The sequence below is a fragment of the Saccopteryx leptura genome, chromosome X (genome assembly GCF_036850995.1).
Source record: "Saccopteryx leptura isolate mSacLep1 chromosome X, mSacLep1_pri_phased_curated, whole genome shotgun sequence".
In the NCBI taxonomy this organism is placed as follows: Eukaryota; Metazoa; Chordata; class Mammalia; order Chiroptera; family Emballonuridae; genus Saccopteryx; species Saccopteryx leptura.
In genome coordinates, this window is record NC_089516.1 from 54,454,489 (window position 1) to 54,515,436 (window position 60,948).

A 60,948-nucleotide genomic window follows, 5' to 3' on the forward strand; every position below is an offset into this window, starting at 1 on the left:
CAGAAAGCAATATATAAAATGGCAATTGAAAACTCTCAAATGTCAATAATTACACTAAATGTAAATGGATTGAACTCACCAATAAAAAGACACAGAGTAGCAGAATGGATTAAAAAAGAAAATTCAACTGTATGCTGCCTACAAGAAACACATCTAAGCTACAAGAATAAAAACAAATTCAAAGTGAAACATTGGAAAACAATAATCCAAGCAAATAATATCGAAAAAAAGCAGCTGTAGCAATATTCATATCTAACAATGCTGACTACAAGAAAGGAAAGATAATTAGAGACAAAAATGATCATTTCATAATGATAAAGGGGACATTGAATCAAGAAGACATAACACTTCATAATATATATGCACCAAACCAAGGAGCACCAAAATATATAAGACAGCTACTTATTGACCTAAAAACAAAAATAGACAAAAATAAAATCATTCTTGGAGACCTCAATACACTGCTGACAGCTCTAGATCGTTCATCCAAACAGAAAATCAATAAAAAAATATTGGCCTTAAATGAAATACTAGAACAATTGGATATGATAGACATCTACAGGACATTTAATCCCAAAGTACCAGAGTATACATTTTTCTCTACTGTACATGGAACATTCTCAAGAATTGACCATATATTGGGCCACAAAAATAACATCAACAAATTCAGAAAGACTGAAATTATACCAAACATATTTTTTGATCATAAAGCCTTGAAACTGGAATTCAACTGCAAAAAAGAGGTAAACAAACCATCAAAAATGTGGAAACTAAATAACATACATTTAAAAAATGAGTGGGTCAAAGAAGAAATAAGCACAGAGATCAAAAGATACATACAGGCAAACGAAAACAACAATACAACATATCAGAATCTCTGGGATGCAGAAAAAGCAATAATAAGAGGGAAGTTCATATCACTAAAGGCCTATATGAACACACAAGAGAGAGCCCAAGTAAACCACTTAACTTCACCTCTTAAGGAACTAGAAAAAGAAGAACAAAGACAACTCAAAACAAACAGAAGAAAGACAATAATAAAATTCAGAGCAAAAATAAACAAAATAGAGAACAAAAAAACTACAGAAAAAATTAATAAAACAAGGAGCTCGTTCTTTGAAAAGATCAACAAAATTGACAAACCCTTGGCAAGACTCAACATGGAAAAAAGATAAAAGACTCGTAGAAACAAAATCCAAAATGAAAGAGGAGAAATCACCATAGATATCATAGATATAAAAGAATTATTGTAGAATACTATGAAAAAACTACATACTACCAAATTTAACAATATAGAAGAAATGGATAAATTCCTAGAGCAATACAATCTTCCTAGAATGAGTCATGAAGCAGAAAGCCTAAACAGACCCATAAGCAGGGAGGAAATAGAAACAACTATTAAAAACCTCCCCAAAAATAAAAGTCCAGGGCCAGAGGGCTATACTAGTGAATTCTATTAAACATTCAAAGATTTGGTTTCTATCCTTCTTAAAGTCTTTCAATAAATTGAAGAAGAAGCAACACTTCCAAACACATTTTATGAGGCCAACATAACCCTCATACCAAAACCTGGCAAGGACAACACACAAAAAAGAAAACTACAGACCAATACCTCTAATGAATACAGATGCTAAAATACTAAACAAAATACTAGCAAATTGAATACAAGAACACATTATAAAAATAATTCATCATGATCAAGTGGGATTCATCCTAGAATTTCAAGGATGGTTCAACGTACATAAAATGGTTAACGTAATACACCACATCAACAAAACAAAGAACAAAATCATATGATCTTATCAATAGATGCAAAAAAGGCATTTGATAAAATACAACATCATTTTATGTTTAAAACACTTAACAAAATGGTTATAGAAGGAAAATATCTCAACATAATAAAGACCATCTATGATAAAGCATCAGCTAACATCATAGTAAATGGTATAAAACTGAGGACTTTCTCCCTAAAATCAAGAACAAGACAAGGTTGTACACTCTCTCCACTCTTATGCAACACAATGCTGGGAGTTCTAACCAATGCAATCAGACAAGAGAAAGAAATAAAAGGCATTCATATTGGGAAAGAAGAAGTAACGATTTCACTTTTTGCAGATGATATGATCCTGTACATAGAAAATCGCAAAGATTCCACAAAAAGACTACTAGAAACAATAAACCAATACAGTAAGGTCACAGGTTACAAAATTAATATACAAAAGTCCATTGCCTTCCTATATGCCAACAATGAAACATCAGAAAACGAGCTAAAAAACAAACAAACAAAAAATCCCCTTCATGGTTGTAACAAATAAAATAAAATACCTCAGAATAAACATAACAAAGAATGTAAAAGACCTATATAATGAAAACTATAAAGCATTGTTAAGGGAAATTGAAAAAGGTATAATGAAATGGAAAAATATTCCTTGTCCTTGGATAGGAAGAATAAATATAGTCAAAATGACTATATTACCTAAAGCAATATACAAATATAATGCAATTCCTATCAAAATTCCAATGTCTTTTTTAAAGAAATGAAACAAAAAATTGTCAGGTTATATGGAACTATAAAAAAACCCAAATGGCCAGAGCAGTCATAAGGAAAAAGAACAAAGCTGGGAGCATTACAATACCTGACTTCAAATTATATTATAGAGTCATGATAAAACAGCATAGTATTGGCAGGAAAATAGACACTTAGACCAATGGAACAGAATAGAAAGCCCAGAAATAAAACCACATGTATATGGTCAAATAATTTTTGATAAAGGGGCCAATAACACACAATGGAGAAAAGAAAGCCTCTTCAACAAATGGTGCTGGGAAAACTGGAAAACCACATGCAAAAGAATAAAACTCGACTACAGTTTGTCTCCTTGCACTGAAATTAATTCAAAATGGATCAGTGACCTAAATATAAGACCTGAAACAATAAAGTACATAGAAGAAAACATAGGCACTAAACTCATGGACCTTGATTACAAACAGCACTTTATGAATTTGACTCCAAAGGCAAGGGAAGTGAAGGCAAAGATAAATGAATGGGACTACATCAGACTTAAAAGCTTTTGCAAAGCAAAAGAAACTGACAACAAAACAGACAGCCAACTAAATGGGAAGTGATATTTTCAAACAACAGCACAGATAAGGGCCAATTATCCAAAATATACAAAGAACTCATAAAACTCAACAATAAACAAACAAACAATCTAACAAAAAATGGGAAGAGGATATGAACAGACACTTCTCCCAGGAAGAAATACAAATGGCCAACAGATATATGAAAAGATGCTCATCTTCATTAGCTATTAGAGAAACGTAAATCAAAACTACAATGAGATACCACCTCACACCTGTTAGATTAGCTATTATCAACAAGACAGGTAATAACAAGTGTTGGAGAGGCTGTGGAGAAAAAGGAACCGTCATCCACTGTTGGTGGGAATGTAAAGTATTGTACAACCACTATGAAAGAAAGTATGGTGTTTCCTCAAAATTTAAAAATAGAACTACCTTATGACCCAGCAATTCCTCTACTGGATATATACCCCCATAACTCAAAAACATTGGTATGTGAAGACACATGTAGCCCCATGTTCATTGCAGCATTTTTCACAGTGGCCAAGACATGGAAACAACCAAAAAGCCCTTCAATAGATAATTGGATAAAAAAGATGTGGTACATATATTCTATGGAATACTACTGAGCCATAAGAAATGATGACATCGGATGATTTACAACAACATGGATGGACCTTGATAATATTATACTGAATGAAATAAATAAATCACAAAAAACTAAGAACTATATGATTCCATACATAGGTGGAACATAAAAAATGAGACTCAGGGACATGGACAAGAGTATGGTGGTTACCCGGGAAGGGGAGGGGAAGGAAGGGAGTGGGGGGAGAGGAGGGGCACAAAGAAAACCAGATAGAAGGTGACTGAAGACTATATGACTTTGGGTGATGGGTATGCAACATAATCAAATGTCAAAGTAACCTGGAGATATTTTCTCTGAACCTATATACCCTGATTCATTAATGTCACCCCATCAAAATTAATAAAAAAACTATTAGAAACAATAAACCGATACAGTAAATTTGCTGGATACAAAATTAATATACAAAATCTATTGCCTTCCTATATGCCAATGATGAAACTTTGGAAAATAAACTCAAAAATTAATTTCTTTTACAATTGCAGCAAGAAAAAATACCTAGGAATAAACTTAACAAAGTACATGAAAAACCTATATGCTGAAAACTACAAAGCATTATTGAAAGAAATTGAGACACAATGAAATGGAAAAATATTCGATGTTCATGAATTTGAAGAATCAACATAGTTAAAATAGCCATATTAAACAAAGTAATATACAAATGTAATTTAATTCCCATTAAAATCCCAATGTCATTTTTAAAGAAATAGAACAAAAAATTACCAGGTTTGTATGGGACCATAAAAAATACCTGGATAACCAAAACAATTCTGAGAAAAAAAGAATGAAGCTGGAGGTATCACATTTTCTGATTTCAAATTATATTATAGAGCCACATACCCCATCATATTGGCCTTTCCACCTGTCAAGCTGCTGCTGCTAAATAAGAACTTGGAGTGCTAGGCTCCAGGACCAACTCCACCATGAAGTACTTTGATACAATAAGGCAAGGAGATGTGGAGCCAAATGACCCATGCTCCAGCCCCAGCTCTTTTACTTTCTCACTGTGCACCTGCAGCCATTTTCTTAAACTTCCTGTGCCCTGGGTATTGCATGTGCAAAAGAGGGAGCTTTAGGTTGTTGAGTTAATTAGAGAATTAAATGAAATCACATATGAACAGTATGTGGGAAATAAATGGGCCTTGATAAGCCAATATTACCATAGCTGATATGCCAGTTAGTTCAGTCCTTTGTTTAACAAGGCGACAACCTGAGCAGGCAAATTTGTAATGTAGACAGGGCCCCATGACTGAGGTAGCTCTCTGCCCTTTGAATCACCTTTGCAGATGGAATTCATCCTTGAGCACTTGGGCATGCAATGTGTTTGGAGAGGTTGGGTTGGAGCCCTTTTTCCAAACAATGGAACAATTTGGGGTACCTGACAGTGGCCTCTTCATGCCAAGCCCCAAAACCATGGCCTTTTTCTTCTCCTCTCTTGGGCCCTGCTTTTATAAGGGCTCAGACCAATTTCTCTGGTTTCAAATCAGGGTGACCTCTAGAGTCACCCTGATATAAGAGTCTCCAAAGATCCCCTCAGCCCCATTGATCAGGTCAATTCTTGTAGCTCAAACTCCTTGTCTTGTTTACTGCCTGGCTCAGGCTAGATTCCAATAGATATTTGTTGAAAGAATGAGGAAGCCAGTGCATTTCTCTGATTTCTTAATGTGCTCAGATTTGTCTGTGTACTATACCTATGGAATAAAAATACAGCCCTATAGGAAACAAGCCTGTGCCCAGTGTGTTAATAGCACAGTAGGGGTTTCAGGAAATAAACCAGTTTTGTGCAAGTATAAGCCAGGTGGTAGATGGGGAAATAGTGTGGGAAAGAGGAAATCTGTCTGGAAAAAAGTCCCAGAAATGCAGCTCATTTTGCAGGCACGGTCTTGTTCTTCATTTACTGTTCTGCCCATGTGGAACAGAAAACAGTTTTCCTTGACCCAAAGACAAGGTAGGAAAAGCAGTAACTGCTGTAATGTGCTCAGAGCTAATTTTGTATGTTATGAAACAGCTCTAGATAATAGCTGTAGAAAGATCCATCCAGTGGGCAGTACAAAGTGCTGGTTGCCATGACGATTGTGACCCAGAAGCTGTTTCTGAGCTCCAATGTGACAATAGCTCCCAAATGAGCCATTATGGGTCCAAACCCCAGGTCTCTGGTGGGTTGTTTATCCATATGAAAATATAACATTATAGCTGGATGAAGTAAGCACTACTTGAAGACATTTAAGGATTTTGAGATGGAGGCAGCTGGAACCTGTATTTTGTCTATTTTCAAATCATGCCATGTATCAAATCATTTTTTGCATTTAAAATTATTCTTTTTATTACTGTGTTTTATTTTATTTTATTGATATTTGTTGAATTTATTGAGGTGACATTTGTTAATAAATTATTGGATCATTTTGAATGGCACAAAATATCAACCACTGTCTTATTCATATGTGTCTGTTATTCTTTTTTTTAATTTAGAAAATTAAATATAACAGGATGACATTGATCTATAAGAGTACATGAGTTTCAGGTAAACATTCCTGTAACATTTGAAAAGTTGACTACATTGCATACCTATCACCTAAAGTCAAATAATTTCCTGTCAACTGATATTTGTCACTCTTTAGATCCTTCCCACCACCTCCTCCCCCACACCATCCTCCCCCTGGTGACCACTGCACTTTTATGTGTATTCATGAGTCTCGTTTTATATCCCACCTATGTGTGAAATTATGCAGTTCTTAGCGTTTTCTGATTTACATATTTCACTCAGTATAATGTTCTCAAGTTTCAACCATGTTTTCGTAAATGACAATGTATCATCATTTCTTATGACTGAGTAGTATTCCATTCTATTTATGTACTACATCTTCTTTATCCAATCTTCTACTGAGGGACACTTTGGTTGTTTCCATGTTTTAGCTGCTGTGAATAATTCTGTGATGAAATGGGGGTGCACGTGTCATTACATACCAATGTTCTTGAGTTTTGCAGGTAGATACCCAGTAGAGATATTGCTGGATCATAGACAGCACACTTCTTAATTTTTTGAGGATCCAACATACTTTCTTCCATAATGGTTTTACCAGTTTACATTCCCACCAGTAGTGAATGAGGGTTCCTTTTTCTCCACAGCCTCTCCAATACTTGTTATTACTTGTCTTGCTAATAATAATCAATCTAACGGGTGAGGTGGCATCTCACTGTAGTTATGGATTGCATTTCTTGAATAGTTAGTGAAAATGAGCATCTTTTCATATGTCTGTTGGCCATTTGTATGTCCTCTTGGGCGAAGTGTTTGTTCTTTTCTCCATTGTGTGTTTTTGGTTTCTTTGTTGAAGATTATTTGTCCATATATATGTGGCTTTATTTCTGGGCTCTCAACTCTGTTGCACTGGTCTGTGTGTCTATTTTTCTGCCATACTGTTTTGATTATCATGGCTCTGTAGTATAATTTGAACTGAGGTATTATAATACTTCCAGCTTTATTCTTTTTTCTCAGGATATTTATCTGTTATGCTAAGGGCATATTTTTCATAGCCAGTGACAATTAAATCTGTCATGTCCTCCTTATTTTTGCAGAGACTTACTACTTTGGTCTCAGTGACTTTGCAAAACTGCAAACTTTGAGCTAGAGGTGCTTTCTCCCTGCTCCTAAAAAGTGCAGATTCCTTAACAAGTGGCCAGCTGTGAGTTGTTGCCTCTCACAAACCTGGATTCTGCCTGGATTTTATTATGGGGCTTCAAGCTGGACCTGGGTCCAGAGCTCTACCTATCTCACTGGGGCATCAAGGGCCTTGGAGGATAGTTGTGGCTGTGGGAAGCTCTGAGTGGAGAAGTAAAGAAGGAAGGAAGGGCATAAGGAGGAGAGAGAAGGAATGATGAGAGCAAAGGAGGAAGGGGCAAAAGAAGAAAGGAAATAGGAAGGAATAAAAGAAGGAAAGAAGGAAGAAATGAAGGAAGGAAGGAAGGAAGGAAGGAAGGAAGGAAGGAAGGAAGGAAGGAAGGAAGGAAGGAAGGAAGGAAGGAAGGAGGGAGGGAGGGAGGGGAAGGGAGGGAGGAAGGAAGGAAGGAAGGAAGGAAGGAAGGAAGGAAGGAAGGAAGGAAGGAAGGAAGGGAGGAAGAAGGAAGGAGGGAGGGAAGGAAGGAAGGAAGGAAGGAAGGAAGGAAGGAAGGAAGGAAGGAAGGAAGGAAGGAAGGAAGGAAGGAAGGAAAGAAGAAGGAGGGAAGGAAGGAAGGAAGGAAGGAAGGAAGGAAGGAAGGAAGGAAGGAAGGAAGGAAGGAAGGAAGGAAGGAAGGAAGGAAGGAAACAGGGGAAGAAAGGGAGGAAGGGAAGGAGGAAGAAGAGAAAGAGGGAAGCCAGCAGGATGACTTCTGGACCTTTCTCCTGACGACTCATGGCCACAGAGTGATGAAAGCTGCCTCTCTAACCAGGCCAAGATCTAACAACACTCAGTAGCCAGCACTTAGTGCTCAGCTCAGCTCTGTAGAATGGTAGAGCTGACGCAGAGGAGGCTGGCATAGGTATAATTCATGGAGTGAAAATCTTGTTAGGTCATGCAGGTGTGCTGACTTGACTCTGTCGAGGAAATGTGGCAGTGTTTCCTAAAAGCCTGACCAGCAGGCCATTGTCATGTCTCCTCTGAAATGGATCCTCATAAGTTTGGCTGTTCATCACTCAAATCCATTTCACAGGTTCCATGTAAAGTGTTCCTTCCTGCCTTTGACTCTTTTTGGATTCCTTTCTCTGGATCTTTCTTTCTTTACTGTTTTCTCTTCTCTCCCCTTCCTTCAGTCTTCTCATGATTTTTTCTTTTCTTCTTCTCAGCTACCCCTCTCACTCCACTCTTACTTGCTCTCTTTACCCTGTTTCTCCTGCCATTTCCTCTTTCTTTTCCTCTCTCTCCTTCAGTAGTTCTCTCACCGGTCTGCACTCTTCTGGCCATTTCTTTGCCTATTTTTCTGCTTCTTTTCTCTTTCTTTCTCCCCTCTTTTCCCATTTACCTCCTCTTTTCTTTCCCCTCCTTGTCTCTTTCCCCCAAGGTTCCCCCACCCTGTTACTTTTTTTCCTTGCCTGTTTTCCTCTCCTCATCCTTTTATTTCATTCCCACTTTCTCCTCCAACTTCTCAGAATAATTTCCTTCATTTGTTGTCCTTTGGTCACACTTTCAAATGTCTGCCCTCTTTTACCATTCTCCTCCCTCCACTCTTCTCTTTCTCTTCTCCATAGGTCTATCTTCTCTAGCTTACCCTTGTCCCTACTTCTGAGTATTTCTCTCTCTCTCTCTCTCTCTTATCTTTTTCTCTCCCTCCCTCTTTCTCAGTATCTTCTCTGCACTATTAAACTCTTTTCATCTTCCTTCTCTCCCTCAAGCTGTCCCTTCAGCCCCTTCTCCTCCCTCTTTTTTTGCCAATCTCTCCTCTCCCCACTTTCCATAACCCTAGCCTGCCCTTTTTCATCCACCCTTCTCAGCATACCAAGTAGTGGACTCCTGGGTGCAGCCACTGGAGCTAGTGAGGATTTTTTTCCCTGTAAGTTTTGTTTTATTAAATTTAATTTATTGTGTTAACATGAATTCAAGAGTCTCACTGAATATAACACCCTCATCCCCCTCTGCTATGTACCTATTTAAATCTCTTTTGCCCACCCAGCTCCCACCCACCATTCCTTGGGAATTTTCTGTTTTGTTATCTGAATCGCTCTGTTATCTATAAATAATTTCACTTATTTCTTCACCTCCTCTGATCCCACACCCTCATCCTCATACCCTCTGATAGCTCTCCCTCTGGTCACTGTGACTCTGCCTCTGCCTCTATTCCATTCCTCAGTTCACTTCGTTCATTAGATTCCACATATAAGTGAGATCAAATGATATTTGTCTTTCTCTGCCTGGCTTATTTCACTTAGCATAATAGTCTTCGGATCCATCCATGCCATCTCAAAAGGTAAGAGTTCCTTCTTTTTCAGGGCCACATAGTATTCCATTGTGTATATGTACCACAGCTTTTTAATCCATTCATCCACTGACAGACACTTGGGCTATTTCCAGATCTTGGCTATTGTGAACCATGCTGCAATAAACATGGGGGTGCATATCTTCTTTTGAATTAGTGAATTAGTATTCTTACAATATATTCCTAATAGTTGGATAGTTGGGTCAAAAGGTAGCTCCATTTTTATTTATTTTTTATTTTTTAAATTAATTTTAATGGGGTGACATTGATCAATCAGGGTACATATATTCAGAGAAAATATCTCTTGGTAATTTTGACATTTGATTATGCTGCATTCCCATCATCCAAAGTCCCATTGTCTTCTGTCACCTTTTAACTGGTTTTCTTTGTGCCCCTCCCCTCCCTCAACCCTCTCAATCTCCTTCCCCCATTCCCATAACCCCCACACCCTTGTCCATGTCTCTGAGTCTCATTTTTCTCTCCCACCACAGTATGGAATCATACAGTTCTTAGTTTTTTCTGATTTACTTATTTCGCTCAGTATAATGTTATCAAGGTCCATCCATGTTGTTGTAAATGATCCGATGTCATCATTTCTTATGGCTGAGTACTATTCCATAGTATATATGTACCAAAGCTTTCTAATCCACCCGTCCACTGACGGACACTTGGGCTTTTTCCAGATCTTCACTATTGTGAACAATGCTGTCATAAACATGGGTGTGCATTTCTTCTTTTCAAATAGTGCTATCTTTTTCTTGGGGTATATTACTAAAAGTGGTATAGCTGGGTCAAAAGGCATTTTGATTTCTAATTTCTTGAAGAATCTCCATACTGTTTTCCACAGTGGCTGCACCAGTCTGCATTCCCACCAGCAGTGCAGGAGGGTTCCCTTTTCTCCACATCCTCGCCACACTTCTTCTGTGTTGTTTTGTTGATGAGCGCCATTCTAACTGGCATGAGGTGATATCTTCTTGTGGTTTTAATTTGCATTTCTCTAATGATTAGTGATGTTGAGCATATTTGCATATGCCTATTGGCCATCTGTATGTCCTCTTTGGAGAAGTGTCTATTCATTTCTTTTTCCCATTTTTGATTGGATTGTTTCTCTTCCTGGTATTGAGTTTTACAAGTTCTTTATAAATTTTGGTTATTAACCCCTTATCAGACGTATTGTCAAATGTATTATCCATTGTGTAGTTTGTCTTTTTATTCTGTTCTTATTGTCTTTAGCTAGGCAGAAGCTTTTTAGTTTGATATAGTCCCATTTTTTTATCCTGTCTTTTATTTAACTTGACTGTGGAGATAATTGGCAAATATATTGCTGCGAGAGATGTCAGAGAGCTTACTGCCTATGTTTTCTTCTAAGATACTTATGGTTTCACGGCTTACATTTAAGTCTTATCCATTTTGAGTTTATTTTTGTGAATAGTATAAGCTGGTGGTCTAGTTTCGGTTTTTTGCAGGTAGCTGTCTGATTTTCCCAACACCATTTATTAAAGAGGCTTTCTTTACTCCATTGTATGTTCTTACCTCCTTTGTCAAATATCAGTTGTCCATAGAGCTGTGGGTTTATTTCTGGGTTCTCTGTTCTGTTCCATTGAACTATATGCCTGTTCTTATGCCAGTACCAGGCTGTTTTGAGTACAATGGCCTTGTAGTATAACTTGATATCCAGAAGTGTGATACCTCCCACTTAATTCTTCCTTTCCAAGATTGCTGAAGCTATTCGTGGTCTCTTTTGGTTCCATATAAAGTTTTGGAATATGTGTTCTGTATCTATGAAGTAAGTCATTAGTATATTAATCGGGATTGTACTGAATTTATAAATTGCTTTGGGTAATATAGACATTTTAATGATGTTTATTCTTCCTAACCATGAGCACGGAATATGCTTCCACTTGTTTCTATCTTCCTTGATTTCTTTTATCAATGTTTTATAATTTTCCAACAACAAGTCTTTAATCTCCCTGGTTAAATTTATTCCTAGGTACATTATTTTTTTGGTTGCAGTGGTAAAGGGGATTGCTTCCTTAATTTCTCTTTCTGACAGTTCATTGTTAGTGTAGAAAAATGCCTCTGATTTCTGAGTATTAATTTTATATCCTGCCACCTTGCTGAATTCATTTATCAGGTCTAGTAGTTTTTTGACTGAGACTTTAGGGTTTTCTATATATAATATCATATCATCTGCAAATAATGATAGTTTGATTTCTTCTCTTCCAATTTGGATGCCTTTTATTTATTTTATTTGTCTGATTGCTGTGGCTCAAAGTTCCAGAATTATGTTAAATAAGAGTAGTGAAAGGGGGCACCCCTGCCTTGTTCCTGATCTTAAGGGGATTGCTTTTAATTTTTGCCCATTGAGTATGATGTTGGCTGTGGATTTGTCATAGATGGCCTTTATCATGTTGAGGTAAGTTCCCTGCATTCCCATTTTGCTGAGAGTTTTGATCATGAATGGGTGCTGGATTTTATCAAATGCTTTTTGTGCATCTATTGAAATTATCATGTGGTTTTTCTCCTTCCTTTTGTTTATGTGATGAATCACATTGATTGATTTACAAATATTGTACCAGCCTTGCATCCCAAGTATAAATCCCACTTGATCATGGTGTATTATTTTTTCATATATTGCTGGATCCAGTTTGCTAATATTTTGTTGAGGATTTTAGCATCTAGATTCATTAGGGATATTGGCCTATAATTTTCTTTCTTTGTGTTGTCTTTGCCTGGTTTTGGAATCAGAATTATACTCAACTCATAAAAGGAGCTTGGAAGTCTTCCTTCCTCTTGAATTTTTTGAAATAGCTTCAGAAGGATAAGAGTTAGTTCTTCTTTGAATATTTGGTAGAATTCACTAGTGAAGACATCAGGCCCAGGACTTTTCTTTTTGGGGAGTTTTTTGATAACTGTTTCTATCTCATTTGTTGTAATTGGTCTGTTTAGGTTTTCTGATTCTTCCAGATTAATTTTTGATACAATATATGTTTCAAGGAATTTGTCCATTTCATCTAGGTTGTCTAGTTTTTTGGCGTACAGTTCTTGCTAGTATTTTCTTACAATATTTTGTATTTCTGTAGTATCAGTTGTTATTTCTCCACTCTCATTTCTAATTTTATTTATTTGAGTCCTTTTTATTTTTTTCTTGGTGAGTCTGGATAAAAGCTCATTGATCTTATTTACTTATTTAAAGAACCAGCTCCTGGTTTCCTTGATCCTCTATATTGTTTCTTTAGCCTCCATGTCATTTATTTCTGCTCTGATCTGTATTATTTCCTTCCTTCTACTAGGTCTGGGCTTTACTTGATGTTCTTTTTCCAATTCTTTTAGATGCAGGGTCAAGTTGTTTATTTGAACTTTTTCTAGCTTCTTGAGGTATGCCTGTAATACTATGAACTTCCCTCTCAGGACTGCTTTTGTGTGTCCAATAAATTTTGAATTGATGTATACTTATTATCGTTTGTTTCTAGGAATTTTTAAATTTCTTCATTGATCTCATTGTTAACCCATTTGTTATTTAAAAACATGTTATTTAGTTTCCAAGTGTTTGAGTATTTTTCATTTTTTTCTGTTGTGGTTGATTTCTAGTTTCATGCCATTGTGATCAGAGAAAGTGCTCGATATGATTTCAATCTTCTTTAATTTGTTGAGGCTGCTTTTGTGCCCTAATATGTGGTCTATCCTATAGAATGTACCATGAGCACTTGAAAAGAATGCATATTCTGCTGCTTTAGGGTGAAAAGTTTTGAAAATATCTATTAAATAGAGTTGATATAGTATGTCCTTTAGGTCAGCTGATTCTTATGTGATTTTCGTTCTTGAGGATCTATCTAGTGATGTCAGTGGAGTATTGAAATCCCCTACTATTATAGTATTGCTGTTGATTTCGCCCTTTAAATCCATCAAAGTCTGCTTTATATATTTAGGTCCTCCTTTATTAGGTGTGTAGATAGATACAACAGTTATATCTTCCTGTTGGATTGCTCCCTTTACCATTATGTAGTGATCTTCTTTATCTCTTACTATAGTCTTTGTTTTAAAGTCCATTTTGTCTGATATAAGTGTTGCTACCCCAGGTTTTTTTTTTCATTTATATTTGCATGAAATATTTTTTTTCATCCTTTTACCTTCAATCTATATGCATATTTTTTTTTTTTTTTTTTTTTTTTTTTTTTTTTTTCATTTTTCTGAAGCTGGAAACGGGGATAGACAGTCAGACAGACTCCCGCATGCGCCCGACCGGGATCCACCCGGCACGCCCACCAGGGGCGGTGCTCTGCCCCCCAGGGGGCGATGCTCTGCCCATCCTGGGCGTCGCCATATTGCGACCAGAGCCACTCTAGCGCCTGAGGCAGAGGCCACAGAGCCATGCCCAGCGCCCGGGCCATCTTTGCTCCAATGGAGCCTTGGCTGCGGGAGGGGAAGAGAGAGACAGAGAGGAAAGCGCGGCGGAGGGGTGGAGAAGCAAATGGGCGCTTCTCCTATGTGCCCTGGCCGGGAATCGAACCCGGGTCCTCCGCACGCTAGGCCGACGCTCTACCGCTGAGCCAACCGGCCAGGGCCGCATATTTTGTTTTAAGGTGTGTCTCTTGTAGACAGCACATGTATGGGTCCTGTTTTCTTATCCATGCAGCTACCCTATGTCTTTTGATAGGATCATTTAATCCATTTACATTTAAGGTTATTATTGATATGTAATTGTTATTTTATTTTTTAAAACTGTATTCCCCTTTTGCTATATCCTTTTTCGCCTTTGATCTGTTTAAAACAGGCCCCTTAGCATTTCTTGCAGCCTTGGTTTGGTTGTAGTGAATTCCCTGAGGGTTTTTTTGTTGTTGTTGTTGTTTTTTTTTGTCTGGAAAGCTTTTTATTTCTCCTTCTCCTTCAATTTTAAATGATAGCCTTGCTGGATAAAGTAGTCTTGGTTGTAGGCTATTGTTTGCATTACTTTGAATATTTCTTGCCATTTCCTTCTGGCCTCAAGTGTTTCTGTTGAGAAGTCTGAGGGCTCCTTTGTAGGTGATAGTCTTTTTTTCTGTAGCAGCTTTTAATATTTTTTTTCTTTATCACTTAGCTTTGGTAATTTAATTATGATGTGTCTTGGTGTAGATTTCTTTGGGTTTCTCTTTAATGGAGCTCTCTGTGCTTCTTGAACTTATGAGATATTTTCCTGCCTTAACTGAGGGAAGTTTTCAGCTTTGATATGTTTGAACAAAGTCTCTATCCCTTGTTCTTTCTCTTCTTCTTCAGGAACCCCTATGATGTGAATGTTATTTCTCTTCGTGTTGTCACAGAGCTCTCTTAGAGTTTCCTCAGACTTTTTGAGTCTTTTTTCTGTTTTCTTCTCTGCTTCCATACCTTTATTTATCTTGTCCTCTAACTCTATTCAATTCTCAGCTTCTTCAATCCTGCTTTTAATTCCTTCCATTGTGTTCTTCATTTCTGATATTGTATTTGTCATTTCTGACTGATTCTTTTTTATTATTTCAATGTCCTTTTTTATATTTGCTATCTCTTTATTTATGTGTTCGTAATGACCATCTATTGTTGTTCTAATATCTTTGAGCATCCTACCAATCATTATTTTAAGCTCTGCATCTGTTAATTTGGTTATATCTGACTCATTCAGGTCCTTTTCTGGGGATTTCTCTTGATTCATTTGTGTTGCATTTCTCAGCTTTCTCATTTTGTTTGTGTAAAAGAAGATTTTGGCCACTGGAGTCCACTGAGTGTAGCCTCTGTGTTCCCTAGATGTGGTATTTCTGCAGGCCCACCACCCACTCTGCTGTTGCTGCCTAGGGCATTCAGGTATGGGCGTTGCCAGTGCTTTCCCACTGCTGCTGTTTCTGTGGTCTCCGCCTCTCCTTCACAGGAGTGGCTGTCATCACGTACTTGGGTGTAGAAGCCTCAATGGCTTTGGCCTTTGCGGGTGTTGTTATGCTGGACCCTGAGGGCAGGGGTGAGCACCTTTGCTTGGCTGCGGGTCTCTGCCTGATTCCGAGCTTTCTCCCCACCTTTGCAGGAGGAGCTCTCTTGTGGGATGGCTGCAAGCCTTGGCTCCATAGGCCAGGCAAGACTGCGTGCCCACGCTCAGTAGCAGGACTCTGCCTGTTCTGGGCTTTTGGCTCCATCCTCGCAGGAGAAGCCGGCTCCCAAGTCAGGCCATAAGCCTAGGTTCCACAGGCGGGGCACGGCAGTGCTCCTTTACCCTTGCTCAAGGGCAGTGCTCTACCCCCTCAGGGGTTCCTGCCCTTCCCCCTGCAGGCTGGATATTAGGCAGCCTTCAGTTGGGCTTGAACACTTTTGCACGTCCCCTTCTCCCCAGCCAGGCAAGACTGAGCTCACACCTGGGCCTCAGTGGTGGCCAGCCAGCTTCTGCCCTTGCTGACAGAGACGTGCTTCCACATCCCACCACCACCCACCCTCCAGTGAGCTCTCAGCCATATGTGTGGGGGCACTGCAGTTCAAACCCTAACACTCACTACTGTAGTCCCGGAAGCTCCCTCCTTCTAAGCGACTCTGCTCTGAGTGCTGTGGGAGAACTTGTTTGGCTGGTGTCCTCCTTCCCTTTGCTGGCATTGCTGTTTCCAGGGGAAAAATTCACTTCATATTTGGGGAGTGACTCGTCCCATAGGTTAGAGTGACTGTCTCTCAAAATGCTTCTCCCTGTGCCTCCTAGATTACACTCTCTTCCTACTACTCAGGTCCTCTCCTCTCTCTCCATTCCCCGGAGCCCCGAGTGAGTGGTTGTGAGAGAGGTTTTCTGCATGGACCCTTTAAGAAGAATCCTGGATCTGAGAAATCAGTCTTTTTCTCACAAACAGTATCCTGTCTTGTTTCCAGCTAAATACTGTCCATATACCTCTTCTAGGCTCTGGGGCTGCAGGCTGAGGTGTTGTTCCTGAAACTCAGGACCCTCCCCTCTCTGCTAAACTCACTTCCTGCCACACGAGTCTCTCCCGGCTGTCGTTTGCTCCGGGGAGCTGGGCAGCCCTCTCTGCGTTTCTGCTTTTCCTCCCAGTCTCAGTGTGGCTTCTTCAGTGTTCCTTGGTTGAAGAGTCCTCTTAGTTTAGTCCAAAGTTGGTTTTTCCAGATGATGGTTCCTAAAATTAGTTTGTAATCCACTTTGGTTCGGGGAGGTGAAAGTTGGTACATCCACCGCCATCTTGTCTGTCCTTGGCAGCACCATTTTTAATTTTTTTTTTTGAGGAAATGCTATAATGTTTTCCACAGTGGCTGCACAAGTCTGCATTCCCACCAGCAGTGCAGGAGGGTTTCCTTTTCTCCACATCGATGCCAGCACTTATTATGCATTGTTTTGTTCATGAGCGCCATTCTGACAGGTGTGAGGTGGTATCTCATTGTGGTTTTAATTTGCATTTCTGTAATGATTAATGATGTTGAACATTTTTTATATACCAATTAGCCATCTGTATGTTCTCTTTGGAGAAGTGTCTGTTCAGTTCTTCTGCCCGTTTTTTAATTGGATTGTTTACCTTCCTGGTATTGAGTTTTAGAAGTTCTTTATAAATTTTGGTTATTAACCCCTTATTACATTTCTTGGTGAATATGTTCTCCTATTGTGTGGGATGTCTTTTATTTTGTTAATGGTGTCTTTTGCTGTACAAAAAGTTTTTAGTTTGACATAGTCTTATTTGTTTATTTTGTCCTTAATACACTTTTCTGTGGAGATATATCGGCAAAAATATTGTTACAAGAGATATTGGAGAGTTTACTGCCTATGTTTTGTCCAAGATGTTTATGGTTTTGCACTTACATTTAAGTCTTTTATCCACTTTGAGTTTATTTTTGTGAATAGTGTAAGTTAGTGGTCTAGTTTCAATTTTTTTTTTTTTTTTTTTTTGCATGCAACTGTCCAATTTTCCCGGCAGTATTTATTTATTTATTTATTTATTTATTTATTTATTTATTTATTCATTTTCCCGAAGCTGGAAATGGGGAGGCAGTCAGACAGACCCCCGGATGCGCCCGACCAGGATCCACCCGGCATGCCCACCAGGGGGTGATGCTCTGCCCCTCCGGGACGTTGCTCTGCTGTGTCCAGAGCCATTCTAGCGCCTGAGGCAGAGGCCACAGAGCCATCCCCAGCACCCGGGCCATCTCTGCTCCAATGGAGCCTCGCTGCAGGAGGGGAAGAGAGAGACAGAGAGGAAGGAGAGGGGGAGGGATGGAGAAGCAAATGGGCGCCTCTCCTGTGTGCCCTGGCCGGGAATCGAACCTGGGACTCCTGCATGCCAGGCCGACGCTCTACCGCTGAGCCAAACGGCCAGGGCCCCAGCACCATTTATTAAAGAGACTGTCTTTACTCCATTGTATGCTTTTACCTCTTTTGTCAAATATCAATTGACCATAAAGATGTGGGTTTATTTCTGGGTTTTCTGTTCTGTTCCATTCATCTGTATGCCTGTTCTTATGGCAGTAACATGCTATTTTGAGTACAATGGCTTTGTATTATATCTTGGTATCAGAAAGTGTGATACCTCCCACTTTATTCTTCCTTTTCAAGCTTGCTGAAGTTATTCGTGTTCTTTTTTGGTTCCATATAAATATTTGAAATATTTGTTCTATATCTTTGAAATATGACTTTGGTATTTTGATGGCAATTGCATTGAACTTCTTGATTGCTTTGGGTAATATAGACATTTTAATAATGTTTATTCCTTTTATCCATGAACACAGTATATGTCTCCACTTTTTTGTGTCTTTCTTGATTTCTTTTATCAATGTTTTATAATTTCTGAGTAAAGGTCCTTTACCTCTGTGGTTAAATTTACTCCTAGGTACTTTATTTTTTGTTGCAATAGTGAAGGAGATTGTTTCCTTAATTTCTCTTTCAGACAGTTTATTGTTGGTGTATAAAAATGCCCATTGATTTCTGAATATTAATTTTACATTGTGCCACCTTGCCAATTTTTTTTATCAGGTGTAGTAGTTTTTTTCACTGAGACTTTAGGATTTTCTATGTATAGTATCATGTCATCAGCAAATAATGATAGTTTTACTTCTTCTTTTTCAATATGGATGCCTTTCATTTCTTCTTCTTCTCTGACTGCTTTGGCTAGGACTTCCAGAACTAAAAGTGGTAAAAGGGGGCACCCCTGCCTTGTTCCTGATCTTAAGGGTATTGCTTTTAATTTTTGCCCATTGAGTATGATGTTGGGTGTCAGTTTGTCATAGATGGCCTTTATTATGTTGACATATGTTCCTTGTATTCCCAATTTGCTGAAAGTTTTGATTATAATTGTGTGCTGGATTTTATCAAATGCTTTTTCTGCATTTATTGATACAATTATGTGATTTTTATCTTTTCTTTTGTTTATGTGATGAATTATATTGATTGATTTTCAAATATTGTACCAACCTTGCCTTCCTGGAATAAATCTCACTTGATCATGATGTATAATTTTTTTTAATGTATTGTTGGATCTGGTTTGCTAATACTTTGTTGAGAATTTTAGCATCTACTATAATTTCATCAGGGATATTGGCCTATAGTTTTCTTTCTTTGTAGTGTCTTTACCTGGTTTTGAAATGAGGATAATGCTTACCTCATAGAAGGAGCTTGGAAGTCTTCCCTCCTTGTGAGTTTTCCGAAATAGTTTGAGAAAGATAGTTGTTAGTTCTTTTTTGAATGTTTGGTAAAATTCAGCTATGAAGTCATCAGGTCCAGGACTTCTGTTTGCTGGGAGTTTTTTTGATAACTGTTTCAATTTCATTTGTTGTAATCATCTGTTTATGTCTTATGATTCTTCCAGATTGAGTTTTGGAAGGTTGTATGTTTCTAGGAATTTGTCCACTTCACCTAGGTTGTCCACTTTTTTGGCATATAGATTTTCATAGTATTTTCTTACAATCCTTTGTATTTCTTCAGTGTCAGTTGATACTTTTCCACTTTCATTTCTAATTTTATTTATTTGAGTTCTTTCTCTTTTTTTCTTGATGAGTCTGATTAAAGGTTCATCAATCTTGTTTGCTTTTTCAAAGAACCAGCTCTTCGTTTGATTGATTTTCTATATTGTTTTCTTAGCCTCTATGTCATTTATTTCTGCTCTGATCTTTATTATTTTTTCCTTCTAATTTCTCTGGCTTCATTTGGTGGCCTTTTTTTACTGCTTCTAGATACAGAGTTAAGTTGTTTATCTGAGCTTTTTCCAGCTTCTTAAGGTATGCCTGTAATGCTATGAACTTCCCTCTCTGAACTGCTTTTGCTGAGTTGTTGTATGTTCATTTTCATTTGTTTCAAGGAAATTTTTTATTTCTTTCTTGGTTTTGTTGGTAACCAATTTGTTATTTAATAACAGGGTATTTAGCCTCCAAGTGTTTGAATGGTTTTCAGTTTTTCTATTGTAGTTGATTCTAGTTTCATGTCATTGTAATCACAGAAGGTGCTTGATATGATTTCCATCTTCTTAAATTTATTTAGACTCATTTTGTGTCCTAACATGTGGTTTATCCTAAACAATGTACCATGAACACTTGAAAAAATGTATATTCTGCTGCTTTGGGGTGAAAGTTTCTGAAGATATCTATTAAATTCAGTTGATCTAGTGTGTCTTTTAAGGCTTCTATTTATTTGTTAACTTTCTGTCAAGCAGATCTAGCCATTGATGTTATTGGAGTATTAAAATCCCCTACTATTATAGTATTGTTGTTGATATCATCGTTTATGCCCATCAAAATCTGCTTTAGTCCTGACCTGTGGTGGCACAGTGAATAAAGCTTCAACCTGGAACCCTGAGGTTGCCTGTTTAAAACCCTGGGCTTGCGTGGTCAAGGCACACATGGTAGTTGACGCTTTCTGCTCCTCCCCCTGACCTTCTCTCTCTCTCCCTTCCCCCAAGATGAATAAATAAAATCTTTTAAAAAATTCTGCTTTATATATTTGGGTGCTTCTACATTAGGTGTGTAAATATTTACAATAGTTATATCCTCCTGGTAGATTGCTCCCTTTATCATTATGTAGTAACCTTCTTTATCCCTTACTATTGCCTTTGTTTTAAAGACTATTTTATCATGTATAAGTATTGCTACCCCATCTTTTTTTTTTTTCATATCCATTTGCATGAAGAACTTTTTTCCATCTCTACACTTTCAGTTCTATGTGTATCTTTTTTTCAAAGCTGGGTCTCCTGTAGACAGCATATGTATGGGTCCTGTTTTCTTATTCATGCAGTTACCCTATGTTTTAATTAGAACATTTAATCCATTTACACTTAACGTTTTTACTGACATGTACTTATTTATTGCCATTTTATTCTTTAAATCTACATTCCTGTTTTTTAGGATTTCTTTTTATTTTCCTTTGCTTTTTTTACAAGAGGCCCCTTAACATTTCCTGCAGCACTGGTTGGATTGTAATGGATTCCTTGACTCTTTTTTGTCTTGGGAATTTTTTATTTCTCCTTAAAATTTTTTTTTTTTGTATTTTTTAAGTGAGAACCAGAAGGGAGGCAGACAGACAAATGCCTGCATGTACCCAACCGAGTTCCACCTGGCATGCCCACCAGGGGTTTATGCTAGGCCCTTCTGGGGCATGGCTTTACTGCAATTGGAGCCATTCTAACTCCTGAGGCAGAAGCCATGGAGTCATTCTCAGTGCCTGGGCCACCTTTGCTCCAATGGAGCCTTGGCTGTGGGAGAGAAAGTGAGAGATAGAGAGAAAGGAGAGGAGGATGGAAGGAGAAGCAGATGGACACTTCTCCTGTGTGCTCTGGTCAGAAATCGAACCTGGGACTTTCACATGCTGAGCTCATGCTTTACTGCTGAGCCAACTGGCCAGGGCCTTCTCCTTCAATTTTAAATTATAGCTTTGTTGAATAAAATAGTCTTGGTTGTAATTTCTTATTTTGCATCACTTTGAATATTTTTTGCCAATCCCTTCTGGCCTCAAGTGTTTCTGTTGAGCAGTTGAATGTCAACTTTATGGGTGCCCCTCTGTTGGTAATTAACTGCTTTTCTCTTGCAACATTTAGTATTCTTTCTTTGTCTCTTAAATTTGGCACTTAAATTATGATTTGCCTTTGTGTAATCCTCCTTAGGTTCTCCTTTAATGGAACTCTCTGTGTTTCTTGAACTTCTGTGACTATTTGTTACATCACTTTAGGGAAGTTTTCAGCTATGATTTCTTCAAACATGTTCTGTAGCCCTTGTTTATTCTCTTCTCCTTCAGGAATTCCTATGATGCTGATGTTGTTTCTCTTCATGTTGTCACAGAGGTCTCTTAGAATTTCCTCAGTGTTTTTTTGCTCTTCTTGTTATGCTGCTCTACTTCTGTGCTTATTTTTATCTTGTCTTCTAAGTTGCTGATTCAATCTTCTGCTTCATCCAGCCTGCTGTTGATTTCTCCTAGTGCAGTCTTTATTTTGGATATTCTATTTGTCATTTCTGACTGGTTCTTTTTTATGATTTCGATGCCCTTTATATTGTTTGCTATCTCTTTATTTAGGTGCTCATCATGTTCATCCATTGTTGCTCTAAGATTCTTGAGCATTCTAAAAATCATCATTTTAACTGCATCTGGTTGTTTGGTTACTTCAATTTCATTTAGTTCTTTTTCTGGGGATTTCTCTTCTTGATTCATTGGGTAACATTTCTTTGTCTACCCATTTTGTCTGTGTATAGACTCTTCCTTTAGATGTGCTGCTTGTGTAGTTAGCTGAGTCAAGGTTTGGTGCTACCTGCCACCAGATACCAGTTGTGTTGGTTCTAGATCTTCTAAGGTTGGTGTCAGCTGTTGTTTATAACCTGCTGTGGGGTACTTGTCTGCAGCTACCACTCTTTTTGCTGTTTGTGTCTGTGTTTTCTGTGCTTATGTACATGGGAGGGGCCAATCTGTGTATAAGGATCAACTTCCTCCTGCTTAGAGTTGACAGCAGCACTGTAAAAGCCCCAAGCTCAGTAAGATTTATCTGTACTTTCAGCTACTCCACCTCCTCTTGCATCTCTTTCTAGATAGGGTCTTCTTTAGAAAGTCTGTAGTGTGGACTCAGACTGGCTTCACCTAACTAATCCTTCTACAGGTTGCCAGCTTGTTGGGTTAGGGCAGCTGAGGTTGGAAATACAACACCTTATACTTCAGGGGTCTCTTGCTCAGGAGCTCAGAACAAGGATTGTGGCCCCTACTCCAGAGCCTAATCCTTCAGCCACTGCTGGATACTCCTATTTTTTTCTGCCCAACAGAAGAACAGCAGTTTGAGACTAAGTGGGGCCAACAGTCCCCTCTGCAGAAGTTCTTACAGCTGATGAGACCCTGGTCTCAAGGAGGAAGACTGAGAAAGTCCTCTCCTGGGGCTGACTATGCCCCTGAGAAAGTGGCTAAGTCACTAGACCAGACCCAACAATAAGTGCACAGGTACCGACACTTTGAATGTCCTAGCTCCAAGCCTCTCTCCTTTCCCTCTTTAGAATCTATCTCAGCAGGATAAGATATCCATCACCCAGGCTAGCTGACATGAAACTTCACCCTATCCAGTATACATAAGCCACTGTGGCAGTGCTGACCAGACAGAGCAGAACTCACCTCATCTGGACAAGGTATGAGGAGCCCTTTTTAGGATACCACTTTAGCAAGGGTTGATAGGACCTGAACCAATGCTCTCTGAAGCTGGCCACTAGATATACCAACCCTGGGCCTTTCTGGCAGAAACCTGGTGCAGACCAGTGGAAGACATGCCTGTAACTGGCCTTCAGCTACCTTCTTGGAGCTACAAGCAATTCAGAGTTTCTGGCTGCCTCTGCTGGACCCAGGTGCACATGTAATTACCAGCTACACACTTAGGCTGTCTTTTACCCACACTGGGTCTGGAAGAAAGTCCATTTAAAAGGCCAAGGTTCCCTGAGTCTGTCCTTCTATAGCCTCTGCCTGCTGGCTGCTTGTTGGTCTTGGCCACTGAATAAACCTCTGGTAGAGTCTAGAGCCTGTGGCAATTCAGTGATTAGGAAGGGTGGTGAGTGTGGCTCTGCCCCTCAGCCCCAGCTGTAAGTCTGTCCAGAGTTTTTCACAGACCTCAGTTTGGTGTGGCCCCAGGAGATCAGTGGGTGTGGCCTCTGAGACCTAGAAATGTGGTCTGCCCTCCCACAGTTTGAATTGAGTCTCCTGTGAGGTGGAAGGACCAATCTTAGACTTAGGAGTGTTGGAGCAGGGGTAGCTCTGGTCTCAGCACCAGAAAACTGAGTCCCAGATGCACCCCCTGCTTCCTGGACTCTCAGAACAACCCTTCACCTTACTGAAGCAGGAGACACTCCTGAGGGTGGATCAGTTTCTTTTCCCCAGGCTGATGCCACTCAGAAGGGATTGTTCCACCCAAGAAAGATGGTGACTTCAGTATTGAAGAATGACTCAGCACAGGGGTTCCAGTGGCTGTCCCCTACTGTGTCTCTCCCTGAGCCTCTAATTTTATACTTTTCTCATGCAACTCCAATCTTCTCAGCTCTCCCTCCTTCAGAACCTCAGATAAGTGGCTGTGAATGAGATTTTCTTTGTGGGCCCTTTAAGATGGAGTTTGCATCTCAGAAACTGTCTTTCTCACAGACAGAAACTGGACTCTTTTCATTGCCAAATTCTGGCTGGGTGCCTCTTCTAGGCTCTGGACCTCTAGTCTGGGGCTCTAGGCCTTGGGCTAAGCATACACACCTCTTAGGGTGACCCTCCCTACAGTGAGAGTTCCTCCGGACCCTCAGTTGCCCCTTGCTCCTGAGAAGAGGGGAGCCCTTTCCGTGTCTCCACCCTTCCTACCAGTCTCAGTGTGGCTTCTTCTATGATCCTTGGTTATAGAGTCCTCTTTGTTTAGTACAGAGTTGGTTTTTCAAGATGATTGTTCTTAAATTAAGTTGTAATCCAAGTTGGTCCTGGGAGGTGGCAGTTGAAATATTTACCTACTCAGTCACCATCTTGGAATCCCACCTGCTGTTGAGGATTTTGCCCTGATGGAGTTTTTACTGAGCCCGAGAGCCTGGAAACTATCTTTCAGCCTTAGCCTTACTCCCTCAACTTCCCTAAGCCCTTCTTTATGAAGCAAAATTCAGGAGAATCTGTAATAGGCAGGGAGAGGGGCAAGCCCACAGAATCAGGCATGCTGGGGTAGAATCCTAACTCTGAGTTTACATGTCCAGTGAGATTGCTGATACCCACCTGGACAATAACAACACACATCTGCAAAGGCTTCTAGACATCAGTAGGTTCCTAGTCAGTATATGATCAATGACAGCTGCTTCAGATGGGCACCTCCAGTGATGAACTATCTGTGAGAGAGCAAGGTCATGATCTGAGCCTCAAGAAGATCTCATGTAAGATGACACTTTTGTCTTCCTCTTGGAAATGCCTTGGCTGGCTGATCCTACATCCATACTCTTCTCATAGGACATGGCCATCCTGCCTATCACCTGCACACTTAGCTGCTCATTACCCTGGCTTGTGCCTCTCAGCTCTGAGGCCTATGTCTTGGTTCTTTATTTCCAGGTTGCCTAATTCTCTGTCAAGTTGGGTACTCTGTCCGTCTGCTCCCTGTCAGCTGTGGGGCAGCAGGGAATACCTCTTTGGGAAATCACTGGGGTTATCATAAAGAAGGCAGTGCAGTTGAGAGCAATTCCTGAAGGTGGCAGAGACACAAGCACAACCCAATCACACAATGAGCTCTGCATGAGAGCAGTAAAAGCTATCAATCCTCCCCAGTAACATTCCAAATAAGGACATTGCCATTTACAAAGATAGCCCACCAAGCCCAGGGTAGGCCTTGGAAATGCAACACACAGATCACCCACTGGGTGAATTTGTGTCATAGCACCATAGCTTGCCAGAAGACAATGGCATTCTGGTGACTTGTAGAGTACCCAAGGGAAACAGGAGTGAGAATGGATGCATAAACATGGTCTCAACCTTCTTGTACAGGGAACATAGGGGGTCAGATAAGGCTATACATTCAGGCAGTCCAAGAACTGGGGCCAGAAGCAAATCTACAGTGACACTGAGCAACTGGGCCTCAGGGTCTCCATATTAACGTTATACCCTAAAAGCCTACCCTTAGCCCTTGTTAGAGCCCTCTGGCCATTGTTCTTGTATTTCTTTTATATCCTATCACTATCTTCCTGAATTCAACAGATCTGGGCAGCCTGACTACAGACTTGCTTCACTTTTGTGGTTCTAAGAACCAGGACGGGGGTGAGGAAGTAGAATTCAGTAAAAGGGGATAAATGATGATGTAAGGAAATCTGACTTGGAGTGGTGACTACACAATACAGTATACAAAAGACATATTATAGAATTGTACACCTGACATCTGTATAATTTTATTAACCTATGTCACTCCAATTTATTCAATTAAAAAAAAGAACCAGGAAGATAGTTTAGTGAACCCAGCCCCACTTTTTCTCAGAGAATGTTCCAGAGTATGATCCACAGCTATACCCCTCCTGACTTTACTCAGTCAATAAAGGAAATAGCAATGAATCTGCAGCCTGATACTATGCTGCTGGCAGATGTGGTCACATCCCCAGCCGTGACAGGAGAGGGTAAAAGTTGCTGGCTCCACAGAGGGGATGGGGAAACCAAGGACAAGCATCCGGATAGCCTCCTCCTGCCGTGCCCTGCTCCAGCAGCAGCAATTCTAACCGCACCCAAACCCTTCCTCTGCCGGGGTTACTAGACTGCCCCTGAGGCCTGAAGTACAGGTTCCACAAAAGGTATTCCGCTACACTACGTAGCAGGTGGACAAGGGCTTGGAAAGCGCAATGCCGCACTCTGTTCGCGACACAAGAGCACACCCCACTCTGTTCTGTGGCAAGAAATGGAACAGCAGCTGGGAGAGATGTCTTGAGCCAGAGACAGCCTGGCCAGTTGGTGCCTCCCAGACCCCTTTCCAGGCTGCTGCTCATGCCCACCACATCTCACTTGGCCTGCACCACCTGGGTCCCAAAGGATGTGTATCCCTCCAATAGTGGGAGTCAATTCCCACTTCCCCAGAGACTAAGAGCCCTAAAACCCAGAACAGAAGAGTCTTCAGAGATCTACTATACAGATATTAAAACAGAGGCTGAAAATTCAAGACAGATCTTTGTTCATGGGGAACTTCTGATTATTATCATCTCAACATTGCCCTCTTAAACCTGAAAAGAGTTCTGGCTATGCCCCTGAACTCAGATCCTCAAGATTCAGGTGATCAACCTATAGGTCCCTACAACTGACCTCTGATTCTACCAGTCTGGGATGAAATAAAAAAGACTTGGATGTAAAAGACCTGGGCATAAGCCCAGGTTATAATACCAAGTTAACATTTAAATGACCTAACAACAAATTACCCAATTTAATTTGCATACTTGATCCAATAAAAGAGAAACAAGAAAACCCATCTAATTAATTGCACTGATCCATAGAAACTGGCAAATCTGGAAGTCTGCCCAGAAGTTAGTGACTCGACAAACTTGAGTGACACAAAGGTATGAGTTCACATAAGATAAATTCATTCTCCTTCAACCCCCCCAAGAGAGCTGAAAAGGATCCTGGGAAACTTTGTCTTTAAAATAAGTGGGAAACTGAAACTAAAAGAGAAAAAAAACTTATCTAAGTTCAGTCAACGAGGACAAATTAGTTACAGAGTCTGTAAAGCTAAAGAGAGCATTTGGCTGATGCTCCACTCCAGCCAGACTGGGGCCCTTGGCCATGTTCTTCAACATCTTTACACAATTGGCTCCTTGGACCTGGCACTCCACTCTGCTTACCCAGACACTCCTCTGAATCTTTAAACATTCTGGGAAAACATGAGATTCTCAGGGACAAATCTGTCCATGGAGTGCAAAGCAGCAACTTGTTCTGACCCCCTTAGAGCACTGCCCACTTTTAGTCATGTGAGTACAACTAAGTGGAAACTGCTGGAATAGAACAGGGGTCTGCCAAGCCTAGAGGACTCAAAAAAATATGGTTGGATTGGAAATAAATAAAATGTCTTCTTCCCCAACTCCCCCACTATGCTATATCTTCAGGTTTCTGAGGGCAGAAATTTCCAAGTCCCCAGTAAACAAGGTGGAACAAAATCCAGCTTATGTTCCTGTTCCCCTAAGCCAGTGTCCCTGACAGGACCTCGCTCACATGGCCCTGGTCCTATCCACAACACTGATCCTGTTTTGGCCTGTGCTTAACAAACCTTTCAGCGGGAAATGCATTTTCATCACCCTTCCAACTGGAGCTAGTTGTAGATGGCTTGGTGTTGGGCCCTAAATCAAGGCTAGGTTATCCTTGTAGAGAAATGTATGCCTTGGAGAGAAGCAAAATCACTTGGTATGTGGCATCTTAGTCCATGCCAGGGAGGAGGTGACCTGCAACTGAACCCACAGCCAGTATGGCAAGGCATTCCTCCCTCTAGGACCAGATGGTATCACAGATGGCTTGCCTGTTCCAGCTCTCTGCTGAATTTGTGCATCTATGCCTTCACAAGGCTCTCTAGGGGCCAAGTCCTCACCCACACCCCCAGCCCCAAGTAGCTTTGGTATCCATACCCCCAGCTCCAAGTAGCTTTGGTTATAGGAAAGGCAATATGACTCTCATGCACACTTCTCTTCAGGAGGAAGGAGAAAGAAGACATAAGTATAAATGAGTAGTGGGAAAAAGGATAATGTACCTGTTTGTAAGAAATCAAAGAAAGCTTCAGGGAGGAGGTAATATTAGAGCTAATTTGAAGGATGAGAAAAATGCTGTAGGAAGAAATTTGAGGGAAGAGGATGATATAAGTTGAGTTCTCTGTGGGACAGTCCCTGGTAGTTTATGAAATGTCAAAGAGTCTTGTAAGGCTATAGCACTCTCAGGGCATATGCAATTGGACAAAGGAAGATAAAGTTGAGGAAATGTGATCTAACTCATTAGAGATAGAGGAGAAAGCCAGTTACTCAAGAAGCTCCCAACATTAGACCTTTAAATTTTTAAAAATTAAAAGAAAATAAAAAGTATCTCTTCTCAGCCTTTTGGCTAAGATTAAGTATAATAAAAGAAAATGAAGAGCACTGTGACATGCCAGTGGCTGTTCTAGGTGCTAGCAATATAATGGGGAACCAGCAATAATGTTGGCCTCAAGGTGTTGATAGTCAAATGGGAGAAAGAGACAATAAACAAGGAAACAAACAAGATTATTGCAAAAAAATTAATGATACTATAAAGGAAAGTCAAACAGGGTAATGAGACAACGGTGATAGAGGAGAAGGGGATTATTTTTTATGTGAATCTCTGCACAAGCCCCTTTGAAGCCCTGAAGATAAGAAGCCAGCCATGTCAAGGTCCAGAATAAGAAGGATCAAGGCAGAGGGACTAGTGCCAGACCACTAACACAGGACAAAGCTTAGTGGACATATGCAAGGAGTTAAATGGAGACTGAAGGGCCTGGGTGGAAAGAAGAAGGAGGAGAGAAAGAAAGGACAGGATCAGAGACTCAGGCAGGGGACATAACAGATAGAACCTGGAGACCATGGTCATCAGTTTGGACATTATTATAAGAATAATGGGAAACGACTGGGGGGTTTTAAGCAAGAGAGTGATGTGACAAGATTTACATTAAGAAAAGAAAACCCCTGGTACTTGAGTGGAGAGGATTGCAGAGAGGAAAGTAAAAGCAAAGACACCAGTGTAGACATGATTGCAGCCATCCAAAAGAGAAACTGGTCATGACCTAGACCTGAGTGGGGTCAATAGAGCTGGGAGGATCATGCTTTTTATTTTACTTTAAAAAATTAAGCAAGGAATATTTCTTGGTTGATTGGATATGATTGTTGATGGTAAAGAAGAGTCAAAGATGACTTAATAAGTTTGGGCCTAAGCAACTGGAAATGTGGACAATACCATTACTGACATGGTGAAGATGAGAGGGGATCATTTTGGGACAAAATCAATCAAGAACTGAGTTACAACAGTATTAATTTTGAAATACTATGGTGGTATCAGGTAGGCATTGGGATATTCACCATTATTTGTCCACTACCTTCATGTGCCATTGGAACAATTATTTGCAAAAATAATTTTTTTAATCAACATTAAATTGTATCACCTTTTTCTTTAGTTCCATTTTAAACAATAATATCCATAACATCAAGGATTTTGTGGACTCCTAGTTGTTTTTCTGAATACACATTAAAATAAATAATGACAACCATAGTTCCTACATCTCCTTACAACTCAATCCTGATGTTTACTCAATCCCTAATCTGCAGCAGTTTATGCACCAGCAGTCCTAGCACACATGTATTTGAACTGAGCATCTTTGACTCCCAAGAGCCTCTGAGAGAATTCAAAGGGATAATGGTGGTACATTCAGGGAGATAAACCTGGTCCTACAGCTCTGTGGGGACTTGGAAGCAGCCACTTAACTGCTTCAGTGGGGTCTGTTCAGCTCTCTGTTTCATTGTAGGAGGAGAGGGGGTACTCACAGAAGAACATAAGTCATCACCCTTTTATTAGGTTCATGCACCCTCTGGTGGCTAGGTTCCCTGTTTCTGTGGACTGAGAACTTCTGAGCTCCTTGTCAGGCTACAAAAAAGAGAAGGACCATCTGTCTTGGCCTCCCCTGAGAACGGGAGGGACAGGAGGTCAGACTAGCTTTAAGATCCAGACTGAGGGACGGATACATGCTGCTGAATATGGGAGTCAGCCTGGGTGGAGGTAGGGGCAGCAGTCACCAAGACAAGCAGTGTCTACCAAGGATCAGATGCAAAGGGGAGCCAGAGTGGTTGGTAAGAGGAGGGACTTTTGTTTTCTATAAAAGCTTACCAACGCATAGAAAAGGAAATTGATGGCCATATACAAATAGGGCTATATACCTTAGGTGGATATTTTCAAAGGAAAACAAAAAACACTCCAATTGAAACATTTTTACATGAAGAACAAGGAACATCAGGCTCTGCTTAATAAATACAACACATAATGGAAAATGTACTTCAGTTCTTATATTACAGCCACTAATGGAAGAGAAGTGGGGCTGGCAGTTCCAGACAGGCAGGAGAAAGTCACATGCCTGCAGAGAGAGCAACCAGGAAGGGTGCTGGGAGAAAGGCAGCAGAGATAAACACTGTCTGCCTAGGCTGACTTTCAGGTGCTCGGACAAGCATCCACACCACATCCACACCACATCCACACAGATGTCCACACAGATTTGCACACACACATAAATCCCTCCCCCTCACACACACACACCAGGCTATATGGATAGTTCTTCTGTCACTTCTTTATCTTTTTCTCAATGAACAGTGTTTGTTTAAGAATAAACCAATTACTAAACAGACACTTACAGTCCTGTGTGCAAGGGGGTCTTGCATGAAGGGTGTGGTGAAGCTCAGAGCAGGGGCCTCTGAACTGAGTTTCATAGGAAGAAAAGACAGAAAATGGTGATCCAGACAGTGTAAACAGCATGAGAAAAGTCCTTGTGGCTTAAAATAACATAAAAATACAAAGCACCACAAAAAGCTGTGGGTGATTGGACCCCAGGATGCCTGGAAAAAGGGAAGCTAGGAGATGGTGAAAGTTTGAGACTAAAGTCTGTGTCCCAAACCATTGGGTTCCCCATGTGATGCACATGGGCTACCTGCTTTGCCCTGGGAACACCAGATTCAAGGTACAATGTCCATACAATTGTAGCAGGCTGGAAATCAGGCACCCTTTGGGCCTGGACTGAGGCTGATCCAGGCTCTGGAAAAAAATGCTTCAGATTTCTTGTTGAAACTAAGGCAACATATTTCAATACTATTATACCTCTGCCTCTGGGCACAGTGCCATCCTAGGGTTGTAAAACTAACATCTACTCCAAGTTCCAGCACATGATAAAAACTGAAACTCTTAGTGTGCCTTTTGCAAAGAGCATCTGAGCAAGCACTTGGCTTAGTCTCCAAGGACTCCACTTTTTTTTTTTTTGGCTCAAACTCTCTTGCAGTAAAGGGGTTTGGAGTAATTTCTTACAATCCAACACGCAAAGGGAAAGCATACACAGAACACTGTTCCATCATGAATGCTGCCTTCCTACTGCTACCACTCTCAGGAACCAGGGCCTAAGCATGGGTAATGTTACAGATCCCTTCTGTAACAAGTGAGTCTGCTCCTGGTTAAGATTTATTATTATAAGCTGGGAACAACCCAAGAAATTACATGAAACTTAAGAGAATCCTAGAAAAATGCATTCCAATAAAAATGAATGGCTATACCAAAATCTAGGCATCAACAGTAAAAATAGATAAATTGGACATCAAAACTTAAAACTGTATCAAAGAACACAATCAATAGAGTAAAAGACAACCTATGGAATGGGGAAAATTGCAAGTCATATAATTGATATGAGTTCATATCCAGAATATATGCAAGTCTTCCCATTTAACACCCCCCCCCCAAAACAACAATTAAAAATGAGCAAAAGACTAAATAGATACTTTCTGAAGAAGTGTCCAGTTATCAGGGAAATTAATGTCAAAACTATAATGAAATACCACTCATACTCGTTTTATAAAAGGCATTTATTAGGGGAAAAAAAGAAAACAAGTGTTGAGGATGTAGAAAAACCAAAAGCTTGTGCACTTGTTCATGTGAATGAAAAATGGAGCCCTTGCTATAGAAAGCAGTATGATGGTTCCTTAAGATATTATAAATAGAATTACTATATGATGCAGCAATTTTATTTCTGGGTATATACACAAAGAAGTGAACGCATAAACCTAAACAGATTCTTGTACACTCATGTGTATAGCAGCATTAATCACAGTAGCCAAAAGATGGAAACAACCTAAATGCCTATTTATGGATGAATATCGAAACATGATGTGGTTTAACACAATGGAATATTATTCAGCCTTAAATCTGATACATACTACAACATGGATTAACTTTAAGAACATTATACTAAGTAAAATAAGCCAGCCACAAAAAGATAAATAATGTGTGATACTATTTTTATGAGGATGCTAAAGTAGTCAAGTTCATAGAGACAGAAATAGAATGCTGGGTGCCAAAGACTGGGATGGTGAGGGAAGGAGAATTATTTAATAGGGACAGAGTTTTAGTTTGGGAAGATAAAAAAGTTCTGAAAATTTGTTTCACAGCAATGCAAATGTACTTTACTGCACTGTACACTTAAAAATATTCAAGATGGTAAACTTTATGTGTATTATATACCACAGTTAAGAGGGGGAGAACTGGCATGCACAAAAGCATCTGATTCTGTACCTAGATCTCCTTGTCCACTAATTAGCACTTGTCCTTTAGATTCCTGATCATCTGGTGGTACCCATTCAAATGTCTGCTCCTCCAGGAGATCCTCCCCAACTTTCCAGAATAGCCAGTGTTTCTGTCAAGACATGTCTCCTGGCAAATAAAAGCAAAGGAGTTCTGGTGTTTTTGATTACTGCTGCAGTGAATAAACATGATCCTCTGTGCCAAGAATACAGACAAAGAAGTGAAGAAAACTGTCTCAGCACTGCTCTCAGAGGCCACAGTCTGCAAGGAAAAACAAATCATTCAAAACCAACAACATAATGTGATATGAGCCAATGAGCACTGTAAATGCTTACAGAGAAGGTGACTGACTACATAACATAGGAGCAAGTGCAGTCAAGGGAACCTTCTAAGAGAAGGTGGTACCTGAGCTGAGTCCTGAAAGACCAGTAAAGCTTAGGCAGACAGAAGAAGACAGCAGAATGTATTCTAGGTGAGTCCTGGATAGAAGGGAAAAAGAAGTATGGGAAATAGGTTGAGAGAGGAAAGAAAAAAATGTGAATAGCAGAGCTGAACAAAACCACAAATTGTTCAAAGGAATTTATTAACTTGTAAGTAACTCTATAACAGATATTAACTTGAAGAATCTCCCACCACCATCAGTATTTAGGGCCTCTTCAGAAATGTTCTACATGGAAGGATGATGGCCTGAGCTCCTGACCACCTCCTTGTCTCAGTTGCATTGCCTGCTGCATGACTGCCATTTACCTTGCTCCTCACTCTCTGCCCTGGAATAGACCAGAAGCTAGAAGCATCATCATATCTTTGATCCAGAGAAGAGTGCAGAGATTCTCCCTTGACTGGCAAACAGACAGATCAACAGAGCAGAAGTTGGAGTGCCTGTCATAGAGAGGCATCGCTGAGTGAGTGCCTTCCTCCTTGTCCCCTTCTACACAGTTTGCCTGACTTGGGAGACAGACACTGGGTACCTGTGCTAAATGTCTTCAACCAGTGTTTGAATTAAATGCATATGCATGAAAATGGTAATATTCAGAACATACGTTAGAAAAAGGAAGGGCCGGAACCAAGTGGGAAGTGACTAGGAGCAAAGGTGCCCATAGATAAGGTAGTACTGCAACAGAGTACACATCATTCTGTCTGTAGATGGCTTTCTTCAGAGCAGATCATTACCTAGGCTCCCAGTCCCAAGAGAGACCCCTTAAAGACAGTTCAGTTTCTCACTTCTTCCTTCTACCGACAGACTGGCTGAAGCTCATAGAAGGCAAGCCAACATGGTCCACACTGTGCAAAAGCTTAGCTGTTAGCTAGACTTAGAGAAGGGCTCCTGGGTGATTGAGCCAAAAACCTGGTGAAGAGAGGCTTTGAGGAAAATTCAAGGTAATATGGGATAATGTATTCAAATGTGAAGTTCTCCACAGTTCTTCTAGCTCCTGGTGACAAGACCAACATTGTAGAGGCAGTTATGCCCAAGCTCTTACGGCTTTTCAGCAGCATCTGGCTCAGGGCTGTTCATCCCATCAGAAAGGTAATCATCTTCATTGCTCTGCTTCATCTTGGTTTCCAGAACCGTGATGCGCTGCTTGAGCTTCTGCTGCGCCCCTGTGTATTCGGCCAGCAGGCGGCCAAAACGAGTGTACAAGGTCTCCATGTTGATCTCCAGCTGTTCCATCTTCTCCTGCACATCTACCTCCATGCTGGTTGCCACCTCATTTTCATCTAGCAGCCCTTCCTTCATCAGGATCTCCCGGCCCCTCTCCTCCAATATCTTCTTGGCATCAGGGTACTCAGTCACAGCTTCCATAAGATCATCCTTAGACAAACAAAAGAGATCTGAGTAGCCCAGGCTGCGGATATTGGCTGTCCGTCGATTGCCCATTCTGCTACCCTTAATGTTAAGGATACTGATCTCTCCAAAGCAACTCCCAGCCAAGAGCAGGGCATACTGAGTGACACCATCATCAGCCACCACGGCCAATTTTCCCTCCTTAATTATGTACATCTCCTTGCCAATATCCCCCTTGCGACAAATGTAATCCCCAGGGCTGAAGACCTGAGGACGAAGCTTCAATACCAGCTCCACCAGCAAGCCAGCCTCACAATCCTGGAAGATGCGCACTTTCTTGAGTGTGGATAGGTGGACATTGATGGCTATTTCAGCCCTCAGCTTAGCTGGCAGGTTTTTGAGAACTTCCCGCTCATCCACAGATTTCTTATTGGTCCACAAGTAGTCAAACCACTTAATGACTTTGGCTTCCATCTCCTTGCTGACCTTGCGGAATTGCATGTAATGTTTGACTGCATCGATCTTGGCCTGAAACTCGGCCCGGGTGGCATTCATGTTGGAGATCATGGAGCCCACATTTCCCACGATGGTGGCAAAGATGAGGACACCAATCAGGAAGTCAAAGATGACAAATAGAAACTCCTCATCCTTTACAGGCGGTGGCGTCTCCCCAATAGTAGTGAGGGTCAGTGTAGACCAGTAAAGGCAGTAGATGTATTCCCTAGCCAGGTAGCCATACTCAGGGTCAGTGATGTTAGGATAAACCCAGGTGTCAACACCAAAGCCAATGGACTTGGAGATGGCATAGTAGATGCAGGCATTCCAGTGGATGATGATCAAGATGTAGAGAAGCAAATTACTGATGCGGAAGATGTTAGGGTAACTGGTGCGTGTCTCAGTGCGGTCAAAGAATTCAAACATGCGGGCAAAGTGTAGCAGGCGGTTGAAGCGTACTTCAGGGATGTGGATGCCCACAGCAAAATAGACCAGGTCTGTGGGGATGATAGAAGCCATATCTAGCTTGAACTGCAGAGTATGGATGTAGTTGTCTCGCAACTTCTTGGGATCTTTGACCAACAGCCCCTGCTCTAAGAAACCTAGTAGAGATGGAAGCCAACATATCATCTCTGCCTTCAGGCCTCTCCCTCCCAGTAGGCTAACACTCAAAAAGTGACAAATACTCATTGAACCCTCTTTCCCAAAAAATGGTATATGAAAATAATATAGCAGGGCTGGCTAGAAGAACCCTAAGGGAGCACCCCTGGTCTGTACCTCACTAAGCCTGTGAGAACCATGAGGTTCAAAAAGGGTCAGGCACCAACCCAAGTCCCAGCCAGGCAATTGAGTCTAACACTGTGTTGAAATGGCTTCCTAAAATTTTGGACTGCAGTGCCCTGGCCGGTTGGCTCGGTGGTAGAGTGTCGGCCTGGCGTGCAGGAGTCCTGGGTTCGATTCCCAGCCAGGGCACACAGGAGATGCACCCATCTGCTTCTCCACCCCTCCCCCTCTCCTTCCTCTCTGTCTCTCTCTTCCCGTCCCACAGCCAAGGCTCCATTGGAGCAAAGATGGCCCGGGCACTGAGGATGGCTCTGTGGCCTCTGCCTCAGGTGCTGGGATGGCTCTGGATGCAGTGGAGAGACACCCCATATGGGCAGAGCATCACCCCCTGGTGGGCATGCCAGGTGGATCCCAGTCAGGCGCATGAGGGAGTCTGTCTGACTGCCTTCCCATTTCCAGCTTTGGAAAAATGCAAAAAAAAAAAATTTTGGACTGCAGCCTTGAACATATTGGTCATGATCCTGCCTGTGAATCTCAGTTGTTCACTTACCTGTGCGCAATCGGATGAAAAGATCTGCAATATAGACCACGTCTGAGAAGTAGTCCAGCACCAGCCACACTAGGTAATAGCTTTTCTGTAGGTCACTGAAGCAGGCTCTACAAAAAAAAACAGTACTGGGCTTTACCCTCAAAGCCAGCCAAAGTCCCCTAAAGGGCCCCAAGCTAAGTGCCCAATGTATGCAGGATGTGAGGTGGTTAGCAGGAGAATTGATGAATGAGCATCACAGTCAGCCTGATGCTCAGTCAAATCTTTGCTGAATGAATGACTAGGGTAGGGTAGGAAATGCTGTCAGTGAAAGCTTTGGAACTGAGACTGCAAGAAGAATCACTATAGGTTGAAAATGTGGAGAAGAACTTTTCTCTTGAGGAAATACCATGTTATGATCAAAAATAGTAAGTGCTTAGGTGGGTGTGTCCAAAAGGTGGAGCTAGAGAGAAGACGAGGTCCAGAGGTTCTTAAAAGCCATGCTGAAAACTTGAACTTTATCCTGTGGGCAATATGGAGCCATTGAGGGGCTTGTTAGGAGAGTGACATAATCAAATCCCAATTTCTACCAGCCACACTAGTTGTAAGTGCGGAAGATGAGCCAGAGGAAGCAAGAGTGTTGCAAAGAATGGGTGTGGGGCTGTTGTAGTTGTGCCAAGGAGAGAAGTGGGTAGGATGGATAGAGAAGTAGAAACAGATTACAAACACCATGAAAAAGCATAAAAAGATAGACATGAAGCTTTGATAGCATATTAAATTGGAGGAGTGGGGGACTTTAATAGGGTAGGTGTCATTGGCAATCAGGGAATCCAGAATGAGGACTAGCATGGGTACACTCTGTATCCACAAGTAAGACTGATATGCTCCCAACTCCAGGGCCAGTGAACTAGGCTGCTTTGGCTACCTGTCCCCAGACTGTCTCTACTCACTCACCTGGCCACCAGCAGGCACCAGTTGTAGAGGACAGGCATGGCAATGACAAACAACCAGCGGTAGTACCAATCCCCAGCAGGGTCCAAGACAAATAGTTCAAATGCCTTTCTGAGGAAACAGACAAGAGGTCAGGTTTGGGGACCAGAACCCCAGTGTAGCAACACCTCTACTCCCGGGGCCAGGGTTGCTTAAAAGGCAATACCCCACAAAATGGAATTTATGGGGTGAGAGTTAGTTGGTTTAAGGCCCTGTTTTTCAGGGAGACACAACCTGGTACTAAGTATCTGAATAGAGCTAAGATAGGCAAAAGATACTTTTTTTCCTATTTTAACCCCTCCATAAGCCAATTAACTTCTATGCTCTCTGGAGGCCCCTTTCCCAGAGAAAATGACATGGGACAGTGTTTTTATCAGGGTGGGCCTCAGATTCTGAGGAAGTACTTCCATAGGATGGTAATGAGGGCTCAAGACCTGTTCTTACAAACCTCCCATGAAGAGAGAGGAACTCCAAGCAAGTGAGTGCCACCTGCTTCCTGCCCACCCCGAAACCCCACCCCATTTTCTGTCTGGCCTCCAGCTTCCAAATCACTTTCCCAGATGCTGCCTCCTGCTTTGGCAATAACTTTTATCCAACACTAGGTAGAGGTAGGAAATGTCGGCTTGGCCAGATATCTGCAGTCACCTACTCATTCCTCTGAAAACAGACTTTCCAACTTTGCCTTCTGTGTTCCCCCATCAACTCTTGCTTAATTGTTCCTGGACCTTCCTTGACAGCAAGTCTGCAGCATGGCCTCTTCAAAAGCCCATCTTGGCTTAGAATCATCGACATGATCCCATGTTCACTGGCCTGAGCCCAAAGTTTGCTGGCTTGAAACCCTAGTTTGCTAGCTTGAGCAAGGAGTCACTGACTTGGCTGGAGCCCCCCGGCCAAAGCATGTATGAGAAGCAATCAATGAACAACTAAAGTGACTCAACTATGAGTTGATGCTTCTCTTATCTCTACCTCTCTCTCTTTAAAAAAAAAAAAAAGCCCACCTCTGCACCCACATACCCATATTGGCAGTAGTATGGACACACTCTAAACAGCACTTCCTAATTGCTTCCTCTTCTACATTTACTGACTGCTGGAACAGAATCTACAATTGAGTCATCCCCCTGCCCACATTCAGGTTTCCTTCCTACTTGTTTTATGAGAAAAATACAACATTTGGCAAGGGAAGCTTATGTGAGAAAAGCCATTAAAGTTTCCTATAGCAAGTGAGCCACTCACTATTGTAAAGGTTTTTGGCCGGGAAAATGGAAATATTCTAGAATTAAAATTATAACAGGTCTCTTCTTCCCACTCCTTCCCCTGACATGGCAGGGCATTGTGTAGACCCTACTCTTCCTATGATGATGGCATAAGAAACCCCACTAAACTCTCTGATTGCATGCTTGGGAGCCCTTCCAGACCCACAAGTATAGGCTAAACAGCTATACTTAGTGCCCTTGTCCTCGCCGTCCTTGTCGTCTTTGCCTTTCCCTTGCTGTGTTGTCACAGTCTGGAGCTCAGGACCATGGAAACGCTCAAGGAATGAGTCAGGTCTAAGTTCCTCTTCATGGAAATTCTTGTTAGCCCACTCTCGAATGATCCTCACCAGGTGGATGATTCTAGATGTGAAAGGAGAATCATGAGCCTAAGAGAACTGTGTATTCAGAACATGTGTCTGGGAGATCGGTGTCTGATGAGGAAGATGGGAAACAAGACAAGTCATTATTTCCCAGTGTTAAGAACTGAGATCAAAGCCAGTGCTGAGGGAAGGAAACTAGGGCTCAGGCAAGACTCAAAATGCAGCTAGAGAGGACAAGGAAGACTTCTTATAGGATGTGCCATCTCAGTTGATTGTTAAGAACAAAAAGGAGATCTCCAAAACAAGATGGAGGTTGTGTTAAGAGAGAATAGGCCAGGAAGAAGGGTATCCCAAGTTTCCTGATTTCCCTATGAAATCTACAGCTCTGGGTGACAGACATCAGGGTCCTTTATGTAGGCCCTTCTGCTAGAAAGGATTCCTTCTCCCTGACAACTAGACAGGCAAGTCTAAAGGGAAGCCTCCACTGGTCACTCCCACCTTTTTCAGAGGAGCCTCCTCACAAGGAAAGAGTTGAGCTAAGATTGCACTGACAGTACTTGCAAGATGTCTTGGTGGAAAGGTCCAATGGGACTGAGACAAGGATTGCCATGGTATCCACTTTAAAAGTCTTCATGGGCAGGATTGTGTAACAGCAGGGCCATAATAGAACCCACCTGTGGAAACCACCCTTTCCCTGCTGGGGGACATCCATCTCTGCCAGCCTCTGCAGTTCTGAAGAGGTGTCATCTTCAGGTGCAGACTGTGGCCTGCAGAGGGAAAAACAGTTTACTGAGGGTTCTCTGAGCATATCTTGTGTATTATCAACACTATCTCTTCCTGTGAGATGACTAGACATCACAAGGTTCCTTTGGAGGATGTTCTTGAGTCCAATATTCTTTGCTCTGTGACAATGAGGCCAAGCTTGGAGGAAGTAGCAGCCTCCAGGCTATCTCTGAAATGACCCAGCCTCAGCAGACTCACCTGCTACTAGTCCTGTGGTCATCTTTTCCATTGGCTTTGATGGCAGGAGGAGTACGATGGTTGTGATTATTGGCTGGAGAGCTTTTCACACCATTAGATTTTTCTGTCATTCTCCATTTACAGCAGGGACCCTCACCTGTTAGAAAGGATAAAGAGGAAGGTCACAGAGGACCCTGGAACCTTCATAAATCATGAGAGCTGCAGGTGAACAGTGAGAAGAGAACCAAAGCTTGGCAAACACCAGCACAACATTGCCTAAATGCAAGGCTCCAAGCACCAAGAAGATGATAGTGCTCTCCTTACCTGATAGGTAATTTAAAAGGCAACTGGTGTTAAATTATAAAATGTGTTTCTTTTTACTCCAGTGAAATTTTTGACATATGAAGTATCAGAGCTAATGTAAAACAAAAAATTGTTTAAGCCATCTTCTGGTGCCCTGATTTGCAGATGTGTGGCACATGCATAGGTTGCTGAGCACCACCAAAGCCACCACTGTCCACAAAACCCTGCCCCATGGAAGGAGATTTATCTCCTTGGCTCAAAGCAGCTGCCACTTAAACCCTAGCTCTGTGGTTCTCCTAACCCAACACCATCCCAGAGCTCATGATCCTCAAGTTGGAGTCCCATCTCTCATTGATTTTTTCAACCAAGGGCACTGTCTCTGGAGTTTCTTCTTTTCAGGTCAAATCGCATTTGCTCCAGCACTGTCAAATACTGTTGCTCAAGCTGAAGAACAAAGAAAAGCCTCATGGGTGAGGAAGGGAGGGAGGAGGAGAGAAGAAAGAACTCTAACAGACTCCATAGGCAGTGGTCCAAGTCAAGACTCTCTCTTTTGGGCTATGAAGAGTTTTGGAAAGGTTGATCAAGAACATGGCACATACAGCATTATATTCTAGAAAGATCTTTATATCTGTTAGATGAAGACTGGATTATAGGGGGAGCAAGAACAGAAAGCTGGTGGTTGGAAGAAAGCTGTAGAAGATGGTGCCACTGAAGCATGAGACAGGGAAGAATGCACAACTATTTAGGAAGGAAAATGAATAGGACTCCAAGAAAGATTGGGTGTGGGAAACAAGGGAGAGCAAGTAGGTGGGGTCATGCAGAAACAATATACAGAGTGAAGGTTTAGGTCAGAGCCCCGAAGAACACTAACATTTAAGAGTTGAGTGAAGTAGGAAGTGTCTATAAAGTAGACATAAAGAGTAGGTTGAGACAAAAAAAATTAAAGAGACAGGAAATATTGTTCCACAGTGTCTGCCATGAAGTCAGGGGGGCTTGGGCAAGGGAGACTTAGAGCAGTTCTTCCCTGCTGAAGCTGACTGGTATGGCCCCCTACTCCAGTTTTAGTCAGAAATGGTCAGGGCACCCACTAGATTCCTTGTGGCCTCTACTGCTGGAGCACCTTCTCTAATCTTGTTCCACTTTCTCGAGTTGTTACAATGGTGATAGAAGGCATGTCAACCTCTTTGGTAAGTATAACAACCTCAGAGATGCTCACCTGGTGCTCTCTGTGGGACTACATATAGCACTGGGATGCTAATAAGGTCACCTGAGGAAGAGGAACCTGCTTGGACCCTAGAGAAAGCAGACCATGGAGACAGAAACTTCCAAGCAACACAAACAAACCCAGGCCACTCATACTGATCGGGTTTCAAGGCTGGCCTCCTGGAAGCCTGAATATTAAAAGTGACTATAATACAGTGAATGAGGGGCAGGGGTAGAAGGGGAATAGTGAAAGTTCATCCTTTTCAGGGATAGAGGAGACACTGTTGTGGGGAATCTTGGTCTGGACAAGGGACTGAGCTGTGTTTACAAGAATAAGACAAAGTAGGCCAAGGACAGCCTAGGGAGGCTGCAAACACCATGCAAAAAACTCACTACAGCCTCTTGCTGACAGAGAGACTCTGCAGGCTTTGCCTTCCACAATTTGGACTCCTCCCCTCCTTACTAATAATCCCTAATAAGATTAACTCTGAGCCTAGGAGAGGTTAGCTCAGTGGCCATGACAATAGAACCCTCTCTAAGGTTCTAGCACCAAGACAGAGTCCTTTCCTGTGATCTCTAATCTTTTCCTTCCAGAAACAAGCCGTTTCCTGAGTCATGCTGCCCAGAGGCAGCTGCTCTGCCAAACACAGTAACCTACATTGGAACTGTACCCTCAGATCACTTGCCAGGAAACAAACCAGTGGTTCTCATACTCTCTCCAAGAAATCTCTTCTATTCCAAAATCTTCAGTTATCATCATGTTCCAAACAAGGTGTCTATCCCAAGCTTTTCACTCATATCTCCAATTGTTTCTCTTTTGAGGCACTTTAAACCCGATATAGCTAAAACTGAACTTGACACCCTTAACTACAAATTTTCTTCTCAACAGTTTACCCACCTCATAGAGGGGTCTACCTTCTACCCAGTCAGCTAAGCCAGAAACCTGAATTTCAACCATACTTCTTGTTTTCTTTAATTATCACATGCAAGTAGCAGTTGTCCCACAAATTCTGAAAGATCTGTCCAACTACTGCTATTTGTGTTGAAAGCCTTGTTCTGGTCTCTAACATTCACTGTCACTGCAGACTTGTTGCAACTGACACTGACTGGCCCAGAACTCACTGGGAACTAGAATAGAGGGAAAACATGGACACCATTAGGGTTTGCTAGGAATTAAAGGTCTCAGAAGGAGATGAGTCACCACGCCCCTCCATAGCATAAGAACAGAGAAAGAGGCTGAAGGAAGAGTTCTGAAGAGCTGAAAAAGTGACAGATGGCTTAAAGAACTGACCAATTGGATGAGACAGAGTACAAGACTCAGGGAAGGCAGAGTCTCAGGAAGGGAGGAGTCTTTAGGGCCAACACCACATATCAGGAAGAGGAGGTCTATCTATAAAGCCTTCATTTTCTTCTCCCTGAGATAAGAATTAGAGGAGTACTGCAACCACCAACAGTGACCTCACTGGTGAACATATCCAGAGCAGCCTCAGAAGTGGTGGGAAAATAAGGCATATTTTTTCAATGTTTCAGAATTAGGAGGAGGAGAAGAACAATAGATAAAGAAAGTATCTAACTCTTTCCTGAATCTTGACTGAGAGAGAAAAGAGAGCTATAATGTGAGCACTGGCACATACGGGGTTGAGAAAGATTCTCTGTACTGCTATTGTTTTTATCCTTTTACAGAAAGGAATTATTAAAGTAACTGTAAAGGTTTTGAGGAGGGATTCAGTAGATAATTAAAATATATATGCTTTGAACAACCCCAGTTAAGTTAGAGTTCTTGAAATATGGATATAGTGGGTGGGCCCAGGTATGAGTGTTGGAGAGAGAGACTTATCAAGCACACAGTGGAAGGGGCCACCAATGAACAGGCAAGGAGGGAAAAGGGTGATAGACCAACATTTTACTTGGGAGTGGAATACAGTAAGAAACAGTTAAAGAGCCTCATTCTTACAAAACCTCAGTATTCTCACTGAAACAAGAGAGGCACCAGGCAGCAATAGATACAGACTTTGGAAGCAACCAGGAGGTTTGCAATACCTGCTGCAGGGATGCATAAGGAAAACTGAACAATTGTGAGGGCAGGATGGGATGGGTAAAGAAGACATCAGACAGTGTTGTAGACAAAAAGAGGAGAAACTGGTAGAGGTCCTATATAGAAAGAGGAATACTCAAGGAGGGAGATTTTTAAAATAAGAGTAAGGCACAATGATTCTGTTAGCCCAATATCAATCATAGTATACTTCTGGGACTCTTTTATTCTCACCCACAAGTTAAACAACAAGCTCAAGACTTTTATAGAAAATCCAGCCTGGTTCAAGAAGTGTCTTGGTCCCTGGTTGAAAACATCTGAGAACAATTCTTTTAGAGGTGTTAAGGCAAAGACAAAAGGGACAAGGTAGTCTAGTCAAGGATAGAAGCAAGGGCTGTTAACTTCCAGTTTGTGGCACTTTCGAATGTTCACTGCTGCCCAGTACTCTTTTTTTCTTTCAAGTAACCCATACATATTCCCAAGGTACCTGCTGTACACCACCAGGTCAGTGCTAGGTGCTAAGGTTAGGGAGATGAATCTGGCAATCCTCAGTGTGCTAGAATGAAAGAGAAAACAGTCAGGAACACAATTCATTCTCAGAGTCATTTTTTTGTCAACCTCTATTCTATTTCTCCATAGCATTTGACACAGCTTATCCACACTCCCCTTCTTGAAATAATGATTTCACTCTACTGGTTTTCCTCCAAATTCACTGGCCACTTCTTCATAGTGTTCTCTGAAAAAATTCCTCCTTTTTCTTAACTATAAAGTTTGGAGTGTCCTGAACTCAGTCTTTGCATAAAATTCTTATCTTGTATGTCTTCATCATTTCCTTATCCAGTTTTGTGGCTTCAAACACATCTGTATGCTAATGACTTTCAAATTTATAACACCAGTCCAGTTTCTCCATGAACTTCAGTTTGCTTCTCTTACATTACCACTAAGATGTTTAATAGGAATCTCATCCTGAATATGTCCAAAATTGATTTCTATACTTCCTGTCTAAACTTTATCCTCCCACACACACCTGCATCTTAACAAAGGTAATATCATTCTCCCATTTATTAGAGTCAAAAACCTCAAAGTCATCCTTGCCTCCTTTTTTTCTTTCATATTCCCACACTCTACATATATAAATTATGTGAACTTTATCTTCAAAATATACCCTGTATCCAATCATTTTTCACTATCTTCACCATTGATACCTAAGTCCAAAATACCACTTTTTCTTATTGCTTGGCATATGGTAGATACTCAATTAGTAAGTTTTACATAAATAGTCAATGAATAATATCTTCACCTTTCCCAGTCCATTACTTCCTCTCTTTCTACTTCTATTACTCAACTTAGGCCTGCATTATATAAATTAGTTGATTTTAAAGGAATATGCAACACTCTACATATGGACAAGACAGAGTAATAGGGACCAGATATGAAATAACCAGACCTAGAAAAAATATACTGTGGGTCAAATAAGTTTGCAAATATGATATATATGTTTGCTCACTTATAGTTTGCATTGAGTGTGGCGGATAGGCTGTAAGCAAGCAGGGTCCTTATAGCCTAAGGCTTAGTTTTAAGACTAAGCCTTTCCCACCCTTTTAATACTAAGATCTTCTCAACACTCAGATTGTCCCCACACTCTTGACTGTTGCATGACATGGGGTGGTGCACTCTTATGAGCAATCCCACTTATGCCTCAGGTAAGTGGTTTTGTATCAGAAACTTCCTTATTTGTATACTGGCTTAAAAGGCTTTAATTTCTACACTATAAAATAAGGGAGACCAGGGGCTCTCTCTAGGTTACTGAAATTAGCATTGCAGAGGAGAAGCAGCCAAGATGGTGGAGTGCTAAAGAAGAAGCCAGTTTGTGCAGAGTTTGTTCAGAGAGAAGGAGATGGAGAACAGAGGTGAATAAGGCTGGTAAGGTAGAAACCATTGATTCTAGGAATACTCAGATAAGTCAGTGGCTTTGGGAGCCCTATATAGAAAGGGAAATGTTTTCCCTCTGTGTGTATTTCTTGCCCACTAGGTGTGAGTTAGGATTAAAGGTGATGGCCCACTAGTTTTTGGCTCAGTTCTTTCATTACCGTCTGTCCTAATCAAGTGTGAACCTGCATGAGCCAGGTGGCTGTGATGGTGGCTGTGGCTTCTGGCCTTACATATATGAAACAGCAGTTTTCAAGATGTTAGACATTAGGTAACAATGAGCAATGATTCCTAAGAAACGGGAAACAAATGAGGTGATCCCTGCAATTGCTCCAGATTACTCTGTCATGAGAGTTTCCAAGCCATGACACAGCGAGGGAAAATGCATGTGGACTGTGATAGATTCCCTAAGTTGAAATGACAGAAGAGAATCCGAGGAGATAAAGGCACCTAGTGTTTGCAGAGCAGAGCACTGGAGAAGATAAAGATGCACAGAAAGAGAACTCTGGATATCTGCAGAGAGTCCCTCACAAGTATGCAACCAAGTATTTATCAGTGCACACTATGAAGAAGTTATCCATGACTGGGGAAAGAACCATCTCAAAAGTTAGAGCTTAGTGTCCCCATCCGTAACACAATACTTGAAATAGCACTTGAGGCTATCAACTAGAATATAAAATGCAATGATTCATGGGATACTGAATTGTGTATCCAGAAGTGTCTTGCATCTATAATGGGAACAAATCTCAGAGATGTTTATTTTATTTTTAAAAATATTTTTAGAAATAAAAATGTATCCAGTATTCAACAAGAGAAAACTCAGTATACCCATACAAAAACTAACAAGCATTCACCTAATTTCTTCATGATAAAGAAGAAATCTATCAATCAAAATAAAACCAGAACTGATACAAATATAAAATCACTAGATAAGGGCATTAAAACACTGAATATAACTGTATTCTATATATTCAGAAAGTTAAATAAGGTTATGGAATATATTAAAAGACACAAATTAAGCTTCTAAAGATAAAAACTACATATTTTGAGAGTTAAAAAAATTAGATATTTAAGAAGACAAGATTAGTAAACTTTAAGATGACAAGTTAAAACTACCCAAAATAAAACACATAGAATAAAACAAATCATACAAAGGAAGAGCAAATGTCAGAGTAAAGGTAGCGTGAGAGATATTTCTGATCTCTCCCCTTGAAATTTCAACAAGATGAACAATTATAATGTAATAAAGGAATACCAGCTGGGCTCACAAGTGCACGTGAAAAATTCACGCACAGAATGGACTAAAGGTGGGGCGGGGTGAAAAGGGGAGGTGGAAGATAAAATGCATTCACAGAGGGCTTCAGAGGGAAGTGGAGACAAACATGGAATGACTAGGATTTTTTTTTCTCTCTGCTGGACTACGAGGAGGAAGGAAGCTTAAGCTCTCTGGATTTTGTCTGAGGGGTACAGAGAGGGAAACTCGGAGTTACTGGGTCTCCTTCTGCTGAGAGGAGCAGTGAGATAGAGGGGCAGAGAGGGAGGTAAATCAAAGCAACCAGAGTGCAGGGTTACAGCCAGTGATTGTATGGTATGCCAGCAGCCCACATTCGGCAGAAACAGTGAAAGCTAAGATGCAGTCTCCCAACCTCCCAGATCCTGCCTCCCTCGCCTCATGGTACCAAGAATGGCAGAGACAAACCTCACAGCAACCCCTCCAAAATCAATTCCTCCATTGAAGAACAGAGGTGCTCTACATCTGGTCCATGGGAAGGAGTGCCCAGAAACCTGAGATCACCATTGCTAGATTAATAAAGCTGGAAACCTGAAGTGATAAAGCCCTAAAAACACCCCACCCACCAACTCCAATGCGACCCTGCCTATATCATTGCAGTAGCAACATCTAAGTGGATGACAGCTCAGGAAATTCACAAATCTAAAAGTTGCAATATAGAGACACTTACTGAAAGAAACCTCTCAAAACCAAAATTTATTTTTTCCCCTTTTTTCCTGTTTTCTTTTTTTCCCTCTTATTCTTTATTCTCTTTTAATTTTTTCATTTTTATATTTCTTCTTATTTTTGTGGGTGTTTTGTTTTTCTATTTTTTTTATTGTTTCTGACATATTTTTGTGTTTTTCTTCTTTACCTGTCATAATTTTTTTTTAATTTTTTATCATATTTTTCAGTTGTTTTTTTTGTTAGGGTTCTTAACAATACCATTCTCAAATGCCATCAAGGTAGAAGAGACTTAATACTATGGCTATGCAAGCCAAAGATGTAGTTCAGAAATAAAATAAAAAATCTCCAGAAAAAAAATCTTAATCACATGAAAAACTTGGAGTTAAATGATAAAGAATTCAAAATTAAAGTTCTTAAAATATCAACAAGATGCAAGAAGACACCAGTAGGCAACTTAATGAGCTCAGAAACAAATTAATGAACAAAATGAATACCTCACCAATGATATTGAAATGTTATAAAAAGAGATGAAGAACTCAGTATGTGAATTGAAGACTCTGGTAGCAAGTTTAGCTAATAAAACAAGCCAGATAGAGGAAAGAATCAATGACATTGTGGACAGGCAACTGGAGATGCTACACAGAGAAAAAGAGAGAGACTCATGAAATAAAAAAAACTGAGAGATCTCTACAAAAACTGTTTGACTACATCAGAAAGAGCAATATAAGAATAATGGGTATATCAGAAGAAGTAAAGACCGAGAAGGGAATAGAGAGCCTATTCAAACAAATAATTGATGAGTAGTTCTCAAGCCTATGGAAAGAGAGCCTCAAATCCAAGAAACAAACAGAAAGCCAAATTACGTCAACCTGAAAAGACCTACACTAAGGCACATCATAATGAAATTGTCACAAATCAATGACAAAGAAAGAATCCTCAAGGCAACTAGGGAAAAGAAGAATATAACATAAGGGAAAGACCATTAGGTTATTATCAGATTTCTCAGAAGAAATCCTACAAGCCAGAAGAGATTAGACCTAAACTGAAAGAGAGGAATTACCAGCCAAGAATACTATATCCATCAAAATTATCCTTCAAATATGAAGTAGATTTAAAAACTTTAACAAACATACAGAAGCTGAGGGAATTTATCACTGGAAAACCCCCAATTCAGGGAATACTCAAGGGAGGTTATTTTACCAAATACAAAGAACAAAAAATAAATAAAAGCTACAAGTAAAAACTCCAAAAAGGACATAATAAAAACAAGGATAACATAAAATAGGAGTAAATAAACACCTGCAGTAGCAAAGGAGGATGGAATGCAGAAGCACTCATAAGACAAAGGACTCTTGTACATATCAACATTGTTTTCTTAATAATCTAATGGTAAACACCCATGAAAAAGCCACTACTGAAACACACAGCTTAAAAAAAAAAAGAAACAGGGAAAAGAAGTATGCAATATCACCAAACAAAAACAAATGACAGAACAAAAAAGAGAAGAACCAAACCAGACACAGAGCTGCCAGAAAACCAAACAGAAAATGGCTATAGGAAATCCTCAATTGTCAATAATTACCCCAAATGAAAATGGACTGAATTCAGCAATAAAGATGCACAGAGTAGCAGATTAGATCAAAAAGCAAAACCCAACCGTATGCTGCCTTTAAGAGACACATCTAAGCTGTAAGGACAAAAGTACACTCAAAGTGAAAGGTTGGAAAATGATCCTCCAAGCAAATAATATCCAAAGAAAAGCAGGTATAGCCATGCTCATATCTGACAATGCTGACTTCAAGACAACAAAGGTAGCCAGAGACAAAGATGGACATATCATAATGAAAAGGGAACATTGTGTGAAGAAGACAGAACACTTCTAAATATATATGCACTGAACCAGAGAGCAGCAATATATAGAAGACATCTACTAATTGATTTAAAAATAGGAGCAAACAAAAACATGATCATGCCCTGGCCAGTTGGCTCAGGAGTAGATCATTGGACTGGAATGTGGATATCCTGAGTTCAATTCTTGGTCAGGGAACACAAAAGAAGTTCCCATCTGCTTCTCCACTCCTCCCCTCTTGCCTTTCTCTCTGTGTCTTCCTATTCTGCAGCCATGGTTTGATTAGATTGACTTGGCCCTCAGCACTGAGAATGGCTCCATAGCCTCTGTTTCAGGTGCTAAGAAGAGCTCAGTTGCTGAGCAATGGAGCAATGCCCCAGCTAGGCAAAGGATAGGCCCTTAAAAGGCTTTCTGGGTGGAATCTGGTTGGGGAAAATGCAAGAGTCTGTCTCTCTACCTCCCCTCCACTCACTGAATTAGAAAAACAAAAGAAAAACAAAACAAAAAAAAACCACAATGATAATTGGAGTATTCAACACACCACTGACATCTTTAGATAGATCATCCAAACAGAAAATCAATAAAGAAATATCCACCTTAAACAACACTCAGACCAAATGGACATAATAGACACTTATAGGATATTTCATCCCAAAATATCAGATTAGACATTCTTTCCAAAGTACATGGAACATTCTCAAGGAGAAATCATATGTTGGGCCACAAAACTAACATCAACAAATTCAGGAAGTTTGAAATAGTACCACACATATTTTCTGTTCATAGGGCTTTCAAATTAGAATTCAACAGTGAAAGGGAAGTAAAGAAACTCACAAAAATCTGGATATTAAACAACATACTTCTAAAAAATGACTTAGTCAAAAAAGAAATAAAGGCAGGATTAAAAGATATATACAAACCAATGAAAATGACAACACGACATATCAAAATTTCTGGTATGCAGCAAAAACAGTAATGAGAGGGAAGTTTATATCATTACAAGTTTATATCAACAAACAAGAGAGATTCCAAGAAAACAACCTAACATCACACCTTAAGGAACTAGAAAAGGAAGAACAAAGGCAATTCAAAGTCAGTAGAATAAAAGAAATAGTAAACATTTTAGCAGAATTAAATAAAATAGAGAACAAAAAAACTATTAAAAAATAAATACAATAAAAATCTGGCTTTTTGAAAAGATAAAGAAATTGACAAACCCCTGTCTTGACTCACTAAGGAAAATAGAAGGACTCATATAAACAAAATTTGAAATGAAAGAGGAGAAATTACCACAAACATCATAGATACACAAAGGATCATAGGAGAATATTATGAAAGATTATATACCACCAAATCAACAACCTAGAGGAAATAGATAAATTCCTAGAACAATGCAATCTTCCTAAACTGAGTCACGAAGAAATGGAAATCTTAAATAGACCTATAAGCAGGGAGAAAATAAAAACAATTATCAACCCCCCCAAAAAAGAAAATCCAGGACCAGATGGCTACACTAGTGAATTCTACAAAAATTCAAAGAAGATTTGATACCTATCCTTCTCAAATTCTTCCTAAAAATAGAAGGGGCATTACTCTCCAACACATTTTATGAGACCAAAGTAACCCTGATACTAAAACTTGGCAAGAACAACACAAAAAAAGAGAACTACAGACCAATATCTCTAACAAATATAGATGCAAATATCCTAAACAAAATACTATCAAATTGAATACAACACATTAAAAAATATAATACATAATGATCAAGTGGCATTCATTCCAGGAGCACAAGGATGGTTCAACATATGGAAATCTATTAACTTAATACACCACATCAACAAAGAATAAATATCACATGATCCTTTCAATAGAGGCAGAAAAGGCATTTGATAAGATACAACATGACTTTATGTTTAAAACACTCAATAACATCGAAATAGAAAGTAACTCAATCTAACAAAGGCCATGTATGACAAGCCATCAGCTAATATCATACTAAATGGTGAAAAATGAAGGGTTTTCCTCTAAAATCAGGAACAGCACAAGGCTGCCCACTCTCTCCACTCTTATTCAAGATATTTCTGGAAGTTTTAGTCAGAGCAATCAGTCAAGAGAAAGAAATAAAGGGCATTCATATCTGGAAAAAAGAAGTAAATGTATCACTTTTTTTTTTTTGTATTTTTCTTAAATTCGAAACGAGAGGCAGTCAGACAGACTCCCGCATGCACCTGACCAGGATCTACCCAGCATGCCCACCAGGGGGCGATGCTCTGCCCATCTGGGGCATCGCTCTGTTGCAAACAGAGCCATCCTCAGCACCCGGGCCAACTTTGCTCCAATGGACCCTTGGCTGTGGGAGGAGAAGAGAGTAACAGAGAGGAAGGAGAGGGGGAGGGCTGGAGAAGCAGATGAGTACTTCTCTTGTGTGCCCTGGCTGGGAATCGAACCCGGGACTCCTGAATGCCAGGCCGACGCTCTACCACTGAGCCAACCGGCCAGGGCCATTGTATCACCTTTTAAAAATTATTTTTATTTATTCATTTTAGAGGAGAGAGAGAGAGATTGAGAGAGAGAGAGAGAGAGAGAGAGAAGGGGGAGGAGCAGGAAGCTTCAACTCCCATATGTGCCTTGACCGGGCAAGCCCAGGGTTTTGAAACGACAACCTCAGCATTCCAGATCAACACTTTATCCACTGCACCACCACAGGTCAGGTTGTATCACTTTTTGAAAATGACATAATCCTGTATGTAGAAAACCCCAAAAACTCCACCAGAAAAAAAACAAAAAACAAAACTATTATTGAATAGAAAAAATAAACCAATACAGTGAGGTCACAGGATACAAAGTCAATATACAGACATTCACTGCTTTCCTGTATGCTATTGATGAAACATCCAAAAATAAGCTGAAAAAACTATTTCTTTTACAATTGCAACAACAGAAAATAAAATAAAATAAAATAAAATAACTAGGAGTAAGCTTAACAAAGGATGTGAAGGACCTGTATACTGAAAACTACAAAACATTATTGAAAGAAATTGAAAAAGACACAATGAAATGGAAAAATATTCTATGTTCATGGATTGGAAGAATCGACATAGTTAAAATGGCCATATTACCCAAAGCAATATACAAATTTAATTCAGTCCCCATCAAAATTTCAATGTCATTTTTTAAATAAATAGAACAAAAAAATACCATGTTTGTATGGAACAATGAAAAAACCTAAATATCCAAAGCAATCCTGAAGAAAAAGAATGAAGCTGTAGGTATCACACTACCTGATGTGAAATTATACTACAGAGCCACAATAATCAAAACAGCATGGTATTGGCAGAAAATCAGACTTACAAACCAATGGAACAGAATCGAGAGCACAGAAATAAAATCATGTTTATATGGATAGATCATCTTCAACAAAGTAGTCAAAAACACACGATGGAGAGAAGAAAGAATCTTCAATTATTTTATTTATTTATTCATTTTAGAGGAGAGAAAGAGAGGGGGGGTAAGGAGCAGGAAGCATCACCTCCCATATGTGCCTTGACCCGGCAAGCCCACAGTTTCGAACCTGCAACCTCAGCATTCCAGGTCGACGGGAAAGCCTCTTCAATAAATGATGCTAGGAATATTGGAAAGCCACATGCAAAAAAAAAAAAAAAAAAGAAAGTTGACTACAGTTTGTCCCCCTGAAAAAAATTAATTCAAAATGGATCAAAGACCTAAATATAAGATCCTAAACAATAAATTACATAGAAGAAAATATAGGTACTAAGCTCATGGACATTGGCCACAGAGAACAATTTATACATTTGACCCCAAAGGCAAGGAGAGGAAAGGCATTTGAGAGTATATCAAACTAAAAAGCTTCTGCACAGCAAAAGAAACTGACAACAAAACAAATAGGCAGCCGACTAAATGGGAGATGATATTTGCAAACAACAGCACTGATATAAGGTTAATATCCATAATATATAAAGAACTCACAAAGCTCAGCAGCAAAGAAGCAAAAAATCCTATTAAAAAATGGGTTGAGGACCTGAACAGACACTTCTCTCAAAAGGACATGTAAATGACCAACAGATACAAGAAAAGATGCTCATCTTTACTAGCAACTTGAGAAATTCTAATCAAAACTACAATGAGATACCACTTGACACCTGGTAGACTTGCTGTTATCAACAAGACAGGTAATAACAAGTGCTGGAGAGGCTGTGGAGAAAAAGGAACTCTCATCCACTGTTGGTGGGAATGAAAATTAGTGCAACCATTATGAAAGAAAGTTTGGTGGTTCCTCAAAAATTTAAGAATAAAATTACCATATGACTCAGCAATCCCTCTACTGGGTATCTACCTCAAAAACTTTTGTAAGTAAGGACACTTGCACCCCCATGTTTGTGGGGGACTGCGAACTGACAGAATCCTTGCAGTTTAGGTTTGTGGGGGTTAGAAGTGTGGGGAACTGGCAATACGCTGACAGAGTCCTTGTTGCCCATCCTCCCACCTCACTTGATTGGTTAAGTTGGTAAAAGCTAAAACCTCTTTCCCACAACCTCTGATTATTTAAGTTGGTAAAGGCAATTTACATGGCCTCCTCCACACCTCCATGTTAGCTGTGATTTTGGTGGTTTCTACTCGTCCCATCCCCCATGTCCCTGGAAGAGACTGGAGGCAGTTTTCTTTTTACACTTTGTTTTGTGAAGTTAATATGTTATGCATGGTGGAGGGGTTTTTGGTCTCTGGGGAGAATTCTTGATTTGTCTTGGAAATGTGACTTTGTATCTGAACTCTCTGTTTTGCAAAACAACTTTGCTTTACACTATAAAGATAAAGTTTTTGGTGGTGGAGACCTTTCCTGAAAGCCATCAGCTTGGCAGGAGGCCTACCAATCCTTTCCTTTTTCTTTCTGTGTTTATTTTCTAATCCTCCACCATTCCCACTCTAGACCCACAAAATTATAAGTTGCACTGGCTCACGACACATGTTCATTGCAGCATCGCTCACAGTGAACAAAACATGGAAACAACCAGAGTGTCCCTCAATAAAGGATTGTATAAAGAAGATGTGGTACATATATAGAATGAAATACTACTCAGCCATATGAAATGATGACATAGAGACATTTAAGACAACATGGATAGACCTTGAGAACACTATACTGAGTGAAATAAGTAAATCAGAAAAAGCTAAGAACGGTATGATTTCACAAATATGTGGGATATAAGACTGAGACTTATAAACATAGATAAAAGTGAAGTGGTTATCAGGTAGAAGGGGATGTGGAGGAGGGGTGCAGGGAGGGAGGAGTAAGAGGAAGGGTATAAAGAGGGACAAGTATAAGGTGATGAAAAATGATTTGACTTTGGGTGATGGGTGCACAATACAATCAGCAGTTCAAATGCCATAGAAATGTTCACCTGAAACTTACGTACTCATCAATCAATGTCATTCTGTTAAAGTTAATTTTCTAAATAAAACTTAAAAATAAAAAAGAGCAAACTGCAAATTGTGACACAACTTCAAGTAGCTAAAATGAAGTGTAGTTAACATTCTCAAAGAAGGGGAGAGAAAAAAGATATTTGAAGAACTAATGGCCAAAATTTTTCCAAATTTGGTAAAACTATAAACCCCAGATGTAAGAAGCTCAATGACACCCAAACACAAGAAACATGAAGGAACCTATACTGAGGTCCATCATGATCAAGTTGCACAAATTCACTGATAACAGGAACATCTTAAAATTAGCCAGAAAAATAAAGCATATTACATGCAGTCACAAAAGTAAGTATGACATCAAATATCCAGTAATAAAGGTGAAGGTGATAACAGCATCTTACTGCCGAGCTTCAGGCTTTCCTTCCAACTTCCACCTGGACATTACACTCTTGCTGCCTTTTGTTCCCAATCATACTTAATTTATTGCCACCATCAGCTCTTTGACGGACATTTATGATGGACTGAGGCTTCAAACCTTTAGTTTCTGGCCTTCAGGATAGCTTGGCACTTTTCTCTGAAGCACATATCCATGCTCTTTCTGACTATGCACAGCTTCCTGCCAAGTTTCTAAGGTCCTGGGGCAAAACCTCAGTCCAGATTATGCTACCTTTCTTTGTCAGCACCCTCCTGCACTACATTGTGCACTGCCCGAGGACAAGCATCAGTGTCTGCATTGTTTGTATTACATCCCCACATAACACAGTGGCTGGCTCCTGGAAAGCACTCCATACATATTGGTGGAAAGAAGGAAGGAAGGAAGGAAGGAAGGAAGGAAGGGAGGGAGGGAGGAAGGGGAGAGGATAGGAAGAAGATACAAAGGGTGGGAGAGAGTATATAAGAGTTTGACTTTGGTGCAATTTTGAGGAATCTCAAAAGACAGAGCTACTGGTAAGAGAGACTAGCTCCAATGTGTCTTCCTAGATGGAACATAAAACCGTCCAGGTGACTCGGTGGCCCAGTTCTTTTATACTCCAGGTAATCATGGCTCAGATTCAAGTTAATAACATCCACATTTTTTCCACTGTGATTAGGAAGGGAACTCTTCCATAACTTACAGCCTAAAGAAGCAGGCTCTAGGTCTCATCCAAAAACTAGTTCCCCAGATATTCAGTTCTAGCCATTGCAGTTGAAAAAGTCCTGGGCACTTTTTCCTGGGTACTCCATTCTGCAAACTCTGGATGCCTTGTTCTCCTTGGATTCTCTTCTCTGTCTTCTCAACCTAGGGAATGGTGGCAAGGGGAAGGTCATGCGCATCATGGGTGGGCAGGAAGGTAAATCAGGAAGATGGGCAGGCAGGCAGAGAGCAGCAAATACAGCTAAAAAGAAGATTGATCTTGAGTGTGAGGAGCAACCTCTTATTCATTAAGCAGCTACCACTTGACCAAGGTTAACTTATTTAATCCTCACAACAACCTGACAAGGATGATACTATTGTTAGCCTAATTGTAGAAATTTACACACAAGCAATCTGGCTTCAAAATTACACTCAGCCATAGGACCAGTTTGGAAAGTGAACAGAGCCAGGGACTTGGACAATAACAAAAAGAAAGTTAACAACTGTACCAGTCTCCACAGGCTCTTAGGGTTGACTTTTGAGTGTGGATCTGAAGCTGCAATGACTCCCTTGTTTCCCAGGCGTGGGAGGACAGTTGGAGGGGGCCCAGCCATGGTGAAGGAGAGTTGTAGGAGCTGGAAGTAGGCAGTCCCCAGCTGGAGATGAAGAGAGTGCTTGGCGTTCACTAACCAGGCAGTGGGTCCCTGGGCTCAACCTATGCTAAACTGACATGACTTTCTCACTCCTGCCCCAGCTCCTATCTTTCCAATGCCTTATCATGAGAAAAACACATCTCTTCTCACATGTGCTCAACTCAGAAACCTAGGAGTCATCCTTGATTCCCACAACTAAGCCCCGAATCCTGTTGGCTCTTCTGCCGAAATCTCTCTAGTATCTTGTCCATTCTGACTGTTGCTGCCCTAGGATTACCCTCAAAGTTTGTCACAGTCTTCTGACTCATTGCTTCTTAGCTTTAATATCCCCAGCCCTTCCTGTTCACCAGGGTGAGTTCAATAAATCTACATCTTGTCTGTCTGTCATTCCTGGTCCTAATACCGATGGATATATAGCCTCCCCTAGAAATACTTTTTCAAGGCAAGGACTTTTCTGTTTCTTTAATCATTAATCCCCAAAGCCTAACCCAGTGGAAGTTAGTACATATTTTAAAAGTGAATGAATGAATGTATTCCCTAAGCTTACTGTGCATTTTTCCAAATCTACACATTGTTTCATGTCTACTTTCCCCCACTTTATTTGTATCACAGACTTATCATGTACTGAAAAATATTTACTTTCTTTTTATCTGTCCCCCACAAGGTAGTTACATCCATGTAAGCAGTTAACAGGTATGACTTATTCCCTGTTGGGTCCCAAGACTAAGGACAGTGTCAGATTTTTGTTATACACATGATAAATTCCAAACTTTGCACTTGGACATTCAAACCCCTTCTAGATCTCACTAGACTCATGTTTTCAGTATCATCTCCTGTGAAACCATCTTATGTTGGAGACTGGTGGAGTGTGGCCAGAGCTGGTAGTTCTGAGGCCACCATGATACCTGAGGGCCAATCAGGTACACATTCTGTCAGCCACTGTTGGGGTTCATGTCAAACTACTTGCATCCAGTGCAAGCACTTAATGTCTCTCCCTCTGAAGAAGGCAGCCACCACCCTGGAATCCTCCATTTGACAAGCAGTACTACGGGTTTTGCCTATATTCTTCCATCAGCAGGGTCTAAAAAATAGGATACCTCAGCACTGCCTCTTATAGCTGCAGTCTGACATGGATATGATCGACACCTGCTGGACTAGGCTCAAGTGGAAATGAAGGGCCAGCTCAACTGCAGAGACCAAATGGGGAGCCTGTCCCCAACACAGGCTTGCTGCCTGGTGCTAAAATCTTCCTTCAGTCAGAAGCTGCAAATGCTTCGCTAAAAATGCATCAGCCCAAATAGCAGAAGGAACAGGGTTCCAAAGCCAAAGAGGATCTCAGTGGGTGCTTTTACTCAAGGCTCTCCATAGAAGGCCAGGGCACAGCTCAAAGGACTAAAAATAAAAGCCACAATCCTAGCAGACTTTCTAGAGGAAGCATACATAAACCTCCACTCCTATCTCTGTTACTCTGCATACGCAGAGAGCCAGTGAACTCCCAGTGGCAAACTCCCCATGCTCTGAAGCTAAGATGCTCAGAAATGCCCTGGGAAGGCAAGCAATGGAGGTAAGCAAAAGTACTGAAGCTCACAGGCTCCTCCTTATCTCTCACTAAACCCTGCCTGATCAGGTAACCCCTCAGCCCCTCTGCTTTAAGCCTTCTCCAGCCACCTACCCTGCTGCCCTCCCAGGAGAAAACAAAGGCTCAACTGCCTTGGGACAAGCTTAACTTAACATGTACTGCCTCCATACCCCTAGAGCCCCCAGAATTTCATTTGGCTGGTTTGACAAGGGACAAACATTCTACACACAATTACTTTCCCTCAGCAACCTAGGCAGACCAGACACATGAGGGCCCATGTCAAGCCTGGCTCTAAGACCTACATATTTTCATTACCTCCAGCCCCAACACCATAAAAACTATTGGCCTGTGGCCAAAGGAATGTGTAAGCCCTTGGTCAGTGGCTGTCTCAGCCTATTGCCAGCCCCTTTTCTCACTGCTCAGAGGGCTTCAGAGGTAGAATGTCCCTGGCCACAGTCAGCATCTATTGGTCTGTGAAGCATCTAGTCAAAGATAAGCCTTTAGGGACTTATTAACACCTGAACCAGCAGAGACCACTTGTCATTCCTGTCCCTAAGCTAGTAAGTAGGTTATTTGAACCCCCCACGCAGCTGGCAACTTTCCAGTCAGAAAGCTTCCCCACCTTGCCTGATGACAGCAGAGAGGTTGGCAATGACTTAGAAGAGCTCATGCCCTTGACTGAGACAAGTTTAAGGCCCTGGACCAGGTTAGCAAATGCCTACTAGAGAAGCTGTTTTGCCTGATGGCTGGATGACTGACCTTTCCACTGTAGACCTTGCACACTCCAGGCTGTCAGCAGATGAGGGCTGGATGCTGGACTGCTCAGCTGTGAAAGCTGCTTGTCTGCTCAGACCCAGAAACCAACCCCTCCCCAGCTCCCTAAGGAGTAACCAACCCCTCCCCTTCCTCCCTTACATAGAGCATGCTTCACTCAGGGCTTTACGTCAGGGGACTCAATGCTACCAACTTATTTCTTTCATACAACTGCCTTCCAGCTTTGGCCACAGTCTGGTCAGTCTACCTGGCCAGACGGCAAACCACTGAGAAACCTGAGAGGTACCTGGGATGGGGCAGAGATGAGAAGAAATCTTCCAGGGCTCCCTGAACTTAGCTTCCGAAAAGGGCTGAGGTTGGGGAAAGGAAAGTGGGCAAGAGTTTTTGGATGGTGAGTCATTGGCTCCTTTTGAAGAAGCCAGGATCTTAGGCTTCTCTCAGATACAACACAGTCCCACTCTACACACCTTCTTCTCTCTCACCCACATGTCCACATTCTTCTTGCTGCATTCCTCCACCTTCTGTAAAGCCAGTCTAAGAGAGAAAACCTGGAATATTGAATTTCAGATTCTGCTGGGGCTAGCAGGGATCTGGGGTTTGCCCAGCAGGGTAGCATGACCAGAAGCTTACAGCTAGCTTTTTCCTACTTATACACAGTTTGGGGGACTCCTTGCTTTCTCAGAGGACTGTGTGAGGCAGCTTACATAAGACCCTGTACACAAAGCCCAGGGCACACACAGGTGTACGTATCAGCATATGATAGCAAGAATTCACAAGGATGCACACCAAGCCAACCACAAGAGTTAGCTCAGGGACAGCATGACAGCATAACTTTGGGGGACAAGGCACTTTGTTAGCTACACCTATAATGTTTCTATTTTTTAGGAAAATATCAAGTAATATTTGTGCAATCCAACATTTTAAAAAATGCAATGTGATGGCACACAGTACATGCACCAGAGAAAGTAATGGTCAAAATTGACTGACTTTTATGCAGAAGACTTTTCCACAGAGGGCATGCCCTAAAGGCCAGACTTGTATAACCAAGGCAAAGCCAGCCCTTCAGGAAGCAATCAGGCCAGAATTGTTCTCTGAGGACCATGGTCTGAGGGAGGCTCTCTGGTCAACAATTTACTTCTTCTGGGTGCTATGGATATGCCAGGCAATGAAAGCTAACCCCAGCCTTCAAGAAGCTCCTGATCCAATTGGAGGACTGGCTCTATATCCCTTTAACACCAAGCCTGGGCAACCCATGGGAACTTTCACAGAGGAACAATAAACAACATGCTGTAGAATAACCCCCTTTATCACCCCCTTAACTATAAATAAGTCTGACCTTCTTCCTTTACTTGTCCATTTGTAAATTCCAGGCTTATTTGGGAGAAGGTTGGACTCTTGCTAGAAAGCTTGGGCAAAGCCAAGGCAGCTTGGCAGGGAAATAATATGAAGGAGCAGACATTCCAGACAGATCCTATCCAGAGAGTCAGGCAGGAAGAACCAGCCACCACAATAAAGACCCTCACAGGTCCCTGAAAAGGGAGCCTAATGCCTGTCACCCCGGCTGCAGTGGGGGCCATCATAGGGCAGCTCTACTCTGGTTTCCCTCTGGAGGACCCTGGAGATGAAGACAGGAAGGGCTAGGAACAGCCAGTCACACTTCAGGATGGGTGGAGAAACAGCCAGGGCCAAGCAAGGACTGCTCCTTAGCTCTGCCAGACCAGGAGGCATCTCTCCAAGGGGCCACAACACTGTTTGTTTGCATCTCAGCTAAATTGCTCCCAAAGGTGAACCTTTGTTTCACAACATATTTTCAACCAGACTTTTTCTGCAAACATGTTTGTGTCTATTCTCACAAATATGCACCCATGTCCCAAAGGCAGGACTTCCCCTACCCCCAAATAGCCTTCTCTTCCTCTTAACTTCCCTTAGTGGTCCGGGTGGAACAAAAGAATGGGACAGCTTGAGGAGGGCTACTCAAGGGCAAGCTTCCTGGCATCCTTAGCTCCAATCAATTCTACTTTGCTTGGCTTAGTTTCCATGTCATCAAAAGCAGTAGGAGTTTGGGGTTGGTAGCAGGAAGCTACGCATGCTGCCTCTCACTGAACCTGAACACTAGGATGCTTCCCT

At 41.0% G+C, this 60,948-nt stretch overlaps 1 protein-coding gene across 4 annotated transcripts; it reads right to left on the bottom strand.

The window, feature by feature from the left end:
- Positions 1-32,180: 32,180 nt before the first annotated feature.
- On the bottom strand, positions 32,181-58,882 carry CNGA2 (cyclic nucleotide gated channel subunit alpha 2). 4 transcript variants are annotated; one of them, XR_010747810.1, is made up of 10 exons: positions 58,807-58,882; positions 55,817-55,980; positions 44,018-44,086; positions 40,014-40,149; positions 39,707-39,799; positions 38,902-39,072; positions 37,424-37,531; positions 36,494-36,600; positions 33,519-35,762; positions 32,181-33,143 (listed from the first exon to the last, which is right to left on the bottom strand). XR_010747810.1 is itself a non-coding variant. In XM_066356173.1 (9 exons), the coding sequence occupies exons 4-9, from the start codon at positions 40,121-40,123 to the stop codon at positions 34,357-34,359; spliced, it is 1,890 nt and encodes a 629-aa protein (XP_066212270.1). In that variant the 5' UTR covers positions 40,124-40,149; positions 44,018-44,086; positions 55,817-55,980; positions 58,807-58,882; the 3' UTR covers positions 32,181-34,356. The 4 variants fall into 4 exon arrangements, 3 of the variants coding, with proteins under 3 accessions (XP_066212270.1, XP_066212267.1, XP_066212268.1); XM_066356173.1 differs by having other exon boundaries at positions 32,181-35,657; XM_066356170.1 differs by having other exon boundaries at positions 32,181-35,762.
- Positions 58,883-60,948: the final 2,066 nt, after the last annotated feature.

Bases quoted from the DNA above. Each gene is read 5' to 3' on its own strand.
- CNGA2 (XM_066356170.1), bottom strand. From the start codon at position 40,123: ATGACAGAAAAATCTAATGGTGTGAAAAGCTCTCCAGCCAATAATCAC. The intron at 36,601-37,423 runs GTGAGTGAGTAG...TTTTTTTTGTAG, and splicing joins TGGTGCCTGCTGGTGGCCAG to AGCCTGCTTCAGTGACCTAC. The intron at 35,763-36,493 runs GTAAGTGAACAA...CATCTCTACTAG, and splicing joins TTTCATCCGATTGCGCACAG to GTTTCTTAGAGCAGGGGCTG.